At 39.5% G+C, this 72,089-nt stretch overlaps 1 long non-coding RNA gene across 1 annotated transcript; it reads right to left on the reverse strand.

Annotated features, from left to right (window-relative positions):
* Nucleotides 1-825: 825 nt before the first annotated feature.
* On the reverse strand, nucleotides 826-44,500 carry LOC122108004. The gene is made up of 4 exons (XR_006147453.1): nucleotides 44,451-44,500; nucleotides 15,696-15,753; nucleotides 1,175-2,745; nucleotides 826-1,070 (listed from the first exon to the last, which is right to left on the reverse strand). It is a non-coding gene; the product is annotated as an uncharacterized LOC122108004 (long non-coding RNA).
* Between the last annotated feature and the right edge of the window lie 27,589 nt (nucleotides 44,501-72,089).

Consider the following 72,089-nt stretch of genomic DNA (forward strand, 5'->3'; position numbering starts at 1 on the left):
CTGGGGGAAAAAAAACCCACAAAATTTAATTCCAAACTATACTAAACTTTTCATTTAAAATGTTGCATTCAAAATAGACATCATCTTAAAAAGAAAATAAATGTTGTATTCATAAATCTGAATTTGGGTATAGATCTCTGGACTGATTAAGTTGGACTCTCTTAAATGTATTTCTGACAAAAAAAAAAAATTCAGACTGAACAACTAGAGAACTGAAGATAGTTTTAAACTAGAAGAAAATCTCATACATTGGGACAACCTGAAGCAAGTTTTATATTTAAAAAGACAAGATATCAAAACAATATTTAGAAAATTTAGGACAACCAATGAATGTTGAAATCATTTTTAAATGATTGCCTATTTATGGATTCATTATTGTAATTTCTGGTGTAACATGAGTGTTCCAAGAACTATGATTTGCAATCTTTTTTAGGTGAGATAAATGAGAAGTTACCCAATTTATTATGAGTTGTTATGATCCCAAATTTAATCAGAATAAGGAAAAAATAAACTCCGAACACACTTTCTGTTGAAGACAGATCTGAAAATTTTGAATTCCTGGCAGGTAAAATTCAGCTTCATCATCATGACTACAAGATAATTAGCTTGCTTAACCTCTCTGTGCCTCTGTTCCCTCATCTATAATCAGGATTGTGACTGTGTATACCTCGTAGAGTTGTTATGGGAATTAAATGTGTTCATATCTGTAAAATACTTAGAACACTGCTCATGTATACAATGTTTGGTAATATAAGCATACAATCTAGAAATGAAACTGTTATATCTCACCCAGAAAAAAAATGCAAGTAATTGGTATAGGCTAGGTCAGTTGCATAACATGTTTTTTATTCATGTCTAAGAATAGAGTATAGCTTACTATCTTTTCCTGATCCTTCCTTTAAGGTTACTAATTATACTAGGAATTATGGTGAAATATTACAGTGTTAAGAAATATTTACTAAATTCTTTGAGTCCAAGGTAATAGACTCCTTGATTCTTCAATTACGATGTCTTGATAACTCCCACGTGACTGTCTGCTTAGCTACTGGGTTTGGTGGCCTGGCCAGTGCCTTGGAAATAAAGGAAGGAAAATAAAGGCTTGTTCAGCCTGGTCAAGAGAGCACAGACAGTTCATCTCGTTTAATTCCCAAAAGATAGAGAAAATAATTTCCACCTGTATCTTTGCTTCAGAGCTGGATTTGCAATCCCAGTGCAAAAGTAGGTAAGATCTGGAACACTGAAGCAGGGCTTGGGAGAAGGTGTGGCAGTGGGAAGAATGGAGTCCGGCCAAGACATCTAGTATCTCCAGAGACTACTGATGTTTACTGGAACTGCTTGTACTGACACCTTGGTTGGTAGAACTTGCAGTCACCAGCTGGTTTTGTACTGAGCTTATGAAAAGAAGCAAGATCATTTACGGTGAAAGGAGAGAGCATCCTTGACAGCACTTGCATAAGGAGATTAAATTCTTCCCTGCCTGTCTTGGGTCCTCAAGGGTATGTGGGAGGGATGGAAGAAAGCAGAAAGCAGATCATTTCTTCATGACCCACAGGCATGCACACAAGCCTTGTCTCTAAACTTTGCTCTAGGGAGAAGGGAATTCTTAATAACTAAAAGTATTTTAAACATTATGCAATTAGATTGAGTTATTCTCTGTAGAAAATTTGGTTCTCTGTATAACTGGTAGTAGTAACTGAAGCGAAAACACTTGAACTAATGTATTTTCAATCATCTGAGAGTTATCATTAAGCCACATTTACATCTTTATGTCATCTTCAAAACAATCATTTCTCATGAAGAGTAACTATTAATTCCACTTCAGCATTGGGGAAAAGATCCAGAGGAGTTTGGTAACCATACAGGAAGTAAAGAGCTACAATTTAGTCTGATTCCCATGATTCTAAAACCTTGTTTGCCCCCATCATGCTCTCCAACATGTTGTAAATAAAAGTTACAAGATTTTTCTTCAGATTTCATTGGAGAAGAAAGTACTCAAGTGCTAATAGAATTTCTGTGTAGTATATAGAATTCAGCCAAGATTGGAAACTGTGACATTAACTCTACAGTGCCGAGTGGTTTTCTTTAGTTGCAACCAGTAGCTGGAGTAATGGGGGAAAATACAGCAAATAACAGGGTTTTGCCATGGAGGCATGAAGGGAAAGGGGGCACGCTGTTTAAAGAAGTTGGCAACAAAATGGCTCAAGCAAGGAAACCAAGACAGGGCTGAAATGTTGAAGGTGAAGGAAATGAGGGCGTGGAAGTTTCACAATCAAAGAACAAATGTAATGATAGTAAGGTAGTGACTGTTGGAAAGATATGACCTTAAGGTGAGAAAGCAGGATGTTGAAGATTTTAGAGGTGGGGCAGTGGAAAAAATTAATCTGTGCCAACAGTGAAGGAATATGTCCCTGATTTCCCTCCCCCCAAAACCCTTCATGTCACTCTGTAGGGAGAATTGGTTGGCTGACAGCCTCCAGGTAAACCTACCCACCCCATGTGCCTCAACCAACTGCAGTTATCCCAGGTGTCCCCAGTTAATGATGCAGGGCCATTCTTTCTAATGCACAGTCCTTCTGGTCATTTGCTCCCACCCTCCACTGAATTGACTGAGACCTTATCATGGTGATCTGAGCCTTTCCAGGCCTGGTTTCAGCTCCTCTTGTCTTCCACAGGTTACCACCAATCAACTGTTCACTCTTCATTCCATTTTAGCATCTGCTTCCTGGAGAACCCAATGGACACAATCTGTGGAGAAGAGAATAAAGGAGTTAGGTCTTGGAACTTCCATAAAGCGTAATGAAAAATATGTCTGACATGACAATATATCAAAAATGAGTTGCCAGAAAGACAGCATATAGTACAGATGAAGACAGCACAAGGATGGATTAAAAGTGTCTTAATTTTAAACAGAAAAGGCAGGATTGGGAAGATTCACAGGTTCAAACAGACTCAGAACACTGCTTAAGCACACGTAAAACTCCTAGGAAGAAGTTCCTCAGAGTTCCTGACTAGACTGAGCCTGGCAGCTGCTGTCCCAATTAGGAAAATCTGCTACTATCCAAAGTACTTCCAGGAGCAAATTAGACGCTTGTAAAACTTACTGAGTTGATTGAGGTCAATAGAATTTTAATTAGTTAATCAAGAGTAATTAATTGACTTCAAGTTCACTGTTCAAATACTTTTTAAAATCAGTAAGACAATTTTTCATGGTAAAAAGTTAACTTGCAGGTAGTAGAAGAGCATTCAATTCGATAGACTCTGTTAATTAGTGTAAGTTTTCTTTACAAAGAGTTTTGAAAGTATTTCCTATGCAATAGAAGAATGTAGCGATCTCTGAGTTGTAAACAGAGCTAGCATTACCAAAATAATCCCTAGAGAGATTTTAGCTAATTTAAGGAGTACATCCTTTTACTAAAATATCCATGGAGGTCTGGTATTTTAACAAGTAATATAATTCAAACAACCAAAAGCAATTCTAGCTACAATTTTTAGGCTTGTGAAAATAATACATAAAAAGAAAATACTTATTACTTGTGGAGAACCTTATAGGTCAGGAAAATTAAAACTGGAGGCAAAAGTTTAAGTATAGCTGGGCACTGGTGGCTCACACCTGTAATCCTAGCTACTCAGGAGACTGAGATCTAAGGATCATGGCTCAAAGCCAGCCAGGGCAGGAAAGTCTATGAGACTCTTATCTCCAATAAACCACCAGAAAACCAGAAATGGTGGCTCAAGTGGTAGAGCATTTTCCTTGAGCTGAAGAACTCAGAGACAGCGCCCAGGCCAAGAGTTCAATCCCCATGGCCGATAAAAAAGGGGAAAAAAAAGTATAATCCTTCATTTGCTTTTCTGTTGTGTAAACATAAATATATCATAAGGTAGAGTTTATTTTAGCTTATTTTAACTTGAGTTAGATTCATTTTAAATTGCATTCCTTACATTCTCCCATATTATGGATAATCCTTAATTGCTTTATTTTAATCAACAGTATGCTGGGTGATGAAGGCATTTTAGCCTGCCATAAATTTGATCTATAAAATCTGGTATCTGTATTTAACATTAAGTAAATGATAGCTGAGCATGGTGGCTCAGGCCGCTATCCTAACTACTCAGGAGGATTGACTTAAGGGTAGGATGAGGGGAATGAGTAGACTTGGGAGCATAGTTCAAGTGGTAGATTGCCTGCCTAGCCAGAGAGACCCAAGGCACTGGGTTCAAACCCCAATAGCACCAAATAAATATTAAACAAGTGTACTTTAAAAGATCACCTTAAAACAATATAATCATTGTGGAATTGTTACGATTAGAAATCCACCTTAATTAGAAATACATGTTAATATGGAAGTGAGGAAAAATGATACCAACAGTACATTTGATAAATATGTTATAAGCAAAGCAACAAGTATTATAAGATGACATTTATTCAGTTATACCTCAAAAATTCAGTATCAGGTTATACCAATACATTGTTGAAGATGAGATTTAGGGGGAAAAAATAGTGGATTCTCCTCTATTTGGACATACTTACACTAAATTAAAATGGGCCTTTTCTCCTTTTGATTAGAGCCATTATAAAGGTATTTCTTAGATATCTCTAATATTTTCTTGCTATATTTGGGAAATTTGTTTTTAACTTAGTCCTAAGAGTGAATTCAGAAAGAACATCTTACAGCGCCCCCCCCCCCCCACAACTACATAAGACTTGAAAAAAAATTAAGCCTAGTAAGTGATCAATTTATATTCATTATAGTAATTAAGATTCGTTTTTTAAGTTCTTTTTACCTTGAATCATAATTGCTGAACTACAGAATGGAAACACAAAGGGCCATGTGAGAACAAAATGCATTCATTATTGTAAGTGCTCTTTGAGAATGTGATGCATTAGCAATGAACAAAGCATGTAGAATTAATTCACGTTCACACAGACACTGTAGATGGTAACAAAATAGAAGAGATTACAAAAGATATATATATATAAGAAACATGGGGCATTCTAAACATATTAAGTTAATTAGTCTTTACATTAATCAATTAATTAGATACATTTTTCCCTTACATATAATTTTCTAATGTGGTTATGGGGCTAACTTGAGCTCTAAAAAATGTTGGATCAAGTTATGTGTACGATGAGAGGTGTTTGAAAGTTTCTGCTCTCAACTCAAACCAAAAGACACGAATGTTAGCATGTATTCCCATCATCTTGCAGTGGTATAAGATTTCAGCAAAAAAGAGCTGTGTCGGCACTGAAGGGAGGCTGGGGCATTTGGTCAGCACAGGAGGAGAATGGAGTAGAAAAGCAGGATCGGGAGAATTTGCCTCTACTGTTGCCTGGATGAGGTTGCCTTCTTTGCTCTCTCTTGAAGGTCAATCTGGGTTTGGCCCAAACCCAAGACCTAAGTTTCAGATCATGGCAGGCTTAGGAGAGCAGTGCAGACTGGAACATCTAATCCCACCCTAGCTTGCCCTAAAATGGCCTCTGTAAATCTGTTTGGCTCCAAAACCTGCTACCATCCGAACTCCCTGAAGCTGTTTTCCAGAAAAATTAAAGCATAGAAGAGCAATGCTACATTTGCCTCAGTTTTGATTGGGGATTTTTTTTTTATCACATTAATGTTTTTTTAAAGACTTTCATCTTCCCACACACTAACTTTTAGAACAGATGGTTCAAAATGTCTTAGAGGAAATGAGTTGAGTCAGCAGACAATTGTGTTTCTCTATATTTCTGTAGCAGAGGCAACCATCACCCATTAAGTACCTGCCTGTTAACAGACACCAGCACCCAGCACTGTAGTCTTTCTGTGGCCTTTTCATCCAGGGGTTACAACAGATGTCTTTACAAGAATTTGCTGAATGTGTAAGCATGCACTTGCCATATAACCTCTGTTCACAAATGAACTATAGAGCTGTTGAAGTTGCTTTGCTGAGATGCCTGCCCACCCTCTTAGAGAAAAACGTCAGCTGAAGGAGACTTCAAATAAGAGCCTCCAAGAGGCTCATATGTCCTTTTCACATACTGGCAAAAGGCCAGAGTACTGCATTAGGGAGTAGCTGGGTGATATGGCACGCTGCCTAGTGAGGGGCCCAGGGTCATTTCTTAGCAAAGGCTTCCTTACCTAAACCCAGGCTTTCTTCCTTTTGGAAGAAAACTAACTTGAGCCCTATATTTGGGCTTGTGGGATTTATATTAAATGTCTTCTAGAAATATTTCAGCACTTATTTTAGTATGGCCTTTACATGCTCATGTGTCCCTAACTCAGCCTTTTTCTGAATCTGGGGATGCTCTCTGCTCCCAAGTCCCTTCAAGAATCCCTAATTCAGCCAGGTATCTGTGGCTCTTGTCTGTAATCCTAATTACTTAGAAGGCTGAGATGTGAAGATCTAAGTTCAAAGCCAGCCTGGGCAGGAAAGTCCATGAGACTCTTATCTCCAATAAACCATTAGAAAACCGGAAGTGGCCCTGTGGCTCAAGTGATAGAGTGCTAGCCTTGAGCTGAAGAGCTGAGGGACAACACCCAGGCCCAGAGTCACAGTTCAAGCCCCACAACCGACCAAAAAAAACAAAAACAAAAACAGAAACAACAACAACAAAAAACCCTAATTCCATACCTAGGGACTATGTAATATCTTCAACTGCCTCATTAGCTCCCACCCAAGCGCTTTTGCATCTGGTTCCTTAGACATGATAAAGAAAATGTCACTTTGCATGAGAGATGTCAAAATATGGAGTAAAAGATGAATATTGATCAACTGAGTAAAATGTAATTACCATATAATGTCATCTTCAAATTATCTTACAGATGAATATTTAAATCCACAAAACAAATGTTACTGATATGTTCTATTAGTTCATGAAAGAGTAGATTATAATTTAAATCCTGAGAGTTTTTGTTTTGTTTGTTTTTGCCAGTACTAGGATGTAAAGTCAGTACTTCACACTTGCCTAGCTGATCCTCTACCACTTGAGCCATACCTCCCACCTGGCTTTTTACTGGCTATTTTGAAGACATAATTTCAAAGACTTTTCTGATGGAACTGACTTCGAACCATGATTTCACAGGTCTCAGCCTCCAGAGTATTTGGGATTACAAGGGTGAGCCATTTGCAGCAGGCTAACATGCTTTTTCTTATGCCTTGACAGAGCAACAACAACAACAAAAGACATTCTAATAGAAGACTTATAAATACATCTGGTAAGATTTGTTATTTTTCTTTTTTTTGGGGGGGGGGGGAGGTCCGGTCATGGGGCCTGAACTCTGGGCCTGGGCGCTGTCCCTCAGCTCTTCAGCTCAAGGCTAGCACTCTACCACTTGAGCCACAGCGCCACTTCCGGCTTTTTTCTTTTTCCTCATGTGGTGCTGAGGAATTGAACCCAGGGCCTCAGGCATGCAAGGCAAGTGCTCTACCACTGAGCCACCTTCCCAGCCCTGTTATTTTTCTTTTAAAGTTAAATTTTTATAAATGGTAAATCCCTAGCCTTAACCGTTAATAAATATTCCAAATTAAGAGGCTCTTTTAGTTAGAAATTTTAGGATTAGTGTATTAATGAAGTAAAACTTAGCTGAAGAAATTGCTTAAGATCTTTACTTAGTCTTATTTTTTTTAAACCCAAAAAAGAAAATGACTTGATGAAAGGCCAGCATTTTAACAGTGTAAGTATCCGCATTACTTATGATAACATTGCTTATTGACTTCAGGAGGCTACTTATTTCACAGAATCAGTGGAGCTTTTTTATAGTTAATATCAGACAAAAATAAAGAAAATAATTAGGAGAGCGGTTGGGATCCACCTATCATGTCTGTGTTAAAGCACAATACTAAAATCGCCTCACGGACCATGGAATGATTCTTTAAGTTCAAGTTGATGGAGCTGTAAGAAATAAATGTGAAGCTTAAATGCTGGCACGAAAAACTTGGGTTTGGGCACAGCTCTGTGCACTACTGGCTTACTGCTGGTATTAAATAGGATCATGACAGTACTATCTCATACAGCCATTTCAAGAATAACTATGATCATGTTTGAAACACACTTCATATATTTAGATAATCTCATCCTTCTATGAAGGACAAGGGATAGTAATTCACATAAGAAAGTAGAAAAAAATAAAAATTAGAAGCATTGAGCACTATGCCAAGAATTTCATATACACTGACCTATTCTCTCTTTATGACAAATAGTAGAAATTGTTACTATCCTCATTTTATACCTGAGAAAACTGAGGCACAAAGATTCAGAGCAATTCAAAGAATTCAAAGAATTCTACCTGAGTCTATACTTTTATATTAAGTGTGCTGTGGGAAAAAAATATTCAATTTTATTAGTAAACAAAGATGTAACAAACAATGAAAACACTTAGAAGTGAGAATGCATAGGAATGACAAATATCAAGTTAGTTGTCTCTGGAGAGAAAAGAGAAAATACATTAATACTTTTACAAAGTGAACAAAATATGGAAATTTGTTCAGATTTGATAGGAACCATGCATCATATATTTTTCTTAAGCATGCTTTTCTGTATGCTTAAAATAATTCAGACTAAAATACAAAAAAGTGACCTATTATCCTATCTCATTAACATAAAAATCAAATAAATTAGAAAATAACCCTGGTGACGGTTTAGAGAAGTTGGCATCTTCAATTCTTCTGGTGATATAAATTGGTTCAACTCTTGGAAGCAATTTGAAAATATGTGCCATTTAAATCCATAAAGGTGATTATACATTTTATTTCAGTAATTTTCCTTTGGGGATATTATCCTGAAGAAAAAATATCAAAAACTGTCAAAAAATATCACAGAAACACAAGCACTGAAAAACTGTACTCTAATATGCATGCTGAAGAAAACTGTAACTCTAATTACTTGCAATCATTAAATTATAATAAACAATTCTAACTTCACAGAGAAGTAGTGATTTCCAGCCTTGAATATTTTTTGAGGGCTATACTGCAACTTCACTAATGGTCCAGATGTAAATATTTGAAATAAATCAAGATGAGAAACTTCATGTTTCTCATGTTCCCTAAGATTAATCCGTGAGAAGGAAGCATTGAAAATGTCAGGAGAAACACTCCGTGGTGATAAGTACATAATTTTTCTGCCATGTTGTTTCCATAATGTAAAATTATTGCACTGTACAAAACAACTTTTGGAAATAGTGAGACACATCTCAAGATAAACTAGAATTGAAGAGAGATGAGGAATTTTAAGTAAGGTTGTAGCAATGCAAAACTCAGTGTAGGAAGTCAGAGGCAAAGGAAGGGGAGAGCCATTAGGAATGTTTTGTGAAGAGAGGCCAGGAGTGGATTTAAAAGACTGGCAAGGCAGGATAAAAGCAGGAGACTATGGCTGGGAAGGTGGCTCAGTGGAAGAGTGCTTGCCTCGCATTCATGAGGCTCCGGGTTCGATTCCTCAGCACCACATAAGGAAAAAGAAAAAAGCCGGAAGTGGCGCTGTGGCTCAAGTGGTAGAGCGCTAACCTTGAACTGAAGAGCTGAGGGACAGCACCCAGGCCCAGAGTTCAGGCCCCACAACTGACCAAAAAAGAAAAAAAAAGCAGGACACTAGGAGAGAGGCTAGGAAAAGAGAACACATAAGCTACAAAATGGAAAAACATTCAATGCTATCAGGAAATGGCACTCCGGTCATATTTTATTTTCATTTTTTGACTTCTGGTTTTCTCACAAAATGTGATTGTTAATATTTTCATCGTTGCATTAATTTCACAAAACAATGACTTGTAGAATCAGAGTAACATAATCATGAGCGGTGTTTCTGGCTTCAATTTTTTTTTTTTTCATCTAAAAATAATCGCAATGACTACATCTTGGGAAAACAAAGCCATTACCTATTCTTGTGCTCCAGCTATCTTGGTAGTCACTTACTGGAAAATAGATCTTGAGTGAAATAACTGTATGTTTTTAGAACACTTGCTTGTCACTCTTACCTTAAGCAAGTTGACTAATGAAATAAATTTAGTAATCATTCAGTCTGCAAGCATTCTTGAACATGACTTAGAAAAAATAATGTTTAATAACCTTAGAAGGCTATCTATGCTCCCCTAGGGACTCAGCCCTGATCTCCTGGAAGTGCAGGCAGTTTCTTTGAGTATATTTTCTAGTCCAGAAACGCTGGTGGCTGGTGGAGGTGGGGGAAATAGCCAAGGGCCCCAGGGAAGCCTCCAGCATGGTATGCTCCATTGCTCCCACATATACCAGCTGCTCTTTATCCAGCTTGCCCGGTTAAGATAAGTACTTCTTTGAATAATATATGAATGAACAAGGTGAATGATGTTACTCATCAAATGATTCCTCTGTGCTAGGACTTTACATCACTCACGTTGTCAGAAGAATCCTGCTCTGTAACTCAAATGGCAGAGTACACAGGTTCATCAACTGACTCCAGTTTTTTTTAATCCCTTAAGATCAGTGCAAAGTGAACCCTCTTTGTACAACTACTTAAAGATCATGTAAGCCAGGCGCCGGTGGCTCATGGCTGAAATCCTAGCTACTCAGGAGGCTGAGATCTGAGAATCGCAGTTCAAAGCCAGCCCAGGCAGGAAACGCCATGAGACTCTTATCTCCAATAAGCACTGAGAAAGTGGTGCTGTGGCTCAAGTGGTAGAGTGCTAGCCTTGAGCTGAAGAGCTCAGGGACAGTGTCCAGGTCCAGCGTTCAAGCCCCACAACTAACAAAAAAAAAGAAGATAACTTTTTTTTTTAAAGACCAGTGCAAAGTACAAGTTGGCCATCCCATCTCACATGCTGGTGAGAAATCTTCTACTTCTCCCATGTCTCCACATTTCTGTATTGCTTCATCTTCTGTTTTTTCTGCACAGGTCAGTCAGATGCTCCACACGCCCTTCACCTCCCCGTGCTTTCTCACTGGTGGCATCACCTTCTGAGATGACCTTACATTGCGTCACCCCAGTTTGTTCAGTCCCCAAAGGATCACCCACAGATGACTGCTTGTGTAACGAGCAAATATTTAATTTAGGGGAAAAGCGAAGAGAAGGTCCACTCTGATGCCATGTAATAGACAACTTAATATTGGATACAAAGACTGTTGTCCCAATAGTGCCCTAATCTCTTGACTACTTTGGTGAACATCTTCCTTTCTTCCAAAGGTGCTCAAATCTCCCTCTCTCCCTCCCTCGCTCCCTCGCTCCCTCGCTCCCTCCCTCCTTCCTTCCTTCCTTCCTTCCTTCCTTCCTTCCTTCCTTCCTTCCTTCCTTCCTTCCTTCCTTCCTTCCTTCCTTCCTTCCTTCCTATTTTTCCCCTGTGCTGAGAATTGTGTTTGTTACATCCCCAGACCCATATTTTTTTTTCTAGATAAGTTACATACAAGCCCGGCACCAGTGGCTCACGCCTGTAATCCTAGCTACTCAGGAAGCTGAGATCTGAGCATCGCGGTTCAAACCAGCCCAGACAGGAAAGTCCATGAGACTCTCATCTCCGCTAAACCACTAGAAAACCGGAAGTGGCATTGTAGCTCATGTGGTAGAGTGCTTGCCTTGAGCTGAAGAGCTGAGGGACAGTGCCCAAGCCCAGAGTTCAAGCCCCACAACCAACCCCTTCCCCCCCAAAAAAGTTACATGCATACTCAGCTTTAGGGATTTTTCCCCTGCTTCTTTTTTTTTTTTCTTTCCTGTAGATAAGTCTTCTTAAATTGCCCAGGCTGGTCTGAAATCAACTGGGCTCAAGCATTCCTATCATCTCAGCCTCCCAAGTCACTAGAACTATTGGCCCAGGCTACCGTGTTGGCTCAAAAACTCTGATTTTATTCAAAATAAACTCATCATCTAAACTTATGAATACCAAAAATCAGAACACTGTAGTCTGCAATAGTTTAAATACCATTTTGTCCCACTACTATGTTATTATCTACATTTTACACAAGACCAAACAAGTTTGGAGAAAGTAGAGAAAAAAACAGAGCCTGAATTAAAACCTTGGCTTGCCTAACTCAAAATTGAGACTCTTTCCATTATACCAGGATGAGCACGTAAGAGTCAACACTTACCAAATGCTTACAATATGCCTGGCTCTAAGAGCTTTAGAACATGAACTCATTAAAGCCTCACATTAGGAAACATTCATTTTATATGTAAAGGTATGGTAACTTGTTCAGGGCTACAAAGCTAACAGTGAGACGATCAGAATTAGGACCAGATAGTCAGTTTCTAGGTTTCTCATCAATAACTGTTCATGATGAGAATTGTGGCTGTTCTATGTCAGCCTCAAGCCTCAGCTCCCCTCAGTTCTGTGCCCAGCTGCAAAGGGGAGCAGCTCTAGATGACAATACAGTCATTGCCTTGAATATAAACCCAGTACAGTTTCAGAACAAAATTGCTAAAAGCTCCCAAATGCAGGCCCCGCTAGAGTCTGGTATAACACATTAGATAAATGAAGGGACATGTTGAATTACCAACTTCATAATGGCTCCCTTCAAAAACAATGATGAAGTTAGGTCTTTCCTTATTTAAAGAACTCCCAATTCCTTTGGTCAGTCAGTCATCCAAGGCCAACTGTCTTTGTGTGTCCATTGTTTGTCATTGAGCAAAGATGAATCTTTCAGATCCAGGTTTCCTCTGGAGTAGTCGTAAAGTATACAATCTGGAACATGCTATAATGGAAACCCCTCATCAGACAGATACATTTGATGATATTGAGACTCTAGTCATATTTTAAATCAGTAAATGGAATAAATGTTTGAAAATCACTCTTTTGGGCAAACAAAAATGGCTTTCTCTCCTATGGTGGCAAAGAGCAACGTGGAGCTGGCAAAGGCAGTGGCCACAGGAACTGGACAAGCAAAGCCTGGCAACATCTGGCAGGGATTCTGCAAGGAGCACTCAGACATCTGATGACCTAAAAAGTTCCCATCCAGAGAGACTCCCATCGCTATTCTGAATGTGCCAAGGAGAAGCATCCTGACAGAAGTGTGGAACTCTACCGAGTGAGGGACATAAGAGGCAAGTGAAAGGGAAAATTCTTGGGAAGTGTGACTTCCAGTTCTGATCTACAGAGGGGGATGCTGTAGGTAATAGTTTTCCTGGCCCAATTAGGGAGAGAGAGAGAGAGGGAAAAAACCCTACTAGCATGAAGAAGGGTTTTAAATTAGGTCACCATTGCTTGATGCAACTCTTCCTTGAGGAAATAGAAATCGCTTTGATTTCCTTTCAACTCCAAGTTCTGATCTAAGGTTTGATTTCCTGAGTGAACACAACCCATGGGGGCAAAATACTCTTCACAGATAACAGCAATACTCAAACAGGAGCATTTCTTGTTTAAAGTTAATAATTGGACATCCTTATATACAGCTGGATAGCAAACCTGAATGACATCAGCAGTTTCCAAACTATATTCCTAGGGCCTCATGTATATTCACTGCATGCTTAAAACTCCATGGGATGGCCCTGGGAATTTGACTTTAGAGACAGAGTGCTTGCCTAGCATGCATGAAGCCCTGGGTTTGATTCCTCAGTACCACATAAACAAAAAAGCAGGAAGTGGCACTGTGGCTCAAATGGTAGAGTGCTTGTCTTGAGCACAGACAGGCTCAAGGACAATGTGCAGGCCCTGAGTTCAAGCCCCAGAACTAAAAACAAAAAAGGGAAAAAAACATGGGAAACTGTATATATTTTAATATTTGGTTTATATGTTGAATTTCTGCAATCCAATTTCACTTAGGGGGAAAAAAAGTAAAGCAGAGAGCTCCTCTACAAACAGTGAAACCCCTGAGACTTTGGTCCATGTCTCTACCCATAAGAGGCGGAGGTTAGATAATTGATTAAAATGGTAGACATAAATGTTTAAGGGGGGAGGGGTGCATTTTGGGAAGTCCTAGGGATGGAACTTGGTGCTTCACACTTGTTAGACTGGTACTCCACCACTTAAGCCACTTCTCCATTCTGGCTTTTTGCTGGTTATATTAGAAATGGAGCCATAGATTTTTTTTGTCTGGACTGGCTTCAAATTGTAATTCTCTAGATCTCTGCCTCCTGAGCAGCTATAATTATAGGTATGGGCCACTGGGTGCCTGGCTAATGGCAGAAATAAATCCTAAACATAGGTCACTTCTCCCAGCCTTGTGCAGATCTTCCCTGCCTGTCCATGCTCCACTGTGATTGTGGAGAGCTTGGTATTTACTCAGGCCAAATGAAAATATTGAGTGGCCAACCACAATTATTTATAAGATTGCATGCTATGGGGCTGGGAAGGTGGCTCAGTGGTAGAGCGCTTGCCTTGCATGCATGAGGCCCTGGGTTCGATTCCTCAGCACCACATAAGCAAAAAGAAAAAAGCCAGAAGTGGCGCTGTGACTCAAGTGGTAGAGTGCTAGCCTTGAGCTGAAGAGCTGAGGGACAGCTCCCAGGCCCAGAGTTCAGGCCCCACGACCGGATCCAAAAAAAAAAACAAACAAAGAAGACTGCATGCTATATATTCTAATCTGATCCACACACTATCTGCTAAGTTGATCTGAAGAAGTATATCTCCTCTTCATCCCTGTACTTGATTCTTACAAAATGTAAAATTATCTCAAAGTTGTGAGATCCTCAAAGAGTTATAGGTAACAAAACAGCCTTCCCCTGAATTCAAGTCCAGGCTCTTGTTCGTTATATTATGTCTTATTTGAGCCAAATAGCAAGAATACACAATTTCTGTATAGACAGTGATGTCATGTAATAGAACTGCTTCCCAAATTGACAGGTAAGAGATAAAAGACAAAGATTAGATTCAAACCTAATGATGAGCCTGTGACCTCTGTGGAGCTTTAAACTTATTACAGGCGGACTCATAGTCCAGCAAACATGCTTATGTGCACCCTGAATCATAAGATGGCTCTCACTGATACTTACACTCTGTCCTCAATGGCATATAAATATGTTTTTTTGAGTAAGTACAATTTTTATTTTTATTTTGTCATGGGGCTTGAGCTCTGGGGCTGGGCGCTGTCCCTCAGCTCTTCAGCTCAAGGCGAGTTTTCTATGGCTTCAGCCACAGCACCACTTCCCAATTTTAATTTTTTAAAAAAGCATTGCAGAATTCATGGTGTTGTGTTTTTGTCCTTTTAATTTTTCTCAGTGGAGCTGGGTAAAATGTTTCTTGGGTTAAAGGTGAGTTCAGAATTGGAAACTGGGGGAGCCATCTGTTCAAAGCTAAAACAAAGAGCACGAGAATATGAAGATAGAAATATAATGATCACCTTTTCCCTGAGCTTCTATTTTTAAATTGTATATCTAAATTATTGCCCTTTTCGATGGTACATGGCTGCTAATTATCTGGCTTTATTATATGTGGTCAGATCGTTGATTCTCAGAAAAACTACCCTGGAGCCTAGCCCTACATTCCTCTAAGATAATATCATCGGCAAGAGTCAGGTTTCTTGCCAGGAGAGCTAATGTGCAGATGTAAACAAACTGCAAGTAAAACTATGAGATATTAAAGAAGCTTTCAGACTTGGGCAGGACATTAATAACAAACAGTGTCATTGCTATGAAGCATCTCTTTTAAAAAATACAGTATCTGGTCAAACTGACTTACAGAATTGGAACAGTCAACGGGACATTAGGGATGTAAGCAATACCATCTAGGAACACAGGGGTAATGGAGAGGCTCCCTGTGTGCTAGGGACTCAAGAGGAACAGCTGTTCCTTTCTCTCAAAACAAACTGTCCTCCCATGCTTCTCACTTGCTTACCAGTTCCAATCTGCTTTTGAGGACTGAGCCAGGCACTGTCAACGGCGCTTAGGGAAACCTGAAAAACAAAAGTCAACTTGAAAGACCCTATTTTATATCTTTCTCCCATCTCTGGCAACCTTCCTTTCTTGACCCACCCACTTACCCACCTTTCCTTCCATTTGATTCTTTGTTAGATGAAATCTGGGGACAATAGAAAAACAACAGGGAAACAAACTGCACATTTCCTCCTGGAAATATTACCTATTTTTAAATAAGAATAGCTCAGACTCTGTAAATATATTTTTATTAGAAATTTTTCCCCTCCCTTCCACACACATTGGTCACTCCATGAATAAAATACTTTTTTTTCCAAGGCAAAATTCCATGTATCTCCTCAGTATACTACTACAAGGCAAAATTCCATGTATCTCCTCAGTATACTACTAAAGGCCTTCATGAAATCCTAGCTAATCCAGGTTTTACTTCTGGAGACAGACATTTACAGCCTTATTCTTATATTTATCTCATGACGTAAACTCATAGTTCTGTGTAGATGTGGGGTTTGGAGTAAACCATACAGAAGAAAGAGTTACACGACATTTAATTCAGTGTAGTAAAGCTTTAAATGTGTTTGGCAAAATGGTTACATTTTGGCCTTCTCACATCTGGCTGCAACTCTTCTCTCACAGACACCTAAAATTCTAATTGATTATAGTAACTGTGGCAACTGTTTAAATTTTCCCTTGTCTAGTTGACTGAACTTAATATTTGTACAGGCACCTTTAAGTAGTCTTGAAATTTACTGTATACTCTGTCTGTGAACAGGATGGTTATAAAAATAAAGAGATGGGCATCTTCTAGATGAAAAACCTCACAAACATATCAAAGAAGATTAATCAAAGGAATACAGTTAAATGACTTCACTCATTACATGTGGCTATTATAAATAGCCAAAATAAAAATGTTTAAACTTTAGAAAAATTTCCCAATGCCAGGTAATGAAAAACTACTGAGTTTTCAACAAGATTAAAAAAATACAGTTTGCAAACTGTAACACAAAATCTAACTGTAAGAGCTAAGACTGTAAAACAAAGGATAATATGGGTATAAACATGACCTCAGCTTAAGCAGCTGTTTCTTGAATATGACACCAAAAGCAAAAATAATAAAGAAAAACCCAATTGCTGTTGGCAAAAATTAAACATTTTTCAGAAAAAGAGAAAACACTTGAAATTATGAGATAAGGGATTTGTAAATAATCCAATTTAAAAATGATCTGTATACACATTGTTTTAAAGAAAATTTGCACATGGGAAATAAACATATAAAAAGATGTTCAACTTATTTGTCTCTTGACTGCAAATCAAAGCCATAGTGAGATAGCACTTTCACCCGTAGAATGGTCATTTTAAAAAACACACAATAAAAAATCATTATTGAGAACATAGAAAAATTAGAAGACTCATACATTTCCTAGGAGGGATGCACAAAGGTACATCACTGTGGAAGACACTCTGGCAGTTCCACAAAATGTTAAACATAAAATCACCCTTTTGTCCAGCAATTCTATTCTTAGATATTCACTCAAGAGAAATTAAGACACATGTGCACAGTAACATTTACACAAATATGCAGATCAGTGTTGTTCATAATAACAAAAGAATGAAAATAGCATAAAAATCCATTAACTCATGATGGAGAAACAAATGTGGTATATTCACACAAGAATATATTATTCAGCAATAAAAAGGGACATAGATAATGCATGCTACAACATAGGTTAACTATGAAAACCTTATACTAGGTGAAATAAGTCAGACACAAAATAGTACATATTTAATTATTCTGCTAAGTGACATGTATCTAGGCAAATGCATGGGAAGGATGGGCTGGTGATTGCCAAAGCTGAGGCGTGAGGAGACAGGAAGTAATGGCGACTGAATGTCGGGTTTCCTTCCGGGATGATGAAAAATGGTCTGGAAATATGTAGTGGCACGGGCTGCACAGTTCTGAACACACAAAAACCATGGAAATGTGCATTTAAGAGCGAAAACTTTATACTATGTGTACTTTCTCTTAAAATGTTTACAAAAGCAACATTACATGTTAAAATGGGAACCATCTGATACAATAAAAGATTGCTTTAGGAAGAAGGAATAGGATTTCTAAAAGTTAAAAGGAAATATAAGCAAAATTGGAAAGGGGTGAAAATCAAGTCAATGAACTTGAAGACAATAAAAGTTTTAGAATTCTAAGAAAACATAAAAGGATGAATAAGATGGAAGGAAACATAATGCATTAAGACTATATCTAGGATATCCAATAAGAAGTGTTCTTAATTTTAAAAAATATTATTGTTATCATTAAGGTGGTGCACACCATCATTCTATTCTCTTTTTCAATGTGTTTCACCTTTTTATAAAGATAGTATAGTAGTCTTTCTGTCTTTCTGGGCCTAGTTTATTTTACTATGGGTAATGTCTTTCAGGTTCATCCATATTGTAGCTAATGACAGAATTTCCTTCTTTTTAAAGCTTTATACCTTGCATCATGTACACATATTATGTTTTCTCCATTTATGCATTCATTCACTCATTCATTCACTGACAGACATTTAGGTTGGCTATTGTGAATAATGCTTTAGTAAACATAAGAGGGGCACATATCTTGTCAACAAATAGATTTAAGTTATTTTGGGCATCAATACAGAAGAAGGATTGCTGGATCATTTGGTAATTTGATTTTTTAGTTTACTTGATAACATCCAGTCTGTTTTCCACAATGACTGCACTACATTACACCCCATACCAACAGGCTTGTCTCTACCCCCCATCCTCACCAACATTTGTTATCATTACCTTTTCTATAATGAAGTGTGAAGTGATTGATATCTCAATCTGGTATTAATTTGTATTTATCTGATGATTAGGGATGTTGAGCATTTCTTTCATGTATCTTTTGGAACTTGAGAAATGTCAGCTTGAAATGTGTCGCTTGGAGAACTGTGTTTTACTGCAGTAGAGCAATGAGCCATAATCCTAGAAATATCATTGTCAGGAACATGGCATTGAGCAAATCATGTAATCTCTTTGAATTGCAAGTTTCTCATTTGGTTAAAAAGAGAAGAAAGGTGGACTGGGAAGGTGGCTAAGTGATAGAGTGTTTGCGTTGCATGCATGGAGCCCTGGGTTTGAATCCTCAGCACCACATAAGCAGAAAAAGCCAGAAGTGGCACTGTGGCTCAAGTGGTAGAGCGCTAGCCTTAAGCTGAAGAGTTTAGGGACAGTGCCCAGGCCCCACGACTGACAAAAAGAAGAAGGAGGAGGAGGAGGAAGAGGAGAAGGAGGTGGAGGAGGAGGAGGAAGAAGAGGAGGAGGAGGAGGAGGAAGAGGAGGAAGAGGAGGAAGAGGAGGAAGAAGAAGAGGAGGAAGAGGAGGAGGAGGAAGAGGAGGAGGAAGAAAAAGAGGAAGAAGAAGAGGAGGAGGAAGAGGAAGAAGAAGAGGAGGAGGAGGAGGAGGAGGAGGAGGAGGAGGAGGAGGAAGAAGAGGAAGGAGGAGGAGGAGGAGGAGGAGGAGGTAGGCAAACAAAAATTTCACGGGGAATGGGGCGGGATGGTAAGGGAGTGGGGAGTACAAGCAATCCTACCACTGTCTGTAATGATTACCCCTCATAGCATACCACATGGCATAGTTAGGAAGTGTTTTGGAAGGTAATATGGAGACCAAATCATTTCAGAGCAGAGCAGTAACCTTCTGAGTTCACTCCCATGAATGCATTTACCACAGATATACTGATGTTTGTCAGCCTGTATCTCTGGCCTTCACCTTCTTCTATTCGGCTATGTGCCAAGGTTCACTTGAAATGCAACGTGTGCAAAAATGAACTGGTCATATTCATTGGTGACCCTGATTATCTTTTTCTATCTTGATTAGTGGAACCAAAATATTCGCTTTGTGTCAAGCCTAAGATCCAGGAGATCTAGATGATTTTACCATGCCCACACCTATAATCCATCACCAAATCCTTCCATTATTGTCCATTAAATACACAGTGTAGTCAACCTCTTCCTCTCTACCAGTGGATACTGTCTTTACTTAGAGTCCAAATTCTCCTTGCTTAGATTATTATAACAATGTTTGGACCAATCTCATTGACTCTGATTGTACTTTTATTCTTAAAATCAAATTATTCTCCTGCTAAAAGATTTCTTTGGCTCCAGTTGATTATACCACAAAATCTAATTTACTTAGAATGACCCCCAAGAATCCGTCATAATCTGCAGAACAAAGAAAATTCTAAGATATTTACTAAGGAATTCCCTATGGAGGAAGTATGGTCAAGGAGAAGCAGAACCTGAGCTGTGAATAAATCCCAACAAAGTGCCTCTCAACCCATGGATAATACTGGAACTGGACTTGTCAGCACATTGGTCCAAGCCAGACCCAGTTTACTAGTGTTTGTATAACTTACCAATGAAGCTCTGGATAAATATATGTCTGAAAAGAGGCATGTCTGTGAGTAACACTACAATCTGAGGTAGAAGTGGACAACACATCAGAAATTTCACCAAACATGCATCTACCTCTATGTCCTTCTCTGAGCTCCTTCACCCCTTGTATTTATTTGATCATAACCCTTCACCACACTTTATTGCCTCCTTTCCTCTCTGCATCTCCCTATTGAACTTCACTCTGTAACAAATGTTGCAATCGTATACATCATTGTATCCCTAATTCTTCTAAGATAACAAGTCATTAGATAACCCATCAAATGAACTGGTAAGTAAATGAGTCTCTGCTCCTCCTCTTTGGTCTCTGGTACAATCAAACCAAATGACTTCCATTTTCCTGAATTTATCAAGATTTTCTTTGAAACCTGTGGTTTATGTTTGCTCTTCCTTTGGCCTCAAATGTTTCTGTGTGATATTATCATCTAATAGACGCCTGCTCCTCTTTCAAGAGTCAGCTCAATCATCACATTTGGAAAGTTTCCCGATGACACAGCCCAAATCCTCATTCCTTAGAAAGATTTATTTTATAGCAAGTATCATAGTTAAAAAAAAAATTTACTTGTCTGGTCTCTTTCATGGGGTGTGAGACCTAAGACTTATGCATTTGTGTTCTTTAGTACCTAAATTGGCCTGGTATACAGGAAAGGAAGGAAAGAAGGTAGGGAGGGAGGGAGGAAGGGAAGAGGGAAGGGAAGGAGGGAGGGAGGGAAGGAGAGAGAGAAAGAAAAGAAAGGGAGGGAGGGAGGAAAGAAAGAAAGAGGAGAGGAGAAGAGGAAGAGGGAGAGGGAGAGGGGAGGAAGAGAAAGGAGCAAAAGAAATGAAGGAAAAGGAGGATAAAAAGGAAAAGGAGGGAAGAAAGGAAAGAAGGAAGAAAGGAAAATATATGGTTAAAGTTAGGGTTTAAAAATAATAATTAGAAACTAAAAATGGAGTTGACATAACATTATTAGGCTATATAAGAGCTATGTGTCCGTGGCTAACTTCACTGTAATTCCTTATTTCTGAAGTTAGTTTTGTTCATGTACAAGATGAAGAGAATAGTAACATCAGCCTAGCCTGTCTTAATCATATGGTGTCTCGGGTTTCTTCTTACCCAGCATGAAGGTGTCATAATCAAGTGCCTCCAGAGATGAGGAAGACTGTGTCAGTGAGAGGCGCAGCTGGGAACCACAAGTCCATTGGAGAGGTGCTTAGTTTCCATTTAAATCATGTGGTCACCAAACAACACAAATTGGGGCTTGATATGGACTGCAGCCCATCAAATTGCCTCTCTTTCTATACATTTCAAAGTCAAATTGTTCAAACTACAGTGGAGCTCAGTGTGAGAGAGAGGTGGGTGACATTTTCATCCTTCTAAAAGATGGGTTTGTATATGTCTAATAGGTAAAATTCTTTCTGCACTGTGTGACAGATTAGTAGATCAGAAATTTCACACACATACACACACACACACACACACACACACACACACACAGATTTTCCTTGGCATGCCTCTTTCTTTCCCTCCCTCCTTTCCTTTCCTTCCTTCCATCTTTCCTTCCTTCCTTCCTTCCTTCCTTCCTTCCTTCCTTCCTTCCTTCCTTCCTTCCTTCCTTCTGTCCTTCCTTCCTTCCGTCCTCCTTCCTTCCTTCCTTCCTTCCTTCCTTCCGTCCTTCCATCCTTCCTTCCTTCCTTTCTTCCTTCTTTCCTTCCTTCCCTACTTCCTTTCTTCCCTTCTTCCTTTCTTTCTTCCCTTCCTTCCTTTTCTTTTTTGTTTGTGTATTTCTTAAAAATAATGTCTCTTTATAAAGTCTTTACAAAACATAGAAAAGAAAAATCTAAGAACTAATCGCAAAGAATTTTACTCTCCTCCCTCTACATGCCCCCCCCCCTCCGCCGCAAACAAGTAAACTCTGTGAGCATTTTGATTTATGCATCAGATACCAGACAGGACTGTGGAATTGATATTCATCCTCAGAGCTAAGTAATTATCAGAGGTAAGGCAGGAAAATAACTTGCATCCATCAGCTGAGTTCCTATAAGAACTTAGGATGCGACAGAGCTAATAAAAGCAGTATTAAATGACTTCTCAAACGCCTGACTAAAACCAGAAGTCCAGAGCAGAAAGCCTAGTGAGGAGGAGTTTACCGCTGTGCTATTGTTAAAAGAAACTTGGTTCTGAGTCTACAACAAAACTATTGTGTAAATGACATTTGCTTTAAGAAATGAATACTTGGCTGACAGTCCAGTCCATAGAGAGCTTTTGGCTGCCAGCATCTCCTCAGTAATTCAACATAGAAAAAGTACCATTTTTGACCTTTAAACATTGAATACAGTCAATGTTAAAATTAAAAGATGTAGGCTTCTGCATGTCAAAAGAAAAGACAGTAAACAGAGCTGGGTTCTTTTATTTAGCGTACACTGTGCTGAGATGTTCTTACTCCTCTGTGGAATTGTTAGGGATGAAGAGAGGAGTTGAGAAGCAAGGAAGGAAACAAGTTGAATACTAATTACCATGGGTTCGAATGAGAAGAAATCCAATGTGTTCATGATTAATAATCATCTGACTTAATACTAATATTGTCAAGAAGAATTATAGATTTCAAAGTATCTGTGATTGTTCTTTCTGTCATGGAATTTTTACACTTGCAATTTTTGTTTTTCCCTTCCTTCCTCCATTCCTCTTTCCCTCCCTCCTTTTCTCTTCCTCTTTTCCTTCTTTCTTTCCTTCCATCTTCCTCCCCTTATTTCCTTCTTTCCTTTTCCTTTCTTCCTCCCTCTTTACCTTCCTGCCTTTCTTCCCTTCCTTTTCCCTCCATTTCCCCCTCCCTCCATACCTTCTTTCCTCAATTAAGTTTCCTTTTTTCCTCCTTCCCTGCCTCTCCTCTCTTCCTTCCTTTCCTTCCTGCCTCATTCTTTCCTGCCTTTCTTCATTTCTTTCTTCTTTTTTAAAAATTTATTTATTTTTAGCTTGGTGCTTACACCTGCAATCCTAGCAAGTTAGGAGGCTGAGATCTGAGAATGGCAGTTTGAAGCCAGCCCAGACAAAACAGCCCAGGAACAGCACCCAGCCCTAAGTTTAAGCCCCAGAACCAGCACCAAAAAATATAATAGTTTTTGAAACAGGGTCCTACTACGCAGGTTTGGATGGCCTCAGACTATCAACTTACCTACCTTAGTCTTCACATTATAGGTGTGAATCACTGTGCCTGGTCAATATTGGTTTTTTACTGTTTTTAAATTTTTTGTGTGCCAGTCCTGAGGCTTGAATTAAAGGTCTGGGTTCTGTTCCTGAGCTTTTTTGCTCAAGGCTAGCCTTCTACCACTTGAGCCACAGCTCCACTTTGGCCTTTTGGTGACTAGTTGAATATAAGTCTTTTATAGACTTTCCCTCCCCAGCTTGCTAGCTTCTAACTATGATCCTCAGGTCTCAGCCTTTTGATCACCTAAGATTACAGGAGTGAGCTACCATATTAGTCTGGTTACTACTATTATATTAATTGTACTTTCTATCTATGAAAATTTTCTCTGTGCTATTGGTATATTTGGGGATAGAGTTTTAAGAATATCTCAGATAGATTTTTTTAAATATTATATTTTAAAATACATATTTGCTTTACTTTAATTATAATTTTACTATAATTATTTCTTATCAAAATATTTCTCACTATAGGTCATTCCATTTTCCACAAGTCATTAGAGTATTGCACTTAAATAACCACATATTATTGTAACATATTCTAACCTATATTAGTATTCATTTCAAAATGATTGCTCATAAAAATCAAGGGGCAAATATCATATATTAACTCTAGAAGGTTGTAGATATTTTTAAAAAAACAGCTAATTCTTTCAAGCTAATTATCACAGAATAATTTAATCAAATAAGGTACACACCTGAACTTCCTGAACTTCAGCAGGGAGACTAAGACAGGAGATTTGTAAACTTTAGGATGAATTGTGGTACATCCTATCACTCTATCTCAGAAAAAATAATTAAATACATGTTTACTAGTCCATAGGTTTATTTATTTACTTATTTATTTTTTGTCAGTCATGGGGCTTGAACTCTGGGCTTGGGCACTGGCCCTGTATTCTTCAGCTCAAGGCAAGCGCATTATAGCTTGATCCACAGCACCACTTCTGGTTTTCTGGTGGTTTATTGGAGATAAGAGTCTCATGGACATTCCTGCCCAGACTGGCTTTAAACTGCAATCCTCAGATCTCAGCCTCCTGAGTAGCTAGGATTATAGGCATGAGCCACTGGTGCCTGGCTCATAGGTTTATTTTTTTATTACTTTAATGTTTACCATCTATGGATTTTGTATTCTATGAATTTCATTGGGAATAAAGAAACAGGTGGGTAAGATGTTAGTTTTCCTATAAGACTATAAAGATAGCCAGGCACTTGTGGCTCATGCCTATAATCCTAGCTACTCAGGAGGCTGAGATCTGAGGATCATGGTTCAAAGCCAGCTCTGGCAGGAAAGTCCGTGAAATTCTTATCTCCAGTGAATTACTCAAAAAAAGCCAGAAGTGGTGTTGTGGCTCAAGTGGTAGAGTGCTAGCCCTGACAAAGAGGTCAGGGACAGCACCCAGGCCTTAAGTTCTAGCCCCAAGACCAGTACTACCACCACCAACAAATGATCATAAAGAATCATTTCTGGAGGGAATCTGAGTTTTGAGCTCAGGGATTTTTGCTTATTAGGAGGTATTCTACTGATTAAGCTATATCTCTGGCCCTTTTTGCTCTTTTATTATAGGGTTCCACTTTTTTTTTTTTTGGCTAAGCAGTTCTTTTATTTATAATGTTGATCCTGGCAGTGCACATTTTTCACTAGCACAACTTGTCAAAGGCCTAAACCCATCATAAAAAATAAACAAAGATTGAATATTGTTTTCTGTTGAATATCCAGGTTGTGAATTACAGATCAGTCTCTTTCCTGCAGACACTAAGCATATGGGAAGATCTGAGCAAAAGCATTTACTTAAGAAATGTTCCTATGTCACCAAGACATCCCTTTCTATCTCAATGCATTTTACACCACTCTTTCTTTTGGCCAATAGAGAGGCAAAAATAGAGTGAGGAGGGAGGAAACATTGCCATCTTATCAAATATCTAATGACTGTAATCATAATCACATTAAGTGTTACTCAGAATTAAATATTGAATATATTCAGGGCACTGGTCTCAGTGCTTTGGTTGCATTATCACATTTTATTATTTCACCCTTGCAATAACCCCAATGAAAAAGGTACAAGTTGTCATTATCAGAACATAGTTCTATAGTTTCTCCTCCTCTTCTTCTCTTCCTTTCTTCTCCTATACTGTCTTGGGGCTTGAACTCAGGGCCTGGGTGCTGCTGTTCCTTAACTGTTTGTAGGGTTCCATTTTTTGTCCAGGCCAGCCTGGACTGGACCATGGTCGTCCTATTTATACTTCCCACCATAGCTGGGATTACAGATGCATACCAGTTTTTCAGTTGAGATAGGTTCTTGGAAACTTTTTGCTTGGATGTCCCTGGCACTATGATCCTCCGCACCTTTACTTTCTAAGTAACTCATTAAAAAATGTTTTAAATACAAAATAGGTCACCATGAATTAAAGAAACAAATGATTTGGTGCCCAAGTACTACCCAGGACATTAGTGTGTCTGTCATCGCTATGTTATTCACATTTCCTTAGTTTGTGCTTCAAGTACAGTTAAGAGACATTTCAATCAATTTATATTCTAAAAGTTCAAAACAGAATAAAAATCTATGTGTGTATGTTTCTATCACATACACACTTTCAGCTTGCTCGAAAGTTTTTTTTGTTTTTTGTTTTTGTTTTTTTTTGGGGGGGGGTCTGGTTGTGGGGCCTGTCCTCTGGGCCTGGGCGCTGTCCCTCAGCTCTTCAGCTCAAGGCTAGCGCTCTACCACTTGAGCCACAGCGCCACTTCCGGATTTTTTTCTTTTTGCTGAGGAATCGAACCCAGGGCCTCGGGCATGCAAGGCAAGCGCTCTACCACTGAGCCAACTTCCCAGCCCTTGCTTGAAAGTTTTATTGTTGAATAAAAGTACTTAGTACTAAAATGTTATTTTTAGAGTTCACAGCTCTAAGATGGAAATGTGTTTAGAGCTTGGATATGATAGTTTATGTCTTTCTTAAAGTTTCAGAATAAGCAATAATAACTATGTGAAGACAAGGATACCAGAACAAACCAAACAGGGAGACAAGGCATGATTTTGAAAGAGTCTGAGTTTTTAGGTGGCATAAACATGAAAGAAGTTGGGGTCATGAGGTGCTTCTACTAAGATAAAATGGAATTATTCCTGAGGATGGCCAAGGTACAACTAATTGATTGCAAATCGCATCAAAGATTCCAGATAAGATTTTTCTGACACTGGGGACTGAACTCACACCACTTGAACCTCACACTGAATTCTGCTCTTTTAGCTTGTTTGTCAGACCTGGTCTTGAGTTTTTGCCTGAGTTGGTCTTGGGCCTTGATCCTTTCCTCTCTGCCTCCTCAGTAACCGGGATTGTAGACACATACAGCTTGCTCGGCCCCAGGCAAGATTATGTTGAGGGCTCTTATACTGATTATGGTCATAAAACTCTGACAACTACATTTTAATATAATGCTTTGTGTTTATACCACTTAAGATGGTTGCAATTTCATCAGGCTTTTCTTTTGGAGGGTGGGGGAACTTCCAAACCAGTGTCTGTGGGAGAATCTAATCTTATTTATGCCAGACTGGTAGTTTTCTTTCTCTTCTTTGAATGTTTATATGAAATGATATGAACTATAAACATTTCTATATGAAAACATTTTTGTCTTCTACTGGCTGCATTGCAAGGAGACTGAGAAGAAGTGCAGAAAGAGTAAACCACTCATCTTCCTTTTCTTTTCCCAGTTCCAGCAGCCACGGTGTAAATCAGCTCAACATCATGTGGCGTGGTCTGGCAACAATCATGAATTTTGGTCAGTGTGTTTGACAGATCAAGGTCCATCAGTTTTTCCATAGTGACATAAGAAGCAAGTCACACCTCCATGTGGGATGTCTTCCAGGGCTACCGAGTTTTGTAAAGCACATAGGAAGGAGTTAATTAAAGGGTGGGATTCAAACATGATCAAGTCTGTAAACACCTGGAGCTTAATCAGCTGTTTCTCAGGGATTGGCGGCTTGTGCAGTGAGGAGGCATTTGTTTAAGTTCACGGCCTGCTCGTGTCTAGAGACTTTTCTCAAGGCTGAGCTCTCTTTTGGAGGGAGATTAAATGCAGGAACCAAAGTGCCCTACATTACTGACATGGCTTTTCATCTTTCCATATTGACTTTCCTTTCAAAACACTATGTGGAAAAATTCATGCTTAATTTTTCATAATAACATTTTCTTTTTGTTTGTTTTTTTCCAAATGATTTCATATCTGTACTGCACATCCATCCCAAATGACTTACACAGGAAGTGGGAACTAAACAGAAACAAACTCACACCCTTTTCTATGGCAGCTTATTTAGAAAAATTAGTGATTAAAAATCAAAACATAAAATTCAAAACATAAAATCCTTTCTGGTGAGATATTTCCTGAGGTCCCATCGTTTTTAAAAAAAATCCCACCCTGCGTTTTTACAGAGCTTCTACTCTTTATTATATTGGTTTTCATTGTTGTGGCTTATCACATACGCAGGCTAAAGCTTATAGATATTTCAAAGCTTCATAGAAATTGCTTAAGGAATGAATGCCCTGCAGGAAATGAAAGTTTGGCATTGTTTCTTCCTGCACAGCTCCTCCCAACAGGGCTGACCAGCTTCTTTCTGCCATGACTTTCAGTATGCCATTACCTTCCGTATGACAGGAATAAGGGTAACCTACAACCACACAATCTCACAGAACAGGCCATTATTGATGTGCAGTTCTCATGTCCTGTAAGCTGAATGTTAATAGAATTTAGAATCTTGTTTTCTTTCTTTTTTTTTGTCGGTCTTGGGGCTTGAACTCTGGGCCTGGGCACTGTCCCTGTGCTCTTCAGCTCAAGGCAAGTGCTCTACCACTTGAGCCACAGCGCCACTTCCGGTTTCCTAGTGGTTTATTGGAGATAAGATCTTATGGACTTTCCTGCCTGGGCTGGCTTTGAACCTCGATTCTCAGATCTTAGCCTCCTGGGTAGCTAGGATTACAGGCGTGAGCCAACAGTGCCTGGTTTTAGAATCATGTTTTCTTGCATCATTGTAAACAAGAAATAACTCTGACAATAGAGACTGCTACCATGCCAATTCTTTCCAGTATTGTATTTTTCATGTGAAAGGAAATTTTTTTTAAAAAAAGAAAAACAACAACAAAGAATCTGTTATCTTTTCTACGAAAGGGGAAATTTAGTTCTATAATTTTCCTTTGGTTTTTGAGATTATAACAGAAGACAGACTGGACAGTGTAATTCAATGATACAGTATATGCTGAGCAATCACCAGACCTGGGGTCCAATTCTCAGCACTTGGGGTGCGGGGGAGGGGCGGGGGGGGAAGGGAAGGAAGGAGGGAAGGAAGGAAGGAAGGGAGACCAAACAACAACATAGGAGATGGACTAATGGGACAATTATAATACAGTACATTAAAAGACATACATATATTTACAGCCACAATAGATCACTCTAATAATCTTAGCTATTTAGGAGGCTGAGATATGGAGGATCTAGGTTTGAAACAAGCCCAGATGGAAAAGTCCTTGAAACCCCATCTCCAAATATAACCAGCAAAAGCCAGGCTAGAGGCATAGGTCAAGTAGTAGAACACCAGCCTGACAAACAAATCAAATGAGCATGAGGCCCTGAATTAAAAAAACAAAACTAAAGAAAAAAAACAGAAACCTATTTAAAACAAGTTACATAGAGTCAATTAATAAACAAAAAAACCCACTTCTTGGAATTTAGACATTATCATCATCATCATCATCATCATCATCATCATCATCATCATCATCATCATCATCATCATTACTGTTGTTGTTGAGATAGGATTTTACTATGCTGCCAACCCTGACCTCAAGTCTGTAATATTCCTACTTCAGTTTCCCAAATACTAGGATTATGGGTATATGCTACTACACCCAATTCAGACATTCTTTCTCCCCCCTACAGAAGTAATGCATTAAATAGTGTTCCTTTTATTGGGTCAGCCCAATAAAAATAGTTTTTTGCAATAATATTCTCATTCCTAATGAAACAATTTAAAAATACAGTTGTATTGCCTTCCTCCCCTGGTAAACCCATCCTGTTCTCCCAGGATTGTCACTCTTCTTGGTAGTCACAAAAGGAATACAGAGAGAGGGAGATGGACAACAGTGAAGAAATTACAGGAACAAATGGGAGAAAGAGTAAAAAAAAAAAAAAAAAAAAGGGAGAGAAATGATTTGAAGACAGTTGGCAAGTGCCAGAGAAATAAAGCTGGGGGAGGAGGGGATGCCTAAACTGGAAAATAACAAAGAAGCTTCTTGAAGAATATAGCTAAGCAGAACTAGAGTTCTGAAAATGGTGGAAATGCAAAATGCACGGGATGAGTCTGAGAAAGGAAGAAACATTAAGACAACCGATTTCCAGCCAGGCACTGGTGGCTCACACCTGTAATCCTAACTACTCAGGAGGCTGAGATCTGAGTTCGAAGCTAGCTTGGGCTGAAAAGTCCCTGTGAGACTCTTATTTGCATCTAACCACCAGAAAACCAGAAGTGGCACTGTGGCTCAAAGTGGCAGAAGCTAGACTTGAGCAAAGGAGCTCAGAGGCAGCGCTCTGGCTCTAAGTTCAAGCTCTACAACCTACAAAAAAAAAAAAATTAAGAAAGACAATCCATTTCCAAAGTGGGCCATTGGGCGGGCTGGGAAGGTGGCTCAGTGGTAGAACGTTTGCCTTGCATACATGAGGCCCTGGGTTCAATTCTTTAGCACCACATAAGCAGATTAAAAAAAAGCCGGAAGTGGCTCTGTGGCTCAAGTGGTAGAGCGCTAGCCTTGAGCTGAAGAGCTGAGGGACAGTGACCAGGCCCAGAGTTCAGGCCCCACAACCGGACCCTCCAAAGTGGGCCATTGGGTGACACTTGAAGGCCAGGGCAACTTGGTGCTCTCTAGCACAAGGGGAATGATTGGGGAGTGGTAGGTAAAGCCACAGGTCACACCAAGGCCTCTGAACACTAATGGTCCACATACTTAGAAGATGTATGTTCTAAATTTAGAGTTAGCAATGTTGCTGGAGTAAAATTTAAATATTTTAGACAATTTATCTTTTTTATTTTTTACCATTTTGAGTATACAATTCCATGATACAAGTATCATATCTAACTACAATACTCTTCTGTTCCTTTATACCGAAGAGAATGAATGTCTTGAAGCTCTTTGAATGTCTTGAAGCTCTCTCTCTTAATGAAATATTCCTCTGTTCCTAGTGGGACTGTCAGTGCCAAGATACCAATTCCCCTTCCACAAGAATGGGCACATCATCCGGGGCGGTCATTTATTACTAAATGTCCATTGGAGTCAGGATTGCTTCCAGGAGCCAAGCAAGGCAAATCCTAGTTAGCATTGATAGCTGTTCTAGAACTCTGAGGGTGAAGTTACATCTTCGTCTTTTCATTGAGATCGCCATACTTTACCATAGATCCAAGCTACTGGTGGATGTTTTTGCCAAAATAGAGCATTTTCCAAGAAAATTGCCTCATTAAGAAGGGAAAACAAAGAGGACAAGTGAAAAAAAATGAAAAAGAGAAAAAATTGGCATAAAACAGAGAGACACAGAGAGGCGGGGGCGTGAGGGAGGGAAGACATGGTAAAAAGTCCTGTCAAATGGAAAATGACACATAGTGTCATTTGACTCTTTGTCCAGCCATGCCTGAAGCAGACAAGATCTGTCTTTTCAGACGTATTAGCCAAAGACTTACATTTTTTTCTTAAGTAAGATTGAGAGAACTTTTTTTTTTCATTTGTGCTCAAAGAGGCTTAGTGATTTGATTATTTAGCTTCATGCTCCTGCTGGAGTATTTTTGTCATTTTTTAACTTTCTAACATTTATTAAACTTAATTTGGGCATTGAGTGTGTGCTTATTGAACTAAATGGCGTAGGAAGAAGAAGCATGTTCTCCTAAATGAGAGAAAGCAATGGAAACGGGCCATTAGTCTTTGTTCTCTAAGGTAAGCAGGTGACATGATCACTAAGATCATCTCCAAGGACAGTGTTCAGGGCTAAGAGTTGAGACTTAAAGAATAGCCTTGGGCCAGGCGCTGGTGGCTCATGCCTGTAATCCTAGCTACTCAAGAATCTGAGATCTGAAGTTCATGATTCAAAGCCAGCCCAGGCAGGAAAGTTCGTGAGACTCTTATCTCCAATTAACCACCAGAAAACTGGAAGTGGTACTGTAGCTAAAGTGGTAGAGTGCTTGCCTTGAGCTGAAGAGATGAGAGACAATGCCCAAGCCCAGAGTTCAAGCCCCATGACCAAAAAAAAAAAAAAGAAAGAATAACCTTGGATTAGGTAAAGGAGTACTTGCTTAGCAATGCACAAAATCCCGAGTTCGTAACACACACACACACACTCCATCCTACAATCTCCTGTACCAACAAGAGGTTCTTCCCCCACTGACTACTTTGAAACTTCGAATTTTATTCCATGAAAGAAAGCATGTATTTAGTACACCAATTACATGAAAGTATCAAATCAGATGTCTGCCCAAATTCTTTAATAGATCTGTTTAGATTTGCTACTATACTTTCAGACTCAGGGTACAGATGGCAGCAAGCTAGACCAGTGGGGAGGAAATGATACCAAACCTAGACACACCGACAGGAGGGAGCATCTGGGACTTACTGGCATGCAAGGACAGAAATCATTAGAAAGGAAGCGCCACTAACGCCCAGACTTTGTCCAAGCTGTGTCCTCAGTACCCACAACTACACCCAGCACATGGTAAGCCACATGAAGCTGGTCTATTTAAATTCATGGTCCAGATTAGGACTGGTCTAACAAATAACGAATGGATCTGCAGGAGGGATTTCTGAGACCCCAGCTATTGAGATAGGGTAGAAGGAAAGCAAAAATCCCTCTGCAGGCTGGCTGCAGAGGGATCTTATATGCAGCCTGCATATATAATTCATAAGTAATGTTAGTACAATAGTAAAAACCTTTTTAAGTCTCTGGTTTGGTTCTCTAAAACAGGGACGAGTAAGGGGAAAGCACTGAAACCAGAGTTTTAGGCCAAAAGCCCAGTCCTGGGGTGATAGGTTAGCTCCGGTCATTCACCCCAGCATGCCAAGTGAAAGCAGTAATGATCATGATAAAGATCAGGAAAAGGAGATTAACTCATACAGCATGGACACAGTATTCTTCCTTTGCTAAGCTTGCTGGCTACCATAAGGTAAACTATATTACCCTTCTCCACTAAATTGTCCCTGTCATGACCTCTGAAAACCCATGAGCCAACTGAAAACCTTCCTCCACCAAGTGGTTCTCTCAGGCCTTTTGGTCACAGTGATGAAAAAGCAACCCAGAACAGGTCTGTGTGAACCCTGAGCCTGATGCCCCTTGGCGTCAGACACCACATGTTGACAGTCGATGTGGTTGGTACTACACGTTGGATACCACTGGAGATGGGACTGGCAACACCAGCCTTAGGAACTGGACATTGTTACCATCACTCATTTCTCTTATTGGCAAAATTGGCTCCCAGGTCAAAGTCTATGTTTTTTGTTTATTTGCTTGTTTTTGCAGTTTTGGGGTTTGAACAAAATTAATAGGCTTATCATGTGCTTATTAACTAGAAATCCCATGTGTCTTTGCTTTAGTATGTTTTTCACACAAGGACTCATGCTTTTGCCTAGACCAGCTTAAGTCCATGATTCTCCTACCTCCACCTTCTGTGAAGCTGGGACAAATAGCCATATGGTCCACGCCCCCTTTCCTTATGAGTACTGGAAATTTGAATTCAGGGCCTCATATTTTCTATGGCAGGCACTCTACCACTTGAACCTCCCTGCCAATACTTTTTGTCTTGGCTGGTTTTGGAAATAGAGTCTTCCTTCATGCTGGGGCCAGCCTAAACCGATCCTTCCACTGTGCTTTCCTGCATGCCAGAGGTAACAGGCCAGTCCTACCACGGCCCATCACATCATTGCGCTTCTCTCATAGCTGGGATGTGGGCATGTGCCACATCAGCCAATGGTTGAGTCTGAATTTTGCCAAAGTTTCTGCCCTGGACAACATCAAACCGCAATGCCCCAATCCACCTCTGATGTAGCAAGGATTATAGCACTGAGCTGCTGGGCTTGGCTCTGGTTTGTTTTCTGAGATAGGGTCTCACTGATTTTGTTGGCTAAACTGACCTTGAACTTTGATCCTACTAGCTCACCTTCAAAGTCTATTATTTGAGTCTAGAGAAGAGACCCAAGCTGCAGGAGCATTAAAAAGAAAGTATCCATCCACTCTTGGCTTCTGTGGTCCTAGTTTTATAAAGCTGTTGTTATTCCTTACAGTGAAATAAGCAATAAAGCCTATATATATATATATATATATATATATATATATATGTATATATATATACATATATATATATACATATGGCTTACCATACACATATGAAATCAGAAACAGAGGCAATTAGGAGACAAATTACAAAATTGAGGCACTGTCCTAAAGAAGGCGATATAGTTTCACATAGCATGTATCAACATAGTAATATGAAAGGTGTCCCAAGAGATTCTCTTTGTCCCATTCATATTCTTTCTTGCCCCTAATCATTATTACTCTCTATAGACAGAGTTGTCTATTCAAGCTAATAGCTTAAAGCATTTTTTCCTATTTGCGGAGTGGCTTAAAAAAGATACAAGCACGTTAAATGGCATTTTTAGTTTCTAATTCAGTGGACTCCTGTATCTCCTAGTGAAGCATCTCTAATTTTAAGTCACTTTTAATTTAGCAGGGTGCACAGTTGCAGAAATGAAAAGCAAACTATTTGTAAATGGATTATTAGAAACTACAGTGTGGGTCCAGCTTCTATTGTAAATTGATTTGTGGGTATATGGTGGTGACAGGTAATGGGGGAAGCAATAATTTTTGTTGATATTTCAGAGAAGCTATTCATATACTCTGGATATGAATTCTTTATCCGCTGAATAGCTGGCAAGATTTGCCTCCTTTCTGTGGGCTGTCTCTTGATTCTGATCATTGTTCCTTTTTGATGTACAGAAACATTTTTATTTGATATAGTCTCATTCATCCATTCTTTCCTCCTAATTGCCAGGCTATTAGAGTCCTGTTTAGAAATAAATAACTATGGGGCTGGGAAGGTGGCTCAGTGGTAGAGTGCTTGTCTTGCATGCCTGAGGCCCTGGGTTCGATTCCTCAGCACCACATAAGCAAAAAGAAAAAACCGGAAGTGGTGCTCTGGCTCAAGTGGTAGAGTGCTAGCCTTGAGCTGAAGAGCTGAGGGACAGCACCCAGGCCCAGAGTTCAGGCCCCACGACCGGACCCAAAAAAAAAAAAGAAAGAAAGAAAGAAAGAAATAACTATGTCTATATCTTTCAGTGTTTCTCCTATGTTTTACTGTAGTAGTTTTCAGGATTTAGGGCTTACATTAAGATCTTTGATCCAGTTGGAGTTGATTTTTGTACAGGTGTGAGATAAGAGAGTAGTTTCACACTTTCACATGCAAATACCAGCTCTCACAGAACAGTATGGTGAAGTAGTTGTCTTTTCTCCAGCATAAGCTTTTGGCTGCTATGTTGAAGATCAAATAGCTATAGTTATGTGGTTTTGTTTCTTATCTTCTATTTTGTTCCTCTGGTCTTTATGTCTGTTCCAGTACTAGTATCAGGCTGTTCTTGTTACTATGGTTCTGTAGTACAATTTGAAATCAAGTATTGTGATGACTTCGGTGTTGCATTTTTTTTTTGTTCAGCATTGCATATGCTATATGGGTCTTATATGCTTTGCATATGAATTGCTTTCAAACTCTACTATACTATAGGAGTACAAGGCTCACAGCAAACATGTTAGTATTCACAACACTGTTAGCCCTTCTTCGGTGAGTAGCCATTCTTCTCTGGAGGAATAGTACTTGGCTTGCCAGTGGAAACTGAGAGAAACCAGGTGACTCTGAAATATAAGCTGCTTGTCATGAACTAGATGTTATCTGATCTGCCCAACTATAAAGTCAGACACATCCAAGTGGAAATAGTATATGAGTGAGCGTATCTGAGCAAGTCCTGCAAGCTTAAGTTTCACATGCTAAAGGCTCATCTTCCTAGTGTTCCTAGTTAGGCCTCATTCTCCCTCTGCAACTACTAACACTGTACAAACCCTTCTGTAATCACCAGTTAAGAAAAAGAAAGGCTAGCACAGTTTACATGTAGCTTAGTGTAGTAAATTGGCATCATGAAAAAGTAAGTTTGGCAGAGAACCACAGTCCGACTCCATTCCATTCAGTCCAATGTAAAGATAAAGAGAGAAAATTCTTTCTGTGTGTAGGACTCTGAGTAACAAATCTTCTTGGCCTTTTCCTGGAAAGAGATAGGGTGATAGACAGTACCAAATGGCTTGGTTATATTGACATGGAAGTGGAAAGAATATTCTAGAAGATTGGTGACAGGAGGTTGGAGAGGTAGCTGTGTAGGCTCAAAAAAAAAAAAAATAGGTCCACAGTCATTTCATTACATTGGTTGTCAGTCCCATAGCCATTCTTTTTTTCTTATGAATGGAACTTCAGCTCCTCCATGTGTCTTTGTGCTCTAGAAAAGGTTGCCTGCATTTGTATTCTAGGAAGTGAATGAATGAATGAATGTAGGCAGACCTGTTGACTGTATTTCCTCCTAAGAATGGTTGGAGCCAGGAGTGGTAGCTCAAGCCTGTAATCTCAACTACTTGGGAGGCAAAGATTAGAGGAGCACAGTTCAAAGCAAGCCTGGGCATAGTAAAAGTTCAGGAAACTCCATCTCAGCTATATGGCTGGGCATGGTGTTAAGTGCCTGTTATTCCAGCTATGGTGGGAGCGAAAAAGCTGAGCCCATGGTGTGACACCTGTCACACCTGTCATCCCCAACAACATGATGATGAACAAGCAGGGGAATCATAGCCCAGGCTGACCTGGGCATGAAGCAAGGCCCTATAATTGGAAATAACCAACACAAAAAGGGGTGCAGGTAAGGCCTAAGTGGAGAGTGCCTGAGTTCAATTTCCAGTACTATAAAAAAAAAAAGGTGCTATAAGAGGTGTTATAATATCTGACTTCAAATATACAACAGAGATATAGTAACAAAACTAGCATGATGTTGGCACAAAGATAGACATGGAGGCCAATGGAATAAAAGAGGGGTTCTAGAAATAAACCCACACAACTACAGCCAACTGATTTTCCACAGACATGCCAAAAACACACATTGGAGAAAAGATAACCTCTACGCAAATTGGGTATTTACATGGAATACGGGAGAAAATGACTTGCCTGGTAAAACTATTCTCAGTATCATTCAGATGATAGTACTAAGACAAGACGCCTCAGACCAGACAGTTACAATGCCACCAGATAGAGAGATTAGTTTAGCTATAAATAATAAATAAGTAAATAACCCAGCTAGATATCAGTGGCTTATGCCTGTAATCCTAGCTACTCAGGAGGATGAGATCTGAGGATCACAGTTCAAAACCAACCCTAGCAGGAAAGACTCATATCTAATTAACCACCTAAAAAACAGAAGTGACTCTGTGGCTCAAAATGGTAAAGTGCTAGACTTGAGCAAAAAAGCCCAAGGACAGTGCCCAGGCCCTGAGTTCAGCCCCACAACTGACAATTAAAAAAAGAAAAAGAAAATCGAACTCATATGAAACTGGCGTGGAGAAAGCATAGTAAGAACTGTAGAAGAATGGGAGGCTCTGATAACAGAACATGCAGGCTCTGGCCTTGTTTTGCCATAATTCTTTTGTTCTGTCCTCTCTGATAGCTTGGTCCTCAAGTGAGAACAAAAGTGCTTGCTGAAGTGGCCCCCAGAGCATACTTCCCTGTTTTGGTCAATAGGAGAAAAACCATTCAACCCATAGTCATGGAATCTTTGTCCTCTCTTTAAGGGTAATCTACTATCTCAGCATCAATAACAGCCCTGTGGAAACGGCAGGTACAAAAAGGTTTTCAAAATTGACCTCCTAAGCAATTCTAGAAGCAGGGGGTAAGAAATTAGCATGATGGCCCAAGCAAATGCAGATTTACCTCTGAAGTATATCCTAAACTGGACACGTGACCCAAACTGAGATTTCCATTCATAAGGAAGAAGTACGTAGTTCATGTAGTTTTATGTAGTGCGTGGTGCCCTGTGTATGGAGACTACTTCCTTACCTCTTATAATTAAGCTGGCCTTTCAGTTTGCTTCGATGGACAGTGTTACAGACATGTCTGTGAGTTCTGAAGACATCTCCAGAGGTCTTAGCAGTTTCAGCTCTCCCTTCCTTGGAATCTTGAGCTCATGAGGGAGCTCTAAAAACCCACAGTTCTTTGGATATTTCATATATATAATTTATGTTTTGTTTTGTTTTTGGGGTCCGGTCGTGGGGCCCAAACTCTGGGCCTGGGAGCTGTCCCTCAGCTCTTCAGCTCAAGGCTAGTGCTCTACTGCTTGAGCCACAGCGCCACTTCCGGCTTTTTTTTTTCTTTTTGCTTATGTGGTGCTGAGGAATCGAACCCAGGGCCTCAGGCATGCAAGGCAAGTGCTCTACCACTGAGCCTTCCCAGCCCCCACATATATAATTTATGACTCAACATGTTTGTATGTTGAGCACACACTCAGAACTTTTTTTTATTAATATGTGAATGATCAAAAAAGGAGGATGGGCCAGAGAGCTCGGCTGCCCTTTTAAGAGACAAATATAGAAGAGAGCTGTACCTTCTATGTAATATAAATAAGGAAAGTCAAGTCTACAAGGTATGACGTAACCACCATGGAAAAGGCACAGGGAAAATGTCAAGGCATAGCTTCCCTAAGAAATACGTATGGACCTACGCTGTGCTTTGACAGGGCAATAAGTTGTATGGAGGAAACAAAGATGGAATTACAAATTTGGGGGCCTAAAATGCATTCAATTCTCCTGGGGTTTCTCTTTTGGGTCGGGCTTTATAGGATTAAAGATCTTACAAGTTATTTTGGGGTCACTCTAAAGGGTCGTGGCTAGTCTAAAAATGTTATAACAATATTTCTGGATACCCCTACCTTCTGCTTTCTTCTGTGAGCAGCCTAACCACACTGTGTGGTGTGGTGTTTGTCCTGGCCACCTGTCCTCAGGACCACCTTGTTGTGGCCTCAGACACCATGAAAGAGCCTAGCTTCAAGTGGTGAGTTAACAACACTGCAGCATTTTATCCCACTGCCCTGCAATGTCCACTGTAGATGGTTTCACACCTTTTGGCCTATTTTCCCTTTATTTCCTTTATCTCTGCCTGCCCAATTATTTTAAATTCATAGTCCTAAACCAATAGATGTAGGTTTGAAGTACCTAGCACACCCATTTTCATGCTTTTCTCTTGCTGTTTTATTTTCCATTTCCTCTTAACCCCTCTCATCACATCTGCTTTCCTCCCTTTCATTTTTTCCCCCATTCAGTTATTCCCTGCTGTCCTATTTTCCTCTGTTCAATTCAGAACATCAGCCGGAAGCTTCCCAGTTGCCAAGCAACCACATCACCCACACACACCCTTTTCTACTCCCAACAGTTTCTTCTACTTCAAAAAAAATCATGACACCAAATGATTTCTACAAGAAAAGGGAGGTACTGCTGTTTATAACTCAAGGATGGGCACCTCCCACACCTGCCTCCTCTTCCTAGATTCTGACTGTTTGTTTCGTTGCTAATTTTCCTCTGTGAGATAACAGAATAAAAGCACAAAACATCCCTCTGAGCTTATGATATTATGAACAAGAGGATAATATATAATTTCCGCCAAAGGAATAATAAAAGAGAAAAATGTTTGAAGTTTAGTTACAAAGCATAGCATGGGCTCAAGAAGGGTTTTTGCTCTAAACCAAACCTAGCCCTCCCTAAGGAAGAGTTCCATTAGGGATCAAGTTAGCCAACAAGTCCTTCTTCCAGACCTTTATCTCCTTGAGCTGAAAGGAAGCTGCTAATGGCATGTTGAGTGTGGTTTGCACAAAACAAAGGATAAAAACAATACTGAGAATTCGTTAAGCGGTTCTCCAAATTTCATTCCTGCTCCAGACATGGATGTGGCATGGCACTTAGGCAGAAGGCATAATTGGAGGATGTGGCAGCCTTTCTCACAACATGTTCTTAAGGGAGTCCAAGTCTTCTGACACATCTTGCTAGTTTAATGGGAATGGTATCTCCATATGTCCAAACACTAGGACAGAGTAACAGACACCAGGGGGTTTGAAGAAATCTCCTTTCACCCTTGCAATACCATACATAATTTGCCTGCCTGCTGTGAATTCTTTCTATGTCTTGTGCATTTATGCAATGTCTGAGAGGCTTCCCTGCTAAGCTTTCCCCAGCATTGTTGCTCAGCATTGTGGCTACAGTCCTGTGCTAATTGGGTGGTGTTGAGATGTGCTTTGCTGGGGGTACCACAGCATTTCACATATGCGAGTTCGCATGTGTCCCAGCTGCTCCTTGCAGCTTTCTAAGAGGTCTCGGGTCCTGCAAGTCAGGAATACACCAATAAACTGCCTAATGTTTAACCATGGAATATAACTACTCAGACAAAGCGGGTATTTTTATTTCATTTCTCAAGACAAGGCACAGAATTCTTTATGTGGAAGGTAAAGTCCATGAGGAATCAAAGTCCCACAGGTGAAATTCAGGTATTTCTACCACCATGCAGGCTACAACATAGGAAACATGGTTCAGTAGGAAAACTCAAATTGCTTTATGGGTTAGGCCTGGTGATAGTTTGAAAGCAAAATCCTTAGGAGACCAAAAATCTACTCCAAGTTATTCTAAGAATGCCTTACCGGAATTGGAATTGGCAAGCTACTACATCTCCTTCTAGAATCCTGCCCCTTTTACATGTGAGGTCGTCTGGGAGGTTCAGAAAGTCCTACTGTGATCTTCCAGTTTTTGTCTTAGGGTAAGCTCAACTAATGAAACATGGATTTGAATTTCTTGCAACTTTCATTTTTATATACCACTTAAGAACAACAGAGACTTAGACCCCGCCCAAAAGATTCACAATCCTACATTCACTTCTCATTGAAATCCCTTCTTTCCAATTTGAGGTGCCAGTCAGTATTACTGTGTTACATTAACCTTTTCCTCCCACATTCCTACACATTTAATTTCTTTTTCTTTTTCCATCTTATTTTATCAATATGGCCTAGAGTCTCCTAGTGCCTCCTGTCACTGAAAACTGTGACACCTGACCCAAACACAGTTATTCTTTGCCTGAAACTTGAGTGACAATGTAACCAATGTCCAAGAGCCCCGTTAACTTTCTTGAGCTCTCAAAGGGTATAGCTCCTCTGTGCACTCAGCTACCTACAATCTCAGCCATCCTTTCCTTCCTTGGGACTGCCTGATCTCTGACATCTGTAGAAAGGCATTTTTCTTTCCCATCATGTTTCTTTCCTCTTCCACCTACTCTCCATACACCCCATTACGACTTTATCTTCACAAATCTAGGCCTTAATTTCTTTCTCTCCCTTTCTTCACCTTTTCCCCTCCTAGTTGGGTTCCTCTAACTCATCATTTCTATCATTCTGTCTAGTATCTTGCCCTTCATTGGTTGACAAAGCCCCAGCCTTGAATGAGTTCATTTTCTCAGCTTCCTTGCATGTATCGAGAACATTAAGGTCTCCAGGACAGCTAATACAACTCTACCATTAGCATTATTCCAACACTATTTCACCAGATATTGGCCACTCTGGTCTGCCTACCAACCCTCCCATGGTTCAGTGCTATAGTCCTCACCTAATGTCAGAGTTAGTGATGATTTCAAGTGAACTCTAAGTTTATTACTTGAAAAGTAACAGAAAGTAACAAGCTGGGTGCCGGTGGCTCACACCTGTAATCCTAGCTACTCAGGAGGCTGAGATCTGAAAATCATGGTTCAAAGCCAGCCCGGGCAGGAAAGTCTGTGAAACTCTTATCTCAAATTAACCACTACAAAACTGGAATTGGCGCTGTGGTCAAATGGTAGAGTGCATACCTTGAGTTGAGTGAAGGGACAGCTCCCAGGCCCAAAACTGAAGCCCTATGGCAGACAAAAAGAAAAAAGAAAGAAAAGAAAGCAAGAAAGAGAAAGAAAGAAAGAGAAAGCAAGAAAGAAAGAAAGAAAGAGAAAGAAAGAAAGAAGGAAGGAAAGAAAGAAAGAGAGAGAAAGAAAAGAGAGAAAGCAAGAAAGAGAAAAAGAAAGAAAGAAAGAAAGAGAGAGAAAGAAAGAAAAAGAAACAAAGAAAATGAGGATTACCATAGGGAGCTTATCAAACTTCATGTTTTTAAAACAACACTTTAGTGAGATATTTATGCATTCATTTTCATTTATATATGCCTAAGTATTTCTAATAAGATACAGGTCTGGAATTACCTAGAATCTGAGTTTTTAAATAAAAAGAGCTTTATACTTTTTGGATATATATATATATTATATATATATATATGGGTATGTATATATATGGATACAGACACAAATATGTACATGCACACAAATTTTGTGTGAAAGTGGGTTAAATATATAAAAGTTAATTCACAGACCAACAAAGACAGGAAGATACTCAAGCTTATGAACAGCTAGCAAAACAACATTTTAAACAATCTTTATGACTATTAAATTGGCAAAAACTTAAAAAATAAAACCTATTATGAGTGAGAATATGGGAGAAAGAATTGCTTCAGCTTTTTTTGGAAAGCAAACAAAAAACTATGAAAATTAAAATATATATAGACTTCAGCCAACCAGCCTAATCTTAGAATCCAATTCCAATAAAAATAGAAGTCTAAAAAATCAGTATATGTAAACAAAGATATTTTGGGCAACACTGATTTCTTCCTACAGATACTAAGTTCCAACCAGGTTGCCATTCTTCAGGGATCCAGGCCCTGTCCTTGAGACACCCATGGGCTGAGGAGGTAGTAAGAGCCTAAGCAACTGGGGTCCCCCAGGGGATGCTATGGTTTGGAGGAGCAGTGAATTCTATGACTGCAACAAAGCATGCTTCTAAAACTTTGCATTAATTTGTGTCACCCAGGAAAGCTATGGGAAAACTTAACCCATAAATTTGTCATCAAACAAACTTGTGTTCATAAAAGTCACAGGCACTCTAACTTTTTTCAATGGCACTAGAGGTAGAATACGGGCTGCAAAAATCATTAGACACTGGAAGGAAGTATCTATTACTCAGTGGTGGCCAAATGCTGTTTTGTTCCTCTGCTTACTAAGGAAGTATACACTCTTGAAAGGCATTTGTTGAATCAACAAAATAAGAACTTATTTTTTAAAAGTTTAGCTCAGACAAATGATTTCAGTCAATAACCCCACTTAGTTAAGACCCCCCCATGGATAAACTTTTCTTCCAAACCTTCTTTCCTTGCATTTCCCTCTGTCCACTCCTTCCTCCTTCCCTTCCTTTCCCACCCCCTGTTAACCTCACTTTGACCCCATTATTTCAGTATTTAATGATGAAACCAAACTATCACATCTTAAATAATGGTCTTCAAATGCCAAAAAAAATAGTTCTGGGCAATTTTATAAGTGTGGATGTTATATAGAAAAAAATATGATTCATATTGGAAACAAAATAGACAACTGGCGCCTTATGGTTGGCTCACTCTTGAGAACCTCCTTGGAGGGCTGGGAAGGGGAGGATCTTGATTCTAAGCCAGGCTAGGCAGAAAAATTTATTACACCCCTCCCAACCTGTATCTATGGACATAGGAGGCTGAGATGGAGCGGATCTCAGTTCCAAAGCAGAGAATCCTCAAGACTCTGTCTCACAGAGAGAAGATAAATGTAGTAGTAGCCCATACATGTGCTCCCAACAACTATAAGAATCCTACAATAGGTAAGCCAAAGTCAAAGTCTAAGTCAGAGTATGCCTGACAGAAATTGGAACCAATCATAAAAATAACCAGAACAAAAGGGGGCTAGAGGCATTCCTCAGCAATAGAAAATCATCAGTTTAGTAAATGCAATGCCCTGAGTTTAAAACCTACGTACCACCAAAAGAAGGAGGGGCGAGGGGGGAAGAGGAGAAAGAAGAGGAGAAAAAAGAGGAGGAGGAGCAGGACTAGGAAGAAGAAGAAGAGGAGGAGGAAGAAGAGGAAGGGAGGGGAAAAAGGAGGAGGAAGAGGAGGAAGAAATAAATCAGTGATTTATGGCAAGCTGGATTTCATAAGTAACATCTCAGAGGGATTTCCAGCCATAGAGAAATAAGAGCAGCCTATCTACAAGCTACTCTTTATTCCTAACTATTGTTATTTAAGGAAAACACTTTTTAGGGTAGGCTCTTTTATGGAAAGGTAGGACTTCCACAGAAAAAATGAAATTGTTCTCAGCATTCAAGTACTGCCTGGCATTGTTCCCCTATCAACAACAAAACAACTGCATAGCAACCTCCATTTGCCCATTCCCTCCTTCATTACTGCTCGAACAGAGAAAACACCCCTGCGACTCCTTGTCTGCTGCATGAAGTATGTCAAACAGGAGTTGCTTCTCTATGCCAAATTGGGGAGCAACACATGCTGGCATTTCCCGGCGCAGGCTGTTCACCACGTGGGTTTCTGGAGCTCTCTCTGCCTCTTGGCTTACACTAGGCTCAGGGCTCCTCTCCCCTCCCCCACTTCCTCTCACAAAGACCACATGTAACAACAATGAGCAAGAACATGGATGATAGCTCCCAACTGTTAAAGAGCCTCCAGCTCCAGAGGTTTGCTTTATGAATACTAGGAAGGAGTTTCTCACTTGTTTTCTGCATTCTGAGGAGTACACAGAGTTCGCAGTAAGAGCAGAATAACAACCACTCTTGAAACAAAGAAAACCCCTCGCTAAATGCTGCTTTGTGAGGGCCATTTGCCATCTGTTCATTTCCTATAGCAGGGCTGCTTATCAGGACTTCATCCTACCAATCCAGACCCACATACTTTTCCTCTGTCCCAGAGGGTGAGTTTCCATGAACTTTCCCATCTGCTTTTCAGTAAGATGTAGAAAATATTATTTATAAAATGAGACTAGCAAATGACTCACGGTGAATAAAAATAAATCAGGGTGCAATTTGTCATCATCTTTTCAGAGGGGGAAAGAAATTAAAAGGCTCCAGAATTGGAGAAACAACTCACTTTTTCAAACCTCCTCAAGGAACGTCTTCAAGTGGTAGGCAGGAAATGGGCATGGGGGGGGGGGGTGCGTGGAGGGAGAGTCAGGCTCAAGTGGCAAGAACACCAGCCCATCATGCATATTCATCAGCGGCAACCTGAGCGCCTGTGTCAAACCACAGTGTGTGTGTGTTTCCTGTGCACATTTTGCAGCCACACAGCCAGGAAACACTACAAAACTAAAGTGAATTAGCACCTGGCTGCTGTATAACCTGGTTTTGTAAGAATGAGTATTGTTCACTAGTGACTTAACCCACACATTGATAGGCTTTTCTTCATAGGCTCATGGCAGCCCAAGAAGTGCCCATCTGTCAGGTTGTAGTTATAGAAGGGTGAATTTCAAGGCTTTGCCTACTAAGAGACAAAACGGAATAGAGTGGTTTATTTTCACTAAAGCCCTGGGTAATTCTTATTAATACTCCAATAATGAAATGAATCATTATAGCATACATGGGAAGATAATCATGCTTCCTACATGTCTTCTCTTCCCGACAGACTTCCTAAAACAAAATATCCAGATGAGCCTTGATTTCATTGTTTGCAACAAGAAGATAATATGTAAGGATAAGTTCATATATATGACTGTACCTCCCAAATAATAACTACTTGAAAAAAATACATTCCTGACAGGCGTTGGTGGCTAACGCCTGTCATCCTAGCTACTTAGGAGACTGAGAGCAGAAGATCACAGTTTGGAGCCAGCTCAGGCAGGAGAGTCCATGAGACTCTTCAATAAACCACTCCAAAAAAGCTAGAAGTGATGTTGAGCTCCAGTAGTAGAGCTCAGGGAGCACCCAGCCCCTGAGTTCAAATCCCAGGACTGGCACACACAAAATATATTGGCAGAGAAAAGGGAAAGAGCTATTATTAAACTCACCTTTTAGAATCATGGTTTCCGTACAGAGAAGACTCTTCACAAACGATGTCACATTGTTGAGCTGGCTGACAAAATCCATCAAGAAAAGCCCAGGTGAAACTGCACAGGAAAAGACCTTCTGACTTCAGTGTTTGGAAGGAAGAGTGCTTTGCAAAGATGGCCCTGCAGTGTGTAAATGATAGGAACTTTCCTTTGTAGGGACCACCCAAGGTGATTTGAAAAGATTTGCCTTCATAATCTAATAGAGACAAAAGAAGTCTGAACAGTTTATCTGGTGGCGAGAAATGCATTTCAGACACAATCACAGGTAAATGTTTCATGTTCACTTTTGGTGGTATGGTACGATTCAGTGCCTAAGGAATTAAAAATGCTGTAGAGAGTCATTTTCATTAAACATGTAAGCCTTTAACACTCTAGGGACACTTCATAATAAAGGACAACCTTGAGCAGAAGTGGAAGGGAGGAAGTGGCATCCATGTGTAGAAAGTAGCAGATGAGAGTCTGTGGATGTCTCAGAAATAGAAGATCGTCAATGGAAAGAACAGGAAGGGGTTTGATGGCTGCCACAGGCAGTGAGATCAATAAAAAGCTGACAGAATACTTGCTTGATTATCCTGCTTTAAGTTTGTCAGACAACTGATGGCCAGGATGATTTGAATAAAGCAGCAGCTAGAAACAGGAAAGCAATCAAGATATTTCCATGTCTAGATACAATGCTTAGTCCAATCTATCTAGAAACAATGGGATGGAGGTAATACATGGCTTTGAGCAAGGACTCAAGGAATCAGCTATATGTTTAGACTGAATGGTAAAAGGTTTAACAAGGATGAAAACAGAGGAAGTTGACAGGATATAGAGTCATTGACAACAAAAACTATCTCTTAAGAGTTTATAAGCGGGATAGACAAGAAACCTGCATTTAGTGGTAGGGGGCAACCGGCCAACCTGTGGCCAAACTCCTCCAGAGAGGAAGTCAACATGTTAGCTATAATAAATTCAGAAATTGTTGCAAAAAAGTGTTGTGCTTTTTTTCATCATGAAGCTGTTTCCTCATTTATAATTGTCACAAAATGCACTTAGGAAAATCACGTTGATCCTTGACCTACATCTCTTATAAGGAAAGCATACAGCATATGTTATATTATAGACACCAATAAAAAAAAACTATGTCTCCTCCCTCACCTCCTACAGCAGAGGAGCACATTTTGACAGGCTTGCTAACAGGGGGAAGCATTTCCTACAGCACTGTCAGCTCTACCATCTGTCTTGCTCCAAAGTTCACCAACTGCTAAATAAGCCCATGTCCTTTATGCCATCATTTTTGGTCCTTTTTATGGACATTGAACATTAAAAAGGTGAGCTGTTACTAGGTCATTGTGTGGACTTCCAGGTGGATGATAGAGAGAAAACCATAACTGGTCATGATATAAGTGTATCAGTGAATATGTCACAATGGCACCTAAGAAAATCAACATTGTTAGCTTATCATTCACACTGCATTTTTAAAATAACTAGATTCATTCAGTTACCAGGATTGACCTTGAGTATCTTCACCTTCCCTATCCTATTCTTTCTGGGTCAAGACATGTCCTCGGTTTGTTTTTTTTTTTTTTGTTTTTTTTTTTGCAATGTCTGCAGGAATGCATTACATTTCTCAAGCTTTTTAATTTTATTCCTTTCCTTCAACTTCAACATACACATTAAGCAGTTGATAATCGTGAAGATCTTTCTCATCTCCATTCAGTTTTCAAGAACTAATGAAAAAGTTACGATTGTGTGCAGAGCCCTGAAGTGTCTTTAGAAATAAAAGTAAGTCTAAAAGAAATACTGAAATCTTTTGAAATTCCAAATGGAAGAATTCAGCTGCCCAGTGAGAGTATGTATAAAGCCACTGTAATATGTAGCCCAGGCTGACCTCAAACTCTCAATCCTCCTGACTTAGCCTCCAGTGTGGGCTGATGTGCTTTTAAAATCTGGTATATAAATGCACAGCCTTTAAGGTCAGACAAAGCTGGGTCTGAATCTTGTAACCTCAAGCAAGTTACTAGGCTGCTACATAATTGTTTAAACACCCTTCAATTAAATTAAATACCACTCCAAAAAATAGGGCCCTAAGAAGAAAAGCAGTGTGTATGAGAAAGTAGCAGAGTGCCTATGGTGCTAATTTTTGATGTTTTGAAAAATACCTCATATAAACACTTTAAGGGAAAAAGACTTTTTTCCAGATGTTTCAGAGATTTTAGTGCACAGATACTTGTTCTATGCTTCTATTTCCGTAGCGAAACAGAGCAGTATGGTGGGTGGTCAGGTCATATGGTAGAGCAAATGTGCTCACCTCATGGTACTCAGGAAGCAGACAGGAGAACACGTGTTCTAGCAAGCTTTCGCTTTCTTCCACCTTCATTCTCATTGGGCCTCTAGCCTTTTGGATGATGCTACTCATGTTAAAAGTGGGTCTTCTCACCTTAGCTAATTGTCTGGGGGGGCGGGGGAGAAGGGGGAATCTCTCTCAGACATACCCAGATATATGGTTTACCATCAGCTAGGTGTTTTTCAACCCAATCAAATTGACAGACAAGATTAACCATGATATAAGAGAGAATGATAGAAGGAATATGGTCAATAGATTGTATGCATGTGTAGAAATGCTTCAATTAATGTATGCTAATAAAATGTCCAAAAACAGATAAAGCATCATAGTGCCTGCATATGCTAGGCAATTATCCTAGGTAATTTTCTCATCACTGTGACCAAGGCACTTACTATAACCAACTTAAAGGAGGAAAGATCTGTTTTGGCTCATGATTTCAGAGCATTTGGCCCATGGTTCTTGGCCCTATACCTTTGAGTAGAACATGGTGGCAGCAGGAATATATGGGGGGAGCAGAAGTCCAGGGACAAGACACCTGCCCCCACTGATCTCATTCCTCTAGAGAGGTCCCACCACCAAAGTTTGCAGAATCTCCAAAATAGTGCTACCAGTGGAGGATTAAGCTTCCAACACATAGGCCTTTTGGAAGGATACTTTATATTCAAATCATAACAACAATAATAATAATTGCCTTACTTGGTAAGGTATAATCACCACATACAGAAGGTATCCCAGAATTAGTAATAAATTCATACCTAGATAATTTGATCTAAAATGAAATTTTGAATACTCCTAACATAAATAGCACTGGTGAGTAAGACACGAAAGAATCAACATGTTACCTGGTCATAAAGCTTACCTGGATATCACGCTCACCTGAAAAGTCATTAACTGATTTTAAGATCTTCCATGGAAATTCCCAAAACTTGTCTTACTAGCTTATTTAACTAGACCTCTCAGTAAACTCACAGATCCAATCTATTTTCTAGTTTAAGGCCAGTCACCTCATGTTTAACTCAGCTTTGGTACCTATGTTGGTGTTGAGCCAAATTACAGCTAGAAATGAAAACAAATGTTTTAGCTGTGTCTATTCTCTCCCTCACCTTGATGAACAAACATGCCAAAGGGATTGGCACTGTCACTGCAATTCAAGACACGATTGCTTAAAGGCATAGGCCAAGTTCACCCTTGACACTTGTGTGACATGAAGTTGAAATGAGTAGCATTTTTAAAGCCAGAAAGATAAAAGGAATTGTCCTCTGAGCCCCTTTGTACTCCTTAGGTCAACTGCACCCTAGAGATTTGGTTTTCAGGACACTACCTCACTCTTTTCTGAAGGAACCATTTCCTGGTTCAACATCTAGAATGGCTCAGCCTTCTGATGAACCAATCAGAAACAAACGCAATGAATCCCCCGGAGCCTAAGGCAGGGTGCAGGTGGCTTTCCTTCTTATACCTTAATGTGCCACCTAAGTATCAGTTCCCATGCCATGGATTTGTTCAATACATAGGAAAAACAATGCTAAATGATAATCACATGGGCCCAGCCAGGCCAGGAGCTGAAGACCCTAAGCCTTTACACGTAGACATAGACTTGGTCAGAATTCCTGAAACATTTTACACACACACACACACACACACACACACACACACACACAAATGGTAAATGTATTCAGAAAATAAGGACTCAGAAGTAGATTATCACATAAGTAAAGGGGGTATACAATATATGCATATGAATTCTGTCCTAATTTATATTCACTAGTTTGTGAATATAAATTAGGTTTCTTTCAACCACAATTCTCTGGACTTAGTTCTGAGACCCAATTTTTGTATGTGTCTAAGCCAGAGGGGTCCCCAGGCATAAGTGGATAAAAACATTTCCCAGCAGGATTAGATGGGCCAGTCCATTCACAAAGTTTGCTTTCAAAGATCAGAAGTCCCAGAAGCCATCTGGAGTCACAGCCCTGCCACTTACTGATCCTAGACGCTTTTGTGAACTCCTCTGAGACCACGTTCCTTCTGTCCTAATCTGGTCTGCAGTTAACAGTGCTCCATGGCTATTATATATGCATTTCTGATGAGCCCAAGCAGGCATTGTTATTCTACCTCTTCATCCATCACTCACACCAGAACATGATTTTGCAGTCACAACGCCTAGACTCAGCACGCCCCTGATGTTCCTCTAAGTATACACACTCTTGTCACAGGTTCTTGAAATGCCTAGTTTGAAGGAGGGTTTTTTGTTTTTTTTTTACTGCATACAAAGATAGTAGTGCATCATTGTTTGGGGGTTTGAGTTGTTTCCCCTTCATTCTGTCTGTCAGGAAAGCTTGTGAAAACCATCTTACCATTCTGACTGACTTCTTGTCTGAGCTTACTCTTTTTATTCTTGTCAGATAGAGCTCTTCCTGTCATCTTACTTTCTCTTCTTGCCTTTGAACTCCCATTTCTTCCTCTTCTGTGCTGATCTCCCTTCCCCAGCTTCCCACTCTTTCTTCCTTTTCAGTCCTCTACAGTCCTTTTTGAAAGCTTCTGTGCAGACAAGCAGATTCACTTTTCTCAATACAGACCTGGCGGGAGGGGTGGGGGGTGGGGGGGGGTAGTTTTCTGCACAGGGGAAACTTCTCCAGGCACACAGCTGCAGCTGCAGGTGGGAGCCTCCAACACAGACTGTCTCACTGCAGAGACACAGATGGCACCAGGAGCAGCGCACACATGTGAGAAAGAACTGAGACCATGGTTAGCCTCCATGCAGCCATGCATGTGAAATTCTAGTCCCATACTCTTTTTCTCCCTCCTTCTCCTCTCTTCTTTTCATTCCTTTTTCCTCCTCCTCTTCTCCCTTCACTTCTTCCTCCTCCTTCATCTTCCCTCTTTCCCTCCCTCCCTCTCTCTCTCCTTCTTCTCCCTCCCTCTCTCTCTTTGTCTCAGTTTCTGTCTCAGTCTATCTCTGTCTGTCTGTCTGACTGTCTGACTGTCTGCCTGTCTGACTGTCTGTCTGTCTGTCTGTCTGTCCATCTGTCTGTCTGTCTCTCTCTCTCTCTCCCTCTCACTTTTTCTTTTTTTTTTAGACTGATCTCAGGACTCATTCTTGTCATTGTAACTTGAAAACCACAGATCGAATGGCACTGTCCATTTGCCCTGAGAAAGACTTTTTTCCTTCATTTTCTGAAACAAATTTTATCTATACATAACGTGAATCCACTTCCCACCAAACAGAAGAAATCTAAATACTCATGGGGTGAATTAAGAGCTGAGGATGGAAGGATGTCAGGTCTCTAGTGCAGATAGCAGAGCTGAGAGCTGCGCTGGTTCTCATTATGCTCCAGTGCTGCTTGTTCACCTTCCTTTACCCTCTCCCCTAACAGCTTTCTCAAAAAACATCAACAATTTCCAAGGAAAGATCATGAGGTGGACAGAATAGTGGTCCATAAACGTGATCATGTTCCAGCCCCTCAAATCTCTGTTCCAGATGCTCATGGGAAGGGGAGATTAAGGTTGCAAATGGAATTGGTACTAAATGGTTATACTGTAAGGGATAGAATAGTCTAGGTTATCAAAAGGGGGACAAATCAAGCTCAGTCATTTGGTTGTACAAGTTCTATGTAAAGATCTAGTAACTAAATTCTTAGTGCAAAGAATTTTACTTTTTCAACCAGCAGAATTTCCCAGTCGCCTTGCTTCAGCCAATCTCTCATCAGAGAACATTATCCTTACCTCCAATTGCTAACGTCCCTTGACAATGAATTCTGTTTACCCAAGTTCTGGTTCTATCATGTAATGTCATCATTTGCCAAAACCAGGCCTCCTGCAGCATTGTGATGGACAACCTCCATACCTAGTGATGAGCTACCAAGTAGTCTGCCCTGCTATTCTGCTAACTTCATTTTCTCTTGAACCCTATTTACCAGGGTCTGTTTCTCGTTCGCCCTTCTCAGGCTGCCTGTCCCCCAGTGGTCAACTGGGTTATGCCTGGCTGTATCCCAAGATATGTCAACAATTGATGGATCAACACTTTCAGAGGCAGAACATCTTATTAGAGTGAAATGTTAATTAGGACAGGAATTCTTGGAATGAAGCAGCCAGCAGAGACACTAGGTTTAGACGGCAGAGAATGTGTAGACATTAAAGAATTACTGTCTGAGCACCATATAAAATTAGATACCTTGAATTGGAGGGAGAAATACATCGCTGCTGACTTTACAAAGTCAAGAAGTTTAAAATTTTTAATGTTTTTATTTGTATATGTGTATTTATATGTATTTTAATTGTGTAAAAATACACATAACATAAAGCTTACTATCTTAACTATTTTAAGTGTGTAATTCAGTAGCACTAAGTGCATCCACATTGTACAACTGCCAACCACTCCAGAATTCCTCTCATCATGTAAAATTGAAACTCTTACCCAGAAAGGATATCTTTCCTTTTCTCCTCACATCCAGTCCCTGATACCCACAGTTCTACAGTCTATCTTCATAAGCCTAATTACTCTCTATATAATTATACAAATTACATATATAAATGTATAATATATTAATATACATGTATAATATAATATAAATGTATAATATATTAAGATAATATAATAATAATTGTCCTTCTATGACTGGGTTTCTTTTTAGTGCTAGAGATTTTCAGAAGGCATTTAAGTTTATTACTGAAAAAATTTGAACACATATAATAGTAGAAAGAAAAGAGTAGTATAATGAGCCTGAAGGGACCCATTAGAAACTTCAACAATTACTAAAGTTTTGCCTCTGTTGTTTTTGCATCTGGTTTACTTCATTTAATGTCCTTAGGAGTCATTAGTCTAGCATGCGTCAGGATTTCCTTGCATTTTGACTGAATAATATTCCATCCTACGTCCATATCACAGTTTTTGTATCTATTCCTGTATTAGTGTATACTTGAGTTGCTCCCATCATTTGGCTATTGTGAACACAGGTCAAGAAATATCTTTTGTCTCTTTGTTTTCAGTTCTTGTCAGTATAGACCAAGAAGTAGATGACTAGATCATATGATAAATACTCTTAAGTTTTTGAGGAACTTTCATACCATTTCCCATAACAGAGCATTCCCACCAACAGTGCACAAGTTTAAATTTCTACATAGCCTCTTACATACTCTTTATTTAGCTTATTATTATTGTTGTTGTTTAATTCTTGGATTGGAACTCAGGCACTCTACCACTTGAGCCAATTCTCCAGACAGTTTTTAAAATTATTTTTAAGTACCTATCCTAGTATGGGATATAATCTTTTTGGTTTTCAATAAATCTTCTCTAAGTTTTTATTCTTTGAAAATATTTACAAGTAAAGATCTTGTTATTCCCTTTCCACAAATAGACACCATGTAATGTAAATGATATCATTTTTCTGTGTTCACTAGTTACTATATTGTTGCTTGATATTTTATTTTGTTTTTGGTCTGAGTACTGGGGCTTGACCTTAGGGCCTTGAGCTTTCAATTGGCTTTTCCAGTTAAAGCAGGATCTCTAACATTCCTCCATGTCTATCTTTTTTGCTTATTAAATGGAAATAAGAGTCTCATGGACTTTTCTGCCCAAGATGGCTTAGATAGAGATCCTTAGACCTCAACTTCTTGCATAGTTAGGATTACAAATGTAAGCCACCAGCATCTGCCACCAGCATCCAGCTTGATGATATTTTTAACATTGACTCAGGTCTAAAGTTTGGTGAGGGCCTTATCAACATTTATTAGGTTAAAAAATTTACCAGTGCTTTTTTCCCCCAATATGAGTGTTTGATTTTATTTTGCTTATTTTCCTTGTCTCATGTATGCTAAGTAGGCATTTTAACAACATCACTAATCCTAATAATTTCATTTATAAAACTTGTTACAAGCTAATTTTTATTTTGCTTTAAACTTCCAGAAAAAAATATTTTCAAAGTTAATAACATAGACTAAAAAAGTGTAAAGTTTTAGGGACTCTTCTAGGAATTTTAAAGTCCTCAGTAATGTAGATCACAATTGCTCACAATAAACATTACTCAAATTATCTCACTGGCAAAAACACGTCAAGGGGAATAAAGACCTGTTTTTGAAACTACCATGGATGAGGGACTGAAGTGGTGGCTCTAGTGGTAAAGCATCCACAGTGAACAACAAGCCAAGTAAGAGCATGAGGCCCTGAAGTCAAGCCTTAGTAATGGCACCCTTCCCCCCCGCCCCCCAAAAAAAAGATGGTGATTCAGTTACATGGTAGAGTCCTTGGATTTGATCTTCAGTAGCATACATGCACACACATGCACACACACACACACACATACACACACATGCACACGAAACATATCTAAATAATTTTATTTGAGCATATGACCTAGTAAGGAGACAGTAATTAAAATATTCTATGTAAATGATTTATTGATTGAAAATATCCATACTAATTCTATATTCCAAACAATTTTTAGCCATGGGATGTGTTTTTTTAAAAAATGATCTGTAACTATATAACAATTGAGTAGATTATATTATTGAAGCAATATTGCCTTAAAAAATCCTGATTCTTTCTGGTTTCGTGTGATTAAAAAAATGAAAAATAAAAACCCTCCAGTTTGTCCAAGAATGCTTTCCTATAATTATCTAAATTCATCCTACAAGATCTGCCCCACTAGAAAGTCATCTCAGGAGGACAGGGAATTTTGTCAGTTTTGTTCAGGGCATGTATGATCTTTACACAGAAGTATACCCTGCACTAGGGGGTATTCTACAGATATAGAGTGGAAGAGTAAATAAGTAAACGAATGAATATAATATCCTACATCTTTACTCCTTTTAAATTTGCAGCATGTGGACCCAGTATTATATAATTTGACTCGCAACACTTATACTTTGTAGTAGGCATGAAATATTAGGCATTCTTTCCCAGTCATGTGGTAGACTCAGACTTTCCTATTCCCTTCAAGTTAGGCGTGGGCATGAATTTGTTTCAGATATTGAACAGAAGTGACAAATTTAACAATTAGCCAAAATACTCTTTTTTTAAATTTATTTTTATTGTAAAGGTGATGTATAGAGGGGTTACAGTTACATAGGTCAGATAATGAGTGCATTTCTTTTTGACCAGTGTTACCTCTTCCCAAAAATCTCTTAAGAACCACTAAATGACTCATCACCTGCCTTTCTCTGACCCCAATGACTGTCCTAGGAAAGTAAGTGCCCTTCCTTAGCCTGGATCCCTGAGTGTCTGTAGTGAGTAAAACCTTCATACCAACTTGTGATGGCTGTGTACTAGAAATGATTACTTTAATAAGATGATGATAATGACATAAATTACTCTCAGATGTACTTAAATTTTGAAGCAATCACTTTGGTTTCAGGAATCTTGTTTGAAAAAAAAAACCTAGATAGAAGCACAAACAGAGTATCTTATGATCCCTGATTACATAAAATATACATTTTTGTTGTTTTTGCTGGTCCTGGGGCTTGAACTCAAGGCCTGGGTGCTATCCTGGGGTGCTGAGCTTCTTTGTGCTCAAGACTAGTGCTTTACTACTTGAGCCACACTGCCACTTCTAGTGTTTTCTGAGTAGTTAATTGAAGATAATAGTCTCTTGAACTTTCTTGCTTGGGCTGCCACTAAGATGCAATCTTCAGATCTTAGCCTCCTGAATAACTAGGATTACAGATGTGAGCCACTAATGCCCAGCTCTATATACACATTTTTACTTTATTTTCTCTGTACTCTCAGAAGCCTGCTTTTTTTTTTAAAAAAAAAAAAACACAAAAAACCCTGTTATCTCAATAATTCTGAGATTCTAATCACCCTAATTTCATTTTAAATTTGCTATTAGTTGTAGTTTATCACCTGAGGTTTTGACTAAGAAGGAGCTGCTGGCTTAGATATGCATTTAATCTGTTGTTCACCTGGTTTAAAGTGTATTTCCTTCTTTGCTATATTTTATAGTCTCTAATGTAATGTAAGATATTTTGCAATTTCTTGGCCATCCTTGCTCCACTTTCAATGTATACTTTCAAGTATATTTAGGAAACATACTTGCAGCAAATACTGGAAAAACACAAAAGATCCCTGGAGTTTGGCACTAAGTGATCCTCAGATAGTTTAAAATGGCTATGAATATTTTTCCCTTGTAAGTGAAGAAGGGTTTCCTATGGCAAATCATTCATATGGCTTTGGGCAGGGATTATGGTAACATCTTCCATATTTTTCTGTAAGTACAACCAGACACAGATCGAATTTGAAGTAAGATCTTGAAAAATATGACAAATCTATTGAGGATATTTTCTTAAAATGATTTCCTCCTGGCAGCTCACAGGACTCCCAAACAATAGACTACTTCAGAATTAAAGGAGAATCAAACTAATCCTGATTGCTCTTCCCCTGCATGAAGTCACTGATATGTTCTACCCGCTCTTCTTATTTTCATTCTTGCAGGTCCAGACTTGGGATTTCTCCTTCCAATGACCTTGGCCATGCATCCTTTCTCCAATTACAATGCATATCTTCTACATTGATTCTATATCCCTGTTCTCATGTTCTCTTTCCCTGAGTGTTTTTGAGAGAGAAGATCACTTGGAGATCACTATCTTCTGCTGACACCAAATATCTCTCCAAAAGGCCTAATGGGCAAAGTAATGTTCAGTATAACTACTGAAGGAGGACATGACATAGATCAAATACAGCAGAGGTGAAAGGCTGAGTACATTCTGCAGCTTGGGAGCAAAGGAAATCTAAATCCACTTACCATGCAGCCTACAGACTGAGATATATGATTTTCTAATTCCTATATCAATTCTCTTTCTTTTTATAATCACCTTCCTTAATTATCTTTTTTCTAACTCATTTATATATCAGCACACCTGAGCATCTACACTTTAAAAATAATAAATAGTTTGAAATATTTTTTAGCATCTCTACCATTCTTATCCTAGGCCAAGGAGTCTTTAATATCTTGCCTGATCTATTGTGATAGCTTCTAAATTATTATGCTGTCTATGTTCTACTGTCTTCACAACATTCACATAATGTCACTTCTGTGACATTGCACTAACTGCAATGCAAAACAATGCATTAACTGCGCTTAGAAGCAGAATCCCAAGTCCTAAAGGAGATTCAAGGATCTTACATCCTCTGTCTTCTGATACTTTTCTGATCTCAACTCGGTACTCCACTCAAATCTCATGGACTTCCTGGGCTGTTTGAACCCACTGTGTAAGTTCCTATTTCAGGCCTTTCTCTCTGCTTATAAGGGTTTTCCCCTATGTATCCACACTGCTTGATCTAGCTAATCTACTGTAACGAACACAATGGTTTAAATACGGTGGATTAATAGAATAGAATAGAATTGCAGCTCTGCCATCCCCCTATGTCGTGTCCAAGGTCGCCCCACTTAGCAGGAAAAAGACAAGAGTCTTTAAGGAGATGACCTAGAAGCTGTCCACATTAGTTCTGCTCTCACCCAGTTGGCTCAAGCATAGTGTACAGAGCTGCCAAGTATGCTGGGAAATAAGATGGTAAAGCAGTCTCTGTCAAGCCCTTCTTTTGATTCAGGATGCTGCTAAAATATGGCCTCATCAGGAAAACCTTCCCTTTTCACCTTTCTGAAAATAGCCTTGCACTGTAACTCTCTGTTCTTTGACTCTATTTTTAAATTACTTCTTAGCGAGTATCATCAGATGGTATAGCTTTATTTGCTATTCATGGATTCCTCACCAGAATGTAAAAAGCAAACAAAATACCCTGAGAATATGGAGAAAGAGATTTTGTTTTGTTCACTGACATACCCTCAGTGCCTAGAGTAACGCTTAACACACAATGGATATTTTGAAATACAGGTTGAATGAGTGAATAAATGCATGCTCAATTGTGTTTAGGGTATAGTAAGTATGTAATCAAGTATGGCGGAAAGAGAATTTTAATTTATTCTTGAAAACTGGGGAAGATTAATGAAAGCCTTCAGCCTCTTTAACATTTTCACTGAAATAATTAGTAGCATAGACATTATTTATTACAAATATGGAACAAAATGAACACATTGTTTTCAGAAAAATATAACATCATCACTGAACTGAGGATATTACAACTTGAACTGTTACATGTTTTACACCTCATTAAAACAAAGTTTACATTTTTTTGAGATTGACCTTACCACATTAAAGAAAGGCACTAGGAACATTTGGAGTTGCATTGAATAGCCTTTATAATATTAGTTGTTGTCCATTTTTGTTTGTTTAGGTTTTGGTGTTGGGGGAGGGGCGCATTTGCTGGATTACAGATGTGGGACACTGCCTGGTTCTGCTGTTGCATGAGGTTCTTCAGATTCCATATGGGAGGTCCCAATGGGATGTTCTGAAGCCTACGTCAATAGGAGGGAAGGGGGATCGATCACTGGAGTGAAAGTTGACTACAAAGAACGAGGAGTCTCCATATTTCACATTGCACACAAGTATAGTTGAGAATTGTGAAACACAACCAGCACTTTTAGAGTAGAGCTCCTCTGGAACTTAACCAAACACAAAGTAAAGCTTTCCCAAAAGAAGTAGGAGCGTTTGCCTCTCAGTCCAGTTGCCTTATCTTCTTCTGTATGATAAACTACCCTTTGTCTCTCTTCTGTAAGGAAACTGGTGATTTCATTTAGAGCTTTCTGGCTAGGATAAAAATCCTTATTTATATCTGTAAAAACCTTTGTTCTATGTAAGCTTACATTTACACATTCCAGGGATTAGAACTTGAATAATTTGGGAGACATTATTTACTCCGTTACAAGTTATAATTAAAAAAAAACATCTTGAATGTTTGGCTAAATAAATATAATACCAATTGAAAAGAAAAAACTAAAAATAGAAAAATGTTAAATTAAAAATGGAGAATGTTAAACTAAAAATGAAGAAATCGTTTCCAATGAGGTAAAGATTAATCTCCACGTGCATGTACATGCACACACACACACACACACACACACACACAAACAAGTGTATGTCTATACACACACAAGTTTGTATAGGCTGACATGTTTCCTATTGCATCTTCAGTTTCCCTATAAACCAAGGTTTTGTTTGTAATTAAACAAAAAAAGACAGACATGGTAGTGTAAACTTACAATCTCAGCATTTAGAAGACTAAAGCAAGAGGCTCCTGACTTAAAAGCCAGTCTGGGCTCCAGGGCAAAATTCTTTCTAAAAACAAAACAAAACAAAAAAAACAGGAATAAATAATTAAAAACAAAACAAGATTTAAGATATATTTCAGAGCCTTTAATTGAGACTGCCAAAATGACAAACATAAAGGTTGGGCTCTGGGTAGACAGATTTAGAACTAAGGTATTTTGAAATTTCATTGAATAAAAATAGCTTTTTGAGATTACTGTAGGTTAAAGAATTATTTTAAAGGCAACTTCAAAGATAAGACATAACTGAATTTGCAAATGCCTCTCTCAAATTATAATCTCACTTCACTACTTCCTTCTAAACCACATGAGAAGGTAAGAAACAATATGAGCTATAATTACAATAGCTCACATTTGTATAGTAATTTATAGTTTACAAAGCTCTGGACCCACCTCATCTAACTCTCATTTAACTCTGGACACACTCTGGTGAAATAGGAAGTATGGTATTACCACTCCTATTCTGCTGATGAATACATAGATAAGATGTACATAATAAGAAAATAACTTGCTCAGAAATATAGCAAATAATTTTAGACCTTCTATTTATTGACTGCCCATATCCAGTGTACTTTTAAGTAGACTAATATTAAGTGTGAGATAATAATGTAATGGATTACATAAATTCAGAAAATTTAAAATCGACATCTGATAGACAGAGATTCTTGGCTGATGCGCTATTTGTCCTGCTGGAACCCTGGCAGCTACTCACTCTTCCAATCTGGCTCCTCCATGTTTGTCTGAAGCTACCTCTGAGCTGTCCGTAAACTTCATCCAAATATGGAGATATTCCTGACATACAAAAATGCTGGCAACATAACCAACAATCTGGTTTTTATTTTGGTTCTCTGGATTTGTCTAATGAGCATATCTTGGAATCAAACTTTAAGTTAATCATACAGTATTAATGAATTCAAAATTGGTTTAAGTTATTATATAAAAACTATAGGGACCCTCAGAAAAGCACATATCATCCACCTACCCCCCCACATCCATCCATTCATCTATCCACTTAATAGTAGCTAATTATCTCTGATGGGCAGACACTGGATCAAAGATGAAGAAAATATGATTTTCCTATTAAGATGCTTAAGTCAATAAGAGAGAGAAAGATATAAAACAGATCAATAATAGATCGATAAAATAAGACATACTAAATCTACCATTAGAGCTATATGTAAACTGTTCTCAGGGCAGAAAAGCATTACAGGAAGTCTATCTGAAATGCACCTTTTGTATGCATGTGAAAGGAGCACTGGGAATGAAGAGTAAGAGATGAGAACAGAGGACAAGGAACAGAGCCATGATACACCATGCACTTCATTAGCTGTACCTCTGCATTATCCAAATCAAGATGCCTAAAGCCTAGAATCACATCTTTCCTCCATGTTTCTACCACAGGCTCCCAAACAAGTACAGCAGTCATGAGAGAGATTCTGGGCAAGGCTGTTTTGTTAGCATCAGCGGATACTACTGTGGCATTCTAAGCTGAGGAGCCACGCAGGACCATGCACTTGAGTGGACAGGCCTGATTTAAACAAAAAAGGAAGTGGAAATCGGGTTTTTTTCAAACTCTGTGAAACCCCAGGGTGAGTGGGTGATTCCTGAGAATCCAAGAATCCAAGGAATCAAAAGCTTAAGGGACTTCTCAGGGCTTCTCACTCTTGCTTGGCTTTCTTCTTCACATTGCTGTGTTTCCATTTGACCCATGCCTTCAGTCTGACAGTTTACTGGCTTATATGAGATGGACTCTTACTCTTTTTTTTGCAGGGCTGACTTTGAGCAATAGTCTTCCTAGTCTCAGCCTCCTCAGTAGTTAGGGTTACAGATATGAGCTACTGGTGACTGGCTGGAACAAGAATTGTTGATGCTCAACATTGTCACTCTCTAACCTGGACTGTTATCAGCATTCCTTCTGGTGGACATAGTGTGTGTGTGTGTGTGTGTGTGTGTGTGTGTGTGTGTGTGTGTGTGTGTGTGTGTGTGTGTGTGTGTGTACATGTATGTACACATATAGTAGACTGTATTTACACAAAGTATAAAAAGTAAAGCTAGAGAAGGAATCATGGGTGAGACCAGAGAGCCTTATGTGCCATTTTAAGTAGTGGAGAACATTGTCTAGTGCCCAAAAGAAACAGAATGTGAGCCAGAAATGTATTCTCAAATTTTTATGATTACCACAGCAAGCAAGTCCTTGACTGCTTGGTCACGCTGCTGGTTTTCAGTTTTCTGGGGCAGCAGCTCCAAGACAATCTCATCTACCCACCCATTTCTCCTGGAGATGAGCCTTTTCCATGAGTACTAGCAATCCTTATGTGAACAGACCCCAGTCTAGTTGCCTGGGTTTAAGACATGCCTAAATCCCAGTGGGGATGACATTCAAGGCCCTAGCTTCAGTGACTCAGTGAATATGGATGGTGCAAATGATAAATCAGATGTGTAGATAAGACTTCAGGGTTTAATGTTAGAAATGTATGGTGGAGGGTGCATACCGGGCATATTAAACTCAAAGCCTTACATTTGCAAGCCTTCTATTACTTGAGTCACCCTCCTATTCTTTTTGCTTTCAGTTTGTCTTTCAGACAGAATCTCATGCTATCTTTGCCCCAGGTCAGCCTTATATCTTAATCCTCCTACCTCTGCTTCCAGAGTAGTCTCATGATGTACACACCCAGAAATGTTGATATTGAGACAGTAATAGGACACCAAGAAAATACGAACAGGAGATATTTGAGCTAAAGCTGAAAACATAATTTAGGATTTCCTCAGTGTATGGAAAACTAAGATATAAAATTGATGAGATTCCCAGAAGAGAGAGCACCTAGAATGAGAAGAAATACAAATGAGAAAGAAGAAAAATGCTAAATGAAAAGATGTCTGTGAAGGACAAGAGTCAGAGAAGAGACCAGGAAGAGACCATGTCCCCGAGGCACAAGAGTGGACTGGTTAGCGAGTCCTAGAAGGAACTCATCACTCACTCATTCAGCTCTTACTTATTGACTGCCTGCTCTGTGCCACAGGTACTGTGGCACAGCAGAAAACAAAACATACAGAATGTCCAGGTGAGATTCTCCCTCTGGTATGACCATAGCAAAGAGGTCCAGAGAGACAAAGAACAGGCTCCACTCAACTAAAAATGGTCTTGGTGTAATATGAGAGCAATTCCAGCAAGATTAAACTCTGATGTGTGATGGATTGTTAGGAGCTGAGAAAATGGGAGGGGGAGGAGTACTGCTAGTGGACATACATTTTAAAAATGATATATGTGGGCTGGGAAGGTGGCTCAGTGGCAGAGCGCTTGCCTTGCATGCCTGAGGCCCTGGGTTCGATTCCTCAGCACCACATTAAAAAAAAGCCGGAAGTGGTGCTGTGGCTCAAGTGGTAGAGCGCTAGCCTTGAGCTGAAGAGCTGAGGGACAGCGCCCAGGCCCAGAGTTCAGGCCCCACGACCGGACCCCCAAAAAATGATATATGTATATATTTTATTGTTACTGTAAAGGTGATAACAAGAGGGTCACAGTTACATAAGTCAGGTAATGAAATGAGTACACTTCCTTTTGAAACAGGGTCACCTCTCCACTGGCTCTCTCCCAGTTTTTCTCTCCAGTCCGCAGTTGCAGCATTCATTTTCAACATAGTGTCTAGTATCACTGCTGCATTTGTTCACCATTTGTCCCACCCTGTCAGTGTCCTCCCTTACCCTTCTCAAAACAGATAAATTCACAAACAAAACAAAGGTACAGAAAAGAGCAACATCAAAAAGAGAAAACTTTCATTTCCATTTGATGGAGTTCATTTTTATAACTATTATTTTATATGATCATATGCATATAGCTATCTGTATAGATAGCTCTACATAGCTATCTGTATAGATAGCTGTCTATAGATAGCTATATAGATAGCTATGTATAGCTATATATATATACATATAGCTATATAGGTTTTGTGATCCTCTTCTAAAAATATCCTCCTTTGGACTCACTGAATGAATGAATGTCTCATTTTAAAAGGAACAATGATATATCTGACACAGATTGAAATGGAAGTTTTTCTCTTTGGCCAAAAGCCTTGCATGCATTCTTGCCTGTATACATCACAGGCTTCTAGAGAAAGGAGCCCAAGAAGATAAGGAAGCTGAAGCTTTCAAGAGAGAACACTTGATGGGTCCAGGTTCTAGAACAGAAAGGCAGTGAGTACGCCAGCTCTTTATAAATTAAGACTACTTGATGGGTATGCCTTTAGAAACGAAATCCTTCTTTCCCCCACTGATACAGCATCCATGTTCAAAGCAAACCTAGGGCTACACTTCTCTTAGGATTTTTCTCTAGGGGAGAACAGCCATTTCTCCTCCCCTTCACATCCTGGGTACCTTCCACTCCATCTATAGTATTTTAGGAACTACGAAGGACCCAGAGCGGTCTCCTCAGCTTGTTCAGTTGTGGTTTTCTTGCACAACTCTCCAGCTAATCAGGTATGTTTTTAGGAGGTTTTTCTTTTTTTTTTTGGTCGGTCGTGGGACTTGAACTCTGGGCCTGGGTGCTGTCCCTCAGCTCTTCAGCTCAAGGCTAGTGCTCTACCACTGAGCTACAGCACCATTTCCGGTTTTCTAGTGGTTTATTGGAGATAGGAGTCTCACGGTCTTTCCTGCGTGGGCTGGCTTTGAACCGCGATCCTCAGATCTCAGCCTCCTGAGTAGCTAGGATTACAGGCGTGAGCCACCGGCGCCCAGCTTTAGGAGTTCTTATTGGCACATTTTCTCAAGCAGCAGAAGTGTTCAGGATTCTGGGAGCTGCTAATCCTGTGGAACCCTGTGTGTGCCTGAGGGGAAGGGGGTCCAGGCAGCATCAGGCTACCACTGAAGACATTGTTCTGGGTTTCCCAGCCTGGCTTGATTACAGACACAAGTCAGTCCTCAGGCTCCAGGACTCTTGTTCTGAAAAGGAGCCTGTTAGTGAGTGTGGGCAGATATATATGGAATAAAAAGCCAGCTGCATGCAAATCTTAAACCCCAGTTCCTCTGCCTACTCATCTTCATTTATTACGTCTTTCTATATGAAGACAGGACTCACCTCAAACAAGTGATATGAGGTGACTGACTCCAGTGGTTTCACTGGACCTAGCGTTTTGCTGACTCACACATGCACATTCCCTAGGTACATTAGACAATCCACCATCACACACTTTCAGCACACGCGCATACACACACACACACACAGCAGAGAGACAGTGGAACAGGTACTCCCTGGCTCCATGTAAGTTCATCTACGCAATGCTTTCCTTCCTGATATAGCTGTAAAAACAAACCTACTTCCTGTCATGTCAGCTTCTTCCCACACACCGAAGTCACAGGCCAAGCTCTAAATCTATGATAGTCTAAAAGAACGGATGACACAATAGCAGCAACAACAACAAAAACCATGGAGCCAAGTCAAGCACAAAAGCTAGAGGGTGTTTTATGTTACATAAAGGCATGTCTGCATCTATCTGGAAAATGCAGATATTTACATTCACAAACACACATTCCCAAATAATTAATGTATACCAATATTAGCTAATTTCATTCAGAAATTGTTTCAAAAAAATAAATTTCATTCAAGTGTTCTCCTTCATAGAATAGCAAATGAGAATTTGGGCTTTAAAAATCACTTCTACTGCAGTTTGTTTATGATTATAAAATAACCAGATGGAAAAAAGTCTGGGCAAAAAATCTGTATCATCACTGGAGTGAACAAACACAATTAAAATGCTAAAAACATTCTCATGAAACTGAACAGAACAGGGGCTTTACTCATGCACAGTGCCTGGATGAATTTTAAGCACCCAAACCCCAGTAATCTCTGGAGATTCCATATCCCGATAGCATCAGCTGCAAGCAACAGAGAAAGTGCTGGTTAATTTGAAATCAATCATTAATATTCATCTTTATCTTGCTACACTGTAGCAACTGTGGTTTGTTATCATGGCCTTCCAAGTGACATTAGATTCCTGTTGAAGAAACAAGATAGGTAAGCTTCTCATTCATCCATTCCTTCATTCACTTATTCATTTTCTTCTTAAAAGACACATTTTCTAGAGCTCTCCTCAAATGACTTGAGTAATCTAAGCTGAAATAATTAGACATGTGAAATTAGAAATTAGAAATAAATGGTTTTTATTCATGTATATATTTTTTGTTTAGGAATGTGAGTGTTTAAGTAAAAGCACTTTTCATTAATCGTGCTGCAAACAATGGGAGTAAAGAAAACGGAACCAGGGAAATAATCTGGGCCACCAATTTCAATGAAATAGAAATAGAGATTTAATGTATGTAGAAAATACACTGAGCAAAAATGTGGTCAAACTCTTTTAGGATACAGTTGTGAAAAGATAGAAAGTAAATCTCTATGTTTCTCCTTATATTTATCACCGAATGCATGTGGTCAACTAGTTAGCCATGAACAGAACTAGTTAGCCTTAAGAACAGAAAGATAAACTAGCAACATGCAGAAGGGAAGTACTGAAAGCATTTTAGAGATGCAGCTCCTGGTAAAACAGAAATTCATTAAGGTTTTCTTGTTATGACCACCAAAAATGCTGTTTAGAAAAAAAGTCATGCAGTTGATTCATATTATTCATGAATTCTGCATTGGCAAATGTGGCCTTCTCACTAAAGTTCATTTGCCCCTCCAATATCAACACTTCCTGTGTGTTCACCGTCATTTGCACATCTATGTGGATCATTGAATATTTTTGAATTATCCAAAGTACACATTTCCAGCTGAGGTTGAGCAAGATGATATCCAGTCTTGGTCAGGATTTCTCAGGCTGCAAATAAGTATCCTTTTCATGACCTATTTAATGTCACGTTTTGTCTTGGTTTTTGTTTTTGTTATTTCATTGGTCAAGAATAATGCTGCAATGCTGTCTAATGTCCCCAGGCATAATGTGATGTGCTTCACAGAGAAACTATGTTGTTAAATGGACTTCTTTGGGGCATGAGTTATAATGCCATTGACTATGGATTCTGTATATTCAACAAGGCTCTTCTAATGGAAACAAAAGACAAAAGAAGACTGAGTATCTATCGATTGAATGATGTAGAGACTCGCACCCTCACATGAGAGCAATTATTCAGTATTTTCCAAGTCAGTGTTTGAAGTGACCAACAGTGCACAGGTACAGTGAGTGACAAGAATCAACTAGATTTGCATGCTTTACATTGCATTTTTTTGGTCGGTCATAGGGCCTGAATTCTTGGCTTGGGCGCTATCTCTCAGCTCTTCAGCTCAAGGCTAGCGCTCTACCACTTGAGCCACGGCACCACTTCCAACTTTTTCTGCTTATGTGGTGCTGAGGAATTGAACCCAGGGCCCCAGATTTGCATGCTTTGTTTAAAAGCTTTCATCCCCCCCCCCCCATCCATTATTACTGACTGGAGTTTATGTCCTAAGGATGTCATTTTATCTTTATGCCTAGTGTAAACTTTGGTGGCTGAGAAAGATTCTTGTATAACTGTAAAAGAATAAAAAGATTGAAATAAACATTTTTGTTTATTTGTTTATTTCATTTTGTTTATTTTGATGGGAAAGCAAATGCCAATTTGGATAATATTCTATAGTCCCAAAGCTTCTTTCTTCCTCAAGCACATAGAAAAAGGGGCTTGACCTTTTACTTCTGAGAGTTTGGCAGCAAGCTCTCAGAGTTCATTTTGTTGGAAAACTATTGTGTTGTTACCATGTCACTGACTTCATACATAGACTCTAGCCAAGCCTGGCTGTTTTCATTACAGCTGATGGAACTCCTGGCTCAGGACCGCAGGAGCTTGCACACAGCAATGATGTCAACTCTGACACTCTTGGTCCTGCAGCCAGAACTGTTCCAGGAAGCATAATCAAGTAGTGATATCACAGAGAAAACTTTTCAAAGGGTGGGGATACACTTTTTTAAGTTGTCTTCAGAGATTCTGGAGTTGAAGGTTTCAGATTCATTGACCTTGGAGCTCGTAAAGAGCAGGAACAGAGCCTCGTCTATTGTGTTTCAAGTGCCAGCCCAGTGTCTGCCATGAGGAGGTACCCAGGTGATGATGGCCAGGTTGGTCTATGCAGGGATGCATTTGTGATTCATTAATATAGCTTGGCTCTAAAATTCCTCTGGTTCTTGGTTGTCCCACAGTCTCCTGTTAATAGTTTAGCCTGGCAGGCTCTGAGGGTGGACCAGTAAGAGGGTGGTCCCTCTTAACTGTTCTAGGAAGAAGGATGTGACATAAGAGAAGCTTCAAACACACACAGAGAGGTCAAAGGCCGGCCCCACCTGCCTACTACAAAGAGGGATTAGACAATAGATGAAAGTTGGGCAAGTAGTCACTGAGTCCTCATCACACAAAATTCCAATTTTTTCTTGGAAGTTTTTTAGCTGGGGAGGGGCTCTTGGATGTTGGCTAGTGCCTGACATTGCTGAGACAGGAGAAAGATTTTTTTTTTTTTTGCTCTTGCTCTCACTGAGCTTCAAAGCCTCGCTGAATAGACCAATGTAAAAAAGGAGTCACTCTAATCCAGCAGGAGTAGTTGTAGCATGAGGAATTAAGAAGTATGGAAGCCAGGCACCAGTGATTCATGTCTATACTTGTAGCTACTCAGGAGGCTGAGCTGAACACTGTGGCTTGAAATCAGCCTGGGGAGGAAAATCCTTGTGATTCTTATCACCAACTAACCACCAAAAAGTCAGAAGTGGAACTGTGGCTCAAGTGGTAGAAGATTAGCCTTGACCACAGAAAACTCAGAGACAGTACGTAGGCCCTGTCTTCAAGCCCTATGATTGGTATACCACACACACACACACACACACACACACACACACACACACACGGAGCATGGAGTTAACTCTATGTCAGCCTGAGCAAGCTGTGAAAGACTGCTCAGAGAAGATGAGGGAAGAAGAAATGAAAACATGAGTGCTTCTGGGTAAGGTGAAGCTGAACGAGAGGGATCTTATGCCACATTCGCTGGTTAGCATTCTGGAAGAAGAAACACAGGATGGCCCCAAGCAAGCCTAGGACACTTAGGCTAGATGGATAGTAGACTCCTAATCCCAAGGTCCTTTTTCTTCTCAGTGATATGGAAGGAGTTGAGACAGTACTGCAAGCATCTGAGATGGACAGTCAGTCACTGAGAGGCAACGGACCTGACCCTCATGTAAAAGCAGGGAGGTGACTTCTGTACAGAAATGTGGCTTAAACGATTTAAGCCAAAGGCCATATGACAAACATAACTAGAGGGTTACACATAACCAGCAAGGGTAAATTCAAGCCTAGTCCTCGAGATAGGATCAGAGCTCTAACCAAGAGACAGACCATAGCCCACCAAACTTAAGTTTTAGCTGTAGGTTCTGTCAGAGCTCCCTGGTAATCAAGAGAACAAGGGTAATATCACTGGGGATGAAAAGGCCAATGAGATCTCCTTTTGCAGCTCTGAGATCTTCTTACCTTTTAACACTGTTACTACCTTGCAAAGAACAATATTGGGAAAGAAATGTAAAAGGTGCAGCGTTTGCATGTAATGAAACAGCTTAAATTCAGAGCAGCGAGGCTCATCTACTATGAGTTAAACCTGTCTACCTCACCCAAACCCAGAGTAACAGCCCAAAAAGGAACATTTGTCTCTGCTAAATAGTATACTATGCTTTATACTTGCAATTTTGCTCTAAATAAAAGAAAAAAGGCAAAAGAGAAAGGGTCAGGCCACTATATTACTCATGAAGAATCACCTAGCAGAGAAACAGCAGAGTTGTTCTGGGGACTCCAGATCATTTTGCTCAGAATTCTGTCTCATGCTTATATTTTCAGACCTCGTCTGTTTTGGACATCTGTGCTTCCTCCAAGCCCCAGAGAGAAGGAACAGAGCCTGCATGCCTGACTCTGGCTGCAGAAGTCAGCTGTTGATCCAGCTGCTGCTACCCCTGGCAAATACAATTTTCCTTTTGGCTGCCTCTTGTTGAAATATGCAGAATCTGTGTGTGTGTGTGTGTGTGTGTGTGTGTGTGTGTGTGTGTGTGTGTGTGTGTATGTGTGTGTGTGTGTGTGTGTATTTTATTTATCTTTGAGCATCAAGAAATCATAGTCCAACCCAGATGAAGACTTGCAGGACTTGTGCTGGTCTCACATCTTGTTGGTGGATGAGGACTGACCAGTCTCCTAAGATCACACCTTGTATATGTGGGTCTAGCAACACAGCTTCTGCTTCTGGGTCCACAGCTTTCCTCTCCTGACCATTTAGGATTGGTGTGTATACCCTTAACTGTTTCACATTCCTGTTCCATGTGGCTTCTCTGCCTAAATTAAAAGTCTTGAAGACATTAAGATCTTTGTTAAAACAACAACAACAACAAAAACCTTCAGCACTGGCTTTTCCACAGAAGCCAAGGCTTCTCAATTGGTAACGGGTGACTTCTATTTATCCTCCTCAAATGTACCCCCATCACACCTCACGGCTTCCCCTAAACCCTTTCACCAGCATGGATTGAGTCAGAAAGTGCCTTCTCATGTTACTCTCAGCCACTCTGATTCTTGCTGCATTCTGAAATATCCACAGTGATTTAACTATGCTTAGTTACCACATATGCAGTCAGAGTGATGGTTAAAACATCACTAATGCATTTAATCCTGCAGTTTCCTTAAAATATTGTTGTTTTGCAAGTGGGAAAACTCATGCTTATTAGTATTATGAGTTTTGTCCAAAACCAAAAACCTAGCACAATGTGGAATCAAAATTTGGATCCATCTCTGCTTAGTTCCAAGGCCTATGTGCTGAACCCTACAGACAAGCCTTCCTTGAGAGTCTGGCAGTCCTCACACTCAAGATGATCCTCCAGCTCTGAACTCCCCAATTTACAGACAAGATCCTTGCTCTCATCAGGTTTGATTCTACAATCTGTGCTAACTTACAACCTGTGTTCCCCCTTTAAATATACCATTGTTAAAGGACAACTTTAAAAGAGGAAATGATGTCTCCTAAGTTATTGTGAAATGAACTTAATTACAAATGTTAAAAACTCATTAATTAGTGATATCACCAATAGGATGGTAGACCCAGTTCTACAGGGAATGAAAACTACTACACATATACAGGCAAGCAGAAGACACCCCCACCCCACAAAGCAATAAGCAGTGGCGTTCCAGTACACATAGTTCATTCACATTTGTATGAGAAAGAGCCAGCTTTCTAGAACTTGCAGTGTAAAGCTAAAAGATAATAAAAGAGATTGGGAAGTGTGTTGACCTGAATAAGCCATTTATGCCCATTATAATGTCTTTTTCAACTTACTTTGTATTATAAACATTTTTATTAATATGCATCAAATATAAACCTTTTCTATTAACACACATGGAGAAACTGGTATAGATTCAAGTCATGAGGAACCATTTCATCATTAGAATATAATAAAATTACCAGTTCCTTCCATTCTCTTTAAGTGACATAGATTAGAAAAGAGTATTCCACGACCAAGGAGGTATTTAATCTTTCTTTAAACACTGTCCTGAACAGGTTTTACTGAGACTATTTGTCTTGCCTATAAGGCCTGCCAAGAATCATGGAACAGTCAATCACAGACATTCACAGGATAGGAAATCTTCAAGCCAGAATTAAATATTTTGACCAGAAATATAACTTTGATTTAACAAAATCCTTACCAGAACCACTTCTTAAAAGAAGATATGATTCTATCTCTTAAAAAAAACACATCAATTTCTTCTTCCCCCAAACACCTGTTTCCTGCCTCATGAATTTAGGCTTTTAATAAATAGTCATGGACACTTGTGAATAAGAATTTACCTGATGAAAGGACTCTCCATCCAGGAATGGTTTGGCAACTGATATTTATATCTAAGCTGCTCCAGGATCTAAGGCATCATTTTGCCTTCTGAGGGAAGCAGAGCCAGAGCCAAGAATCTCAGTGTAGGTACTTTATTTAGAATATACAGGAAACTCTTCTACAGGAGTGGGAAAGGGATCAGAGCTGGTAGCAGGTAATAATGAATATGCCATTGAGCCACTGTCACAGTAAGTAAATGAAGGCTAACCTCTTGGGAAAATTTGAGAAAATGGTGACTAAATCTCAGATTTACTCCATCCAAGGAGCAATGGAACTGTGATTTTTTTAATCTATCAATTCTTAGGAGTCATTGAGTGGGGCCTGCTCCTGAGAAGTGCTAATTCCCCAGAACTTCTAGATTGCTGGAAGATCTGTAAACAAAGCCTTTAGACTCAGAGACACAGATCCTGGCAGCTGGAGTCAGTTGGAGCTACAGAAAACTTGTGGGAACACAGGGGAGTGTGGAGTAGCAGAACTGAAGAAACCTGCAATGCCTCTCCCAAGCACAGCTTTAATGTGATTGGACTTCCCTCTTGATCTCTGGGTTTTGTTTTTCTCCTGTTTCCAAGCACGAAAGAGAATCTGATGGATAATCTTGACTCATCCTTATCCTCCTTGGTACAGGGCTTAATGCCCTGGATAAGCTCAAAGGTCACTGCTCAAACTCTAGACTGGTTGTTCTGGATCTAGTACATACCACTAGCTCCTGTTTCTGAGCATGAACAGAATCAAGTGAGATAAAGCACAAGGGTGTCTGCTAGAGAACAGCCCGGGGGCTGTGAGCAGGACTGACACGACACACATTCTTCTGTTCCTACAAAGACAGATGGCAGAATTGGAGCTTCATGTGGCTTTACATATGTATAATTACCTCACTAGACGAAAATGGTGAGACTTAAAAGTCATCAGCATGCCTAACCTGAAGATTTGGGGGGTTCCCCTTTAGAATAGTGTTTCCTTTGTCTCCTCCAAACTTAAGACTTTACTCTCACCATTTCTTCTCACTTGTGTCCATGGATAAAATGATGGCCATATGCAGGATTTCATACTAAAAAATGTTATGATCTTGGCTTTCAGGTATAGGCTGCATTTCAATGTGCTCCTAACCACCATCTTCATGTTCCCTTGAAGAGCACCCCAACCCCCGCCCCCACGGTCTCTCTCCCTGCTTCCTTTATTCTCATTCATTAAAGTTTATTTTTTATTATTTGTTTATTGTTAATTTTCTGACTCACAAGTGAACTTCATGAGAGCAGAGGTCCAAATGATTTTGAAGTAAGGATGCTGAATCTAACCGGTGCCGTCTTGCCCACATAGTGGATGACAGGGTATTGGCTTTAACTGGTGCTACCTTGT

Source organism: Dipodomys spectabilis, unplaced genomic scaffold, assembly GCF_019054845.1.
Source record: "Dipodomys spectabilis isolate Male_0828 unplaced genomic scaffold, ASM1905484v1 ptg000001l, whole genome shotgun sequence".
NCBI classification, from domain to species: domain Eukaryota; kingdom Metazoa; phylum Chordata; class Mammalia; order Rodentia; family Heteromyidae; genus Dipodomys; species Dipodomys spectabilis.